This window comes from Sorex araneus, chromosome 2 (genome assembly GCF_027595985.1).
Source record: "Sorex araneus isolate mSorAra2 chromosome 2, mSorAra2.pri, whole genome shotgun sequence".
Classification (NCBI taxonomy): Eukaryota; Metazoa; Chordata; class Mammalia; order Eulipotyphla; family Soricidae; genus Sorex; species Sorex araneus.
The window spans coordinates 128,831,993-128,900,404 of NC_073303.1; the positions used below are offsets into that span (position 1 = coordinate 128,831,993).

A 68,412-nucleotide genomic window follows, 5' to 3' on the forward strand; every position below is an offset into this window, starting at 1 on the left:
CCCTTCAACCTCTGGTCAATTTTAGATTTTGTTTGGGGGCCACACCCGGTGGTGCTCAGGGGTTACTCCTGGCTCTGCACTCAGGAATGACTCCTGGCGGTGCTCAGGGGACCATATGGGATGCCCGGATTGAACCCAGGTCAGCTGCGTGCAAGGCAAACGCCCTCCTCGCTGTGCTATCACTCCGGCTCCAATGGTCAATTTTAGGACATTTCATTTCCCCAGCAAGGAGCCCCACATGCCAGTGTCGGCTGCCTTGCTGGCCTCCTTCTGTTCCGCCCGCTGTGTGGGCTGCCAGAGACCCCCGGGGAGCCCCACTGTGCGTCCCTTCCAGGTTCCCCTCAGCAGGCCATGCACTTCCTCTTAAGAAGAAGCCCCCAAAACGAGTAAATGGCTGTTGCTGACCGTTCAAGGATGGCAAACTTCATGTGAAAAGTGAGGGGTCGGGGTGATAGCACAGCGGGTAGGGCATATCCCTCGCACCCAGCTGACCCGGGTTCAATCCTTGGCGTCCCATAGGGTCCCCCAAGCACTGCCAGGAGTAATTTCTTTTTTTTTTTCTTTTTGAGTCACACCCAGTGATGCTCAGGGGTTATTCCTGGCTCTGCACTCAGGAATTACTCCTGGCGGTGCTTGGGGGACCCTATGGGATGCCGTGGATTAAACCCAGGTTGGCCGTGTGCAAGGCAAACGCCCTACCCGCTGTGCTATCACTCCGGCCCCGCCAGGAGTAATTTCTGAGTGCAGAGCCAGGAGTAACTCTTGAGCATTGTTGGTTGTGACCCAAAAAGCGGAAAGAAAAAAAAAAGAAAGAAAAGAAAGAAAGAAAGAAAGAAAGAGAGAGAGAGAGAGAGAGAGAGAGAAAGAAAGAAAGAAAGAAAGAAAGAAAGAAAGAAAGAAAGAAAGAAAGAAAGAAAGAAAGAAAGAAAGAAAGAAAGAAAGAAAGAAAGAAAGAAAGAGAAAGAAATTGAAAACCCCAATGCAAATAAACGGCTGTCAGCAACCAAAACGGGGTGTCCTGGTTCCCCGCCCAGTGCTCACCACGCCACCAGGTCCCACGGATGAAGATTCACTTCCACCTCCAGACACAGTTCCTCAGGGAAGGGGTCTCTGCGGAGGTGCCGGCACTTCCTCCCGCTGGGGAGGGCTCTGTGGGAGTTTCCTCCCCCTCTGAGACTCCGAGGGACAGTGGGCTGGGTGAGACACTGGGAGAGACGCTGACACCCGTCCCCCCTCCCCCTGCCAACGGTGGGCATGGGGTGGGAACTCTATTAGTATTGTAAATCACTCACGGTACCTAAATAGAAATGGAAGGGGAAAAAGCTCCTTTCTAAGTCACCTCCACAATGCCAGTCACCGTCCGCCACGGGCCAGAGTCAGCTTCTGAAACTACGGGGCTCGGGGGTCTCAAAACATTTACAAGTTCATTTCAGGATAAATTTCTCTATGGCTTATTATTGACAAATGTTTGATTTGTGTATCTATTTTCAATACCTACATCCCCGGGTTTCCATAAAAAATTTCTCCAAGGGAGGGAGGGGGGAACGCTTTTCTTTCCTTTGAGAGGAAAAAAAAATAAAGAATGTTAAGGGATGAAAAGGCAGCCAATAAAGACGGATTTGTTGCAGAGGGTGAGGGGTGAGGGTGTGCCTCAGTGTGGGCCGCCCTGTTCTGACCCGAAGGCCGTGTTGTTAGACGGCGCCTGTGGGCGTGAGAGACAGAGGGGGCTGGGGGGGGGGAAGGTCAGCACAGGCCGACGCCCGGCCACTCCACACAAGGGTTCTACAGCCCTAGCCTGGCTGCTTTGGCCAACCCCCCGCCCCCAACAAGTCTCTGGTCCCAGTATCTTGTCCCCTGACGAGGTCCTGCCCGGAGGGGCCTAACAGAGCCTTCGAGAACGTGATGATTTTTTCCACGTAGAGACTTGATGGACTTTTTTTTTTCCACACTGAAAAAACAAATTTTTTATTGTTTAGAAATATATATTGTTAAAAAGTCCCACCAGAGACATTATTCTCTCATTTACCCATCTTCCTCCTCTTCTTCAACACCTTGATATAAAGGACATTATTACACTTCTACCAAAGCCTCACCCAGATGTCCAGAGAATGCCCACCTATGTATCCTTCCGTGCTTGCCAGCTGCACGTGCAGGTAGCCGTCTACAGACGCCTTGACCTCCATTCCCCACCTAAGTTCCACCATGACTGGCTTTCCTGTTAGTCCGCTGAGGAGAGGCTCGGGATCGAGGGGCAAACTCATCGAGACTGTGGGCAGAGGCTGCAGGTGACTCGCTGCCACCCCAGTGGTCGTCAGTCCCTCATGATTGGGCTCGCGACTGCAGGGCCCGGAGCAGGGAGTAGTGAGAGAAGTCGAGACTCGATGGACCTTTCTGTAGCATGATGTTAGACAAAGCTTCGCCCCTACACCAGAGCAATGGGTCTGCGTTCGGGGCCCTGCCGGAGCAGCCCTGACTGCCCACCGGCCTTTCCACTGGCCGCACCCTCGGTCAGGACTATATGAAACAGCCAGTCTGGAACCTTCCATAAAGTTCAGAGGCCTCTGGGGAGTCACAGATTCTTTGGGTCACGGGATGGCCCAGATGATTCTTCGGTTCCCTCTCTCGCTGAGTGTTCGGCAGTGCTCCTCTTGGTACTGAGTCTTGCTTATGTCACCAGCCGGCCACCGATTCCAGTGTGTGGGAATCAGCCAGCCTGAGGGAAGGTGGTCCTGGCCCACAGCAGACCCCCCACCTGGGGCCGCACCCACCAACGGCCTTGCTCGCGGCACCTGCTTTGGAAGAACCACAGTCCAGGAACCTGCAGGCTTGTGTCACCCTCCCGACGCCTTCCCTGGGCCCCCCTCTACCAGGCTCCCATCCCATTCCAGAACCCCCCCTTCACAGACCCACCTTCCCCGACCATCAGCGTCTCAGGACGCTGCCCCCAGGTGAATGCGGGGTACAGACATGCAGAGTGTGGCCCAGGTGGCACCTGGGAGGAGCTGGGGACCCGAGACCTCGAGCGTCTCCGTTCGCTACTCCATGGCGTTATCTGGGGAAGCCGAGGGCAGCTGAGGAAGACGCGGCTGAGTCACCCACTGTGTCACCCACAGTGCGTCAGGAAAGCTCCTCCTGAGCCCGGAACAACAGCACGGGGGTAGGCGACTGCCTGTGCATGATCAACCAGCTCTGGTCCCCAGCACCCTGTAGGGTCCCCCGAGCCCCGCAGGAGGGATTCCTGAACACAGAGCCAGGAGTAAGGCCTGAGCACTGCCCAGCGTGGCCCCAAAACCAAAAGGGAAGAAAGAAAAAGGAAAGTTCCTAGTGGGGACCAGAGAGGGTGCAGAGGTGAGGACACAGGCCTTGCACATAGCCACCAAAGTGGCTCAAATCCCAACACCATAAGGAGTCCCCTGAGTGCCACCAGGCGTGGTCTCTGCCCTCTGCACTACATTTTTTGGGGAGAGGATACACTTGGTAGTGCTCAGAGTTGACTCCTGTGCTCAGGGATCACTCCTGGCAAGCCTAGAGACACCACATGGGGTCGGCGGTACATGCACCAAGCACTCTAACCACTGGACTATCTCTCTGGCCCCTAAACGGGGGTGCCAGTGATTGAAGCTGGGTTGGCTGCATGCGGCTGACCCACTGGCCTCTCTTCAGTGCTTTTTTGGTTGTTTTTTGGGTCACAGCAGGGATCCTCAGGGGTTACTCCTGGCTCTGTGCTCAGGGATCGTTCCTGATGGTACTTGGGGACCATACGGACACCAGGGACCAACCCAGGTCAGCTGTGTGCATGGCCAAACACCCTCCCCACTGTCCTATAGCTCCGGCCAAAGAGGGGCTCGTTTTGATGCTACAAGAATCAAACTGTTCCGGGCACTGCTCATCCCCTGGGCCCTTCGCAGTGGCCCCTGGCATCGCACCGCCCGCACCACCCTCCAGCCCTCTCGACTGCATTTTTATTTATTTATTTTTATTTTTTAAATTTTTTTTGCTTTTTGGGTCGCACCCGGTGATGCACAGGGGTTACTCCTGGTTCTGCACTCAGGAACCGCTCCTGGCAGTGCTCAGGGGACCATATGGCATGCTGGGAATCAAACCTGGGTCAGTTGCATGCAAGGAAAACGCCCTACCTGCTATGCTATCACTCCAGCCCCTCGACAGCATTTTTAGTGTTGGTTAAGATGGTCTTGAGAGGTGTCCACGCTCAGGGGCACCCCCTTAGCCCTGCTGCTTTGATTTCTCACGTGGGGGCCACCCCCAGTGTTGCATTGCCAGGAAGGACCCCGAGGAGCCAGGCGTGTGCTCCCTTACCGAGCCACAGCTCCAGCCCCTGCTTTGCTCCTCCCCGAGGTTTGGGGTGTCTGTCCCTCACCCCACCATTGTCACTGCATCACTTGGGAGAGGTGAGGTTTCCAGAGCCCCAGAGGGGTGGTCTTTGCCGCCACCCGTGGTGGGCGGATGCTTCGTCCACCACTCACTGCCTGGCACACCCCAGGCGGTGCCACCCTCGGGTGCTGCTCCTATACTTTCCCTGCGCCCTCCTCCCATTGGCATGGCCGCCAACACCGCCGTCTCCCCTGGCCCTGGCTTCTGGAGAGAGAGCGGCCAGGCTAGCAGGGAGACGGGCCGGGAGGGGCAAGTGGAGAGAAGGGAAGGTGAGCAGTGAGACCTGGAAGTGTCCCTAACTGACCCCTCAGGGTCAGAGCAGGTGTATAGAGCAGGACTTTCTAGGCTTTTTTTTTTCTTTTAAGAAATATTTCTCGGGGCCAGAGCGATAGCACAGCGGGTAGGGCGTTTGCCTTGCATACGGCTGACCCAGGTTCGATCCCCAGCATCCCATATGGTCCCCCAAGCACCGCCAGGAGTAATTCCTGAGTGCAAAGCCAGGAGTAACCCCTGAGCATCGCTGGGTGTGACCCCCCCCAAAAAAGAAATATTTCTCAGGGCTGGAATTATAGTTTGGCAGGGAGGGGATTTGCCTTGAATGCTGCTGACCCAGGTTCAATCCTCGACATCCCATATGGTCCCCCGAGCACCACCAGGGGTGATTCCTGAGCACAGAGCCAGGAGTAACCCCTGAGCATTACCAGGTGTGATACTGTCACTGTCACTGTCATCCCGTTGCTCATCGATTTGTTTGAGCGGGCACCAGTAACGTCTCTCATTGAGAGACTTATTGTTACTGTTTTTGGCATATCCAATACGCACGGGTAGCTTGCCAGGCTCTGCCATGCGGGCTCCATACTCTCGGTAGCTTGCCAGGCTAGGTGTGATACAAAAACACAAAACAATTTTTTTCTTCCCTCCACCCCCCCAACTTTATTTCAACACTGCGCTTTACAAAGTTGTTCATGATGATGTGTTCCGAGCATTCAGTATTCCATCCCCAGTCCCACCACTGTTCCCTTCCCTCCACCATGGTCTCCATTTTCCCAACCACCCCTCAAACCTGCCCCATAGCAAGCCCACGATATATTGCTTGTTACCACTAAATGGCTCACAGAGTAATCAAAAAAATTTCTGTAGAAGAAAATCTGTGAAAATTGTTGCTTCTCACCATGGGGACAGGAAGTCCTTCTCTGAGGGCTGACTAAGCTGAAAGTTCAGACTCTGGGTCCACGTTTCAGTCAGTCGAGGTTGGTGGGCTTCTGGGTTCCATCCCGTCCCATCTGGTGTGCTCCTACTGGGATGTGAGTGTTGTAGTGTGGAGACATCGTGTGGCTGCGTTTGCAGCCGTGTGCTTCTTGGACATTCGCAGATGACAAGCCGTTAGCTGCCACTGTCCCGTTCTGGCATCCTGGGCCCTGTCAATATGCCCATTTCACAGACCGAGACAGAAGCTGATTTGCAGGCTCGTGGGTGCGGGAGCAGCGAGGGGCTGGCCAGGGCTGCCGCGTCTCCATCACAGCCCCACTGGGAAGAGCCACTCCCAGCTGCCTCTTTGCATAAAATTCACTTCCCTGCAGCCAAGCACCAGGGCTACTTCAGCGGCTGCAGCGCCTCTCTGGAAACCTGGTTCTGTCCTCCACCAAACTGGCACCGCACCGGCTCTGCCAGGGCTACCTTCTCCCTGAAGCTCCCAGAACTGTGCTCTGCCTTAAGGAGCATTTGCTGAAGAGGGCGGCTTGGTTTTCAGCTTGTTGGTTGGTTGGTTGGTTTGTAGTTTTTTGGTTTTGGGTTTTTTGTTGGACTGGAGCGATAGCAAAAGCGGGTAGGGCAATTGCCTTGCACACGGCCGACCCAGGTTTGATTCCTCCGCCCCTCTCGGAGAGCCCGGCAAGCTACCGAGAGTATCCCACCCACACAGCAGAGCCTGGCAAGCTCCTCATGGTGTATTCGGTATGCCAAAAACAGTAACAACAAGTCTCACAATGGAGACGTTACTGGAGCCCGCTCGAGCAAATCAATGAATAACGGGACGACAGTGCTACAGACAGTGCAGGTTTTTTATTGGTTGGTGTTTTTTGCTTTTGGAGGCACACCCAGCAGTGTTCACTCTCGGCTCTGCAGGTAGGGGTCATTCCAGTGGCCTCGGGGGACTGTATGGGATGCCAGGGATCGTGCCCGGGTCAGCAGGTGCAAAGTAGACTCCTGCCGCACTATGGCTCCACCCAAAGAGCTGCAGCTGGAGGGAGGGAGGCCGAGGGGACCCTGCCGGGGAACGAATGCTGTTAACGGCCTCCTGTCAGCTGCTGCTCTCTGCTCTTTGCATCTGTGTCAGAATCTTAGTCGTCGGTTCAGGGCTGAGGATGGAGCCCAGCTAGAGGACGCGGACTCCTGCACGCAGGCTGGCATCGGTTGTTACCCACTGCACATGTGGACACAAGGGGTTGGTTCCAGAAGCACAGGTGTCTCTTTCATCTGAAGACAGCATCCCCCGCCCGGCTGCCCACACCCCCATGGGAGCCCCCAATAGTCTGCCGGTGTGGGAGGCTGGAGGAGACCCCAGAGGGAGGGGAACGACCCCCAGTTCTCACTTAGTGGCTCCATGCCCAGGTCGCCCCCCACAAATCCTCTCTTTTATTCCTTGGAGGTCGAAGGTACTTCGGCTCCAGCCGTGGGGCTCCAAGAAGGAGCTGGTCCACAGCCAAGTCCAGCGTCTCCTGCCCGGTCGCTTCACCCCCGGATGGCCGAGCTGCACGGGGCCACGAAGGTCCGACACCCCAACTCCTCTGGCTCTGCCAGGCCCGGCTCCGAGACAGTGCCTTTCTTTCTTGGTAGAGATGCAGTTGATTCTACTCCCATAGAACTGTTTTTTTTTTCTTTTTTTGCTTTTTGGGGGTCACACCCGGAGATGCTCAGGGGTTACCTCCTGGCTCTGCACTCAGGAATTACTCCTGGCAGTGCTCAGGGGACCATATGGGATGCTGGGAATCGAACCCAGGTCGACCGCGTGCAAGGCAAACGCCTACCCGCTGTGCTATCGCTCCAGCCCCTCGGCAGAACTGTTTTTAAAGGCTCATTCAGCGTAAACTCTTTGTTTGTTTTTGTTTGGGGGCCACACCCAGCGATGCTCAGGGGTTACTCCTGACTCTGCACTCAGGAATTACTCCTGGAAGTGCTCGGGCGATCCTATGGATGCTGGGGATCAAACCCGGGTCAGCCGTGTGCAAGGTAAGCCCCTCCCTGCTGGACTATCACTTCAGCCCTGTAACTTTTCTTTCTCATAATGAGGCTTGTCAGATTTTTGTTTTGTTTTGGGGACACACCAGGAAATGCTCAGGGGTTACTTCTGGCCCTGAGCTCAGGAATCGCTTCTGACAGTGCTCGTAGGACCATATGGGGTGCTGGGGATTGACCCACTGGAGTATCGCTCTGGCCCTGAGCTCATCAGCTCTGAGTGCCAGTGTATTGTCCTTCACAAACTCCACAGGCAAAATGTTCTGAACGGCCTTTGGGGCCCCAAGACAGAGCAGAGGCTGGTCGAGGCTGCTCCAAAAGAGGCAAGAAGGGCCAGTCTTCCCACGAGGCGCAAAGGCCTCCTGCTTTCTAGAATGACTTTCCGACTTTCCGAGCGGGTGAGAAACAGCAGGGCTACACCACTCACAATCCAGCTTCTGAAGCCTGTTCAGAGCAGGTGGGGACTCCCCCTGAGCTGGCGTCTGGGCGTCTCTGATCTCTCCGCAGGCGAAAAAAATGTTCCCAAGGAGGGGGTCTGGGCTACAGAGGGGGCCAAGGGTGGGTGGAGCGGTCTCTCTGCAGAAGCCTGACCCCTTTCCCGGGGGGACGCCGCCCCACGAATCCTGCTGGGGGGACATGGCCATGGGCTCCAGCCTGTAGGACGGAGCAGAGTAGACGTTTGCTGCCTGCAAGCTCCCGAGAACCTGACAGGAACCCACGTAGACGAAGGTTTCTGCCACTTCCTGCCCTTCTCCTGCCTCTCGTGCAGCTGTATCTAAGCTGCCTGAGTCCCGAGCCTGAGGAGTTTCTCTCGTTGAGTATTATAAATAAAGTGATTGAATATTATAAATAAAGCTGCGGTCAGACATCTCATCTGTACTGTTGGCTCCGTTTCCCCGATTCCCTGAACTGCAATTACTGAGCGAGAGGTCCTGACCAGCTTCTTGCTAATTTGATAGTTTGAAACACGTCATCTGTGGTTTTAATCTGTCTTTCTTTCCTGGCGAATGGTGCCAAATGCTTTTCTTCCTCTTCATTTCGTCAGGCTGTATTTCCTCCTCTGCGAGTTGTTTGTCCTTCATTTACCTTATTAGGGTCTTGGGACTTTTCTCAACCATCTGCACGCCTGTTTTGTTTTCCAAATATAAAAGTTCTTGCCGTCGTCACATGCACTGCTGAGAACAGTTGCCCTCTGTCTGTGGTCGGTTTGCATGTCACGGTATTTGTTTTTCGATGCAGACATTTTCTGATTTCTTGTAAGTGAGTGTTTCCCCTCAGGCTCTCCCAACGGAAGAATTCTGGAGCGGGGCCCACTCGCTCCGACGGTTTCCCGAAGCCCCACTCTCCCGTCCATCTGCACACCGGCGATGCAGGGACCTTTATGAGCTAAGCGGCCAGCCCCCCCCTGCCCCCCTCCCTGCTCAGACCCAGCGGCCCTGAGGCGTATGGGCCGTGGAGGACACACAGCCGGGCCCCCTGGCCCTTCCTTCCCCACGCCCCTCTCCTCAGCCATCTCTCAGCCAGGCCACACGATGCCGGTGGCATCTGCATCCCTGGGACAAAGGCACTTCACGAGAGACCCCAAGACAGAGTGCCTGGGCCCCAGGCTACCCCAGGCCTGAAACAATCAGGGTCTGGGATATCAGACTCCGTTTCTTGGCGTTTGAGGTGGCTGGGCAGGGGGCGGGATATGGCTCCCACGTGTGGGGTCAACGCACCCCCCCAGGCTTCTGACCTCTGGGCCACTTAGGAGGTGTGTCCTTGTGGCTCAGGACTCTGGGTTGTCCCCACTGCCCTGGAACCCCTGCGACTGTCCCCACGTTGGCCAAAGCAGCCTGAGCCCAAGGTCGCCCCAAGGGCTGAGTCCAGAAAACAGCAGATGGGCCTGAGCGTCAGCCAGTACTCGTGTGTGTGAGTGTGTGAGGGCGTGAGTGTGTATGTGCGAGGATGAGCATGTGTGCTTGTATAAGTGCACGTGTGTGTGAGCGCATGCATGTGTCAGTGTGCACGTGTGTGTGAGCGCATGCATGTGTCAGTGTGCGCGTGAGTGTGAGCATGTGTGCCTGTATGAAGTGCAGGTGTGTGTATGTGTGTGTGTGCATGAATATGTATGTTTGTGAGCATATATGCCTGTATGAGTGTAGGTGTGTGTATGAGTGCCTGCATGTATTAGTGTGCGCATGAGTGTGTATGTGTATGAGCATGTGTGCCTGTATGAGTGCAGGTGTGTGTATCAGTGCGTGCATATATTAGTGTGTGTGTGAGTGCATGAGTGTGTATGTGTATGAGCATGTGTGCCTGTATGAGAGCATGTGTGTGCGCGTGTGTATGAGTGCATGCATGTGTTGGTATATGCGTGTGAGTACATGTGTATGTGAATGTGTGTATGCGTGCTTGTATGTATGAGTGTGTGTGTGTGTGTGTGTGTGTGTGTGTGTGTGTGTGTGTGAGAGAGAGAGAGAGAGAGAGAGAGACACCCAGGAACAGAGGTCAAGTAGGCCGGGCTGGGGCTGCCCATCCCTGGAAAGAAAAAGTTCCTCCCCTTGCCTTGGCCGCCATCACCGCAGAGGGACCCATCGAGTAGTCGCTACCCTACCTGGCTCCTGGCTCCAGGCCCAGCCCCTGCAGCTCCCAAGGCCACCAGCTGCCCAGAACTGCGTGCGTGGACGAGGGGGCCAACGGCTGCAGGAACTGGGGCGGGGGGGGGGGAGGGAGCACCCTGCTGTTTTCTCATCCATGAAACGTGTCTGGCAGTCCTTCCCCGCAGGGACTCTGTGGGGGGGACTGGCCACAGGCCGGAGTTGGCTCTTGCCATGAGGGAAGGTGGTCTCCTGAGACCCCTGGGTGTGGCCCAAACCCCCTTCCCACAAACGAAGGCAAATGGACAAAACCCTGACCCTCAAACAGGCCTGATACCACACCAGCCGTAACAGAATAAAGGCCATTGAGCTGGCCTGGGCATGGCCCCGCCGGACACTCTCCCTGCGGTGGGCCACCAAGCTCAGTCCCCGCATAGCGAGCACCAACGAAAAGCAGCAGCTGCGTGCTGGCGGGCCAAGCGCCAAGAATGGGCACTGCCCCCTCCACCCGTGGCCGGGCCCACGCCTCCTGCCCCCCGGAACCAGCTCGCACCAGCCCAGTCTGGAAACTGCCCTCCCTGCGATCTCGCTGCCCTGTCCCGGGTGCAGTGGCCAGAGGCTGCTGTCCTGTGTCTCGGTGGTCACTCTGGGGCGAGCACTTCATGATGGAACAAACAGGATCTGGATTCCAGCTTGCTCAGTGTTTGTGCCTTTTTTTTTTTCCTTTTTGGGTCCTATGCAGCGATGCTCAGGAATTACTCCCGGCGGTGCTCGGGGAAACATATGAGATGCTGGGGATCGAACCCAGGTTGGCCGAGTGCAAGGCAACCACCCTGCCACTGTACTGTCGCCCTGGCCCCATCGTGCCTGACTTCTGGTCACACAGTCAAACCTGATTTCCACCCACCGCCCAAGGCTGCCCTTTCCCGCCCCTCCAGCCCCGCCGCTGCCCAGGCTCCAATCATGCCCCTGTCTGTTCTCGGGCCCTAGCCCCCAGCCCTGGGCCACTCCATGTCCCGGAGCTTTGAGCATTTCTCGAGACATTTCCTGCCCCCTTCATCCCTGTCCCGAGGGCCCTGATGCTCTGTCTCCTTGCGGGGACAAAGCTAGTATGATGGGCGGGACGCTACGTCGGGGGGTGGGGGGCAGGCTGCTGCGTGGAAGGACGAGCTGTGTCCTGGGCCTGGAGTGCCAGGGGGGCTCATAGAGAGCCCCGAGAGGCCACTGAGACACGGGGCAGTGTCCAGCTTGGGCTGCAGTGTCCCCTCGGGTGCCCCTGCACTGTGCTGGGGCGGCCACAGGGAAAGGAGTCCTGTGCTGGCATAGTCCTGTGGGCGCACAGGGGTACACAGCTAATCCTGGGATAAGGTGGTCTTTTTTTTTTTTTTTTTTTTTTTTGCTTTTTGAGTCACACCCGGCAATGCACAGGGGTTACCTCCTGGCTTTGCACTCAGGAATTACCCCTGGCGGTGCTCAGGGGACCATATGGGATGCTGGGAATCGAACTCGGGTCGGCCACGTACAAGGCAAACGCCCTACCCGCTGTGCTATTGCTCCAGCCCCGGGATAAGGTGGTCTTGACGCTGGCCTTTCCAGGCTAATCTGGGGGGCCACACACGGTTTAGTGGAGCGTGAAGGCCACAGGGGAAGCGCAGGCACCCGGAGACCCAGAGTTGGGAGGGTGCGGGAGAGAGGGGGCGCAGGCTGCCCTTATCAAGAACAAATGTTTGCAGCTGCCCCGCCCGTGGCAGGTGCTGGAGTGAGCCCAGGAGGGCCTGGTCAGGTTTGTGTCGGAGCAAAAGCTCCAGGCGCCGGAGAGGGGCTTCGGGCTGATGCTGCGGCCTCCGGCTCTGGGCGCCAGGGGGCGACGGTCCCTGCCCAGCACTGCCCAGTCCAGATCACATCCCAGCAGGCAGACCCGGGAAGCCCTTCTGCTCCCCACCGGGCCGGGCTCTTCCCATGGCCAAGTCGCCGCGGGACAGAAGACAGCGCAGCCCCGGCGGGGACAGGGGGACGGCAGGGACAGCTGCATGCAGGGAGACAGTGGCACACCACACGGACCATGTGACTCCACATCCAGGGTCCGTGAGGGTCTCCCGCAGGCCCATGAGGGAGGGTCTCACAGGTGCGGCTTCTCCGGGGCTCGGTCTGCCTGAACAGAATGTGAAGCCAAAGTTTAACGACTGATTTGTTCTAACACCTGTCCTCCGCCAGGCCGTGTGGCCAGGCCATTGGTGCCTCACCTGGTGCTGGGCAGAGAGTGGCCTCTGGCGACAGAGCTGATGATGTAACCGGATGCAACCGCACAGAGGACCGGGCCAGGCAGCAGCAACGCAAAGCTAGTAGCCCTCTCTCTGGGCGGTCTGCATGGTGGCGGGCACTGACCCAGCAGGCCAAAGAGCCCCTCAGCTTCTCTTCCTTTCCCTGCCATGAGCCTGCCACCGCTTAGCCTGCGAGACCGCCACCCCTCACCCCTGTGAGCCCGCCTCCCCTCACTCCTGTGAGTCTGCCACCCCTCACTCCTCTGAGCCCATCACCCCTCACCCCTCTGAGCCCATCACCCCTCACCCCTCTGAGCCCCGGAAAGAACCTTCTACAGAAGAGCCATTCAGTGACTGGCCAGAGAGGGGTCAGCGGTGGCCCTGTTCACATCCGCTAGGTTAGTTAGCAACCAGCCCGCACACAGTCAGGCCTGGCGGCTGCCTTAGCACCCTGCCCCTATGCCTGACTGGTGTTTCTCTGTGCGTTTACCTGAAGACCTCAAGGCCTTCAACTTGAACAGAAGCTGGAGAAAGCGCCCCAGGTCCGGGGGTGGAGTGCGTGTGGCGGGGGAGGGGGTCTGTTTCCTGCCAAGAGGGTGGTCCCCTCTTCCCACCCCTTCCTGGCGTCGCAGCCACAATGCAGCCCCCCTCTTCAGAAGTTTATTTCTAACCACCTCATGGCTAGGGGCAGGGGTGCCCACATGAGTTTGGCTTACTGCCCCCTTCTCAGGGAAGAAAATCTCAGGGCGGAGAGAAGGCAGCAGAGAGAGAGGGCTTCGTACACAGTCAAGCTGGCTCCCTCCCGGCTCCTCAGACAGTCCCTCAAGCACAGGCAGCAGTGACCCCTGAGCACTGCCAGGTGTAGCCCAAGAACCAGGCCCCTCCCTCCAAAAGGAGAAAGAAAATTATCACTCAACCGCCCCTCCTCACGGAAATAAACCTTTTTGTTTCTATGTTGGGGGGGCACATCTAACAGTGCTCAAGGGTTACCCCTGGCTCCGTGCTCAGAAATTACTCTTGGTGGTGCTAGGGGGACCCCATAGGGGTGCCGGGGATCGAACCCAGGTCGAATGCGTGCAAGGCAAGCACCTTACCTGCTGTACTATCACTCCCGCCCCTGTTTTATTTTATTTTGGGGTCACACCCAGCAGTGCTCAGGGCTTACTCCTGGCTCTGCCCTCAGGGATCAATCCTGGTGGCTCGGGGGACCATAAGGAATGTCAGGGATCAAACCTGGGTTGGCCACATACGAGGCAGCACCTTACCGCTGTGCTATGTCCTGGCCCGGAAATCTACCTGCTTTAACCGAACATAAACAGCCACAATTGTCCCCAGGACTATCACCATCCCCCTACTGCTCAGTGCCCCTGGGGCCAGGAGCCCTGCTCTGCTTTGGGGAACAGACAGCGGGTCAGATACTAAGATGGGAGGTGACAAGGGGCGTGACAAGGTCCCCTGACTGCAGCTGGTGAGAAGTGCTGGACCCACCCACCCTGCCCACTGGGGGTTTGGACAAGGGTCAGGGGTGACCTTCACTCCCCGCACTGCCCCCTCCCCAGAGAGAGAGAGAGAGAGAGAGAGAGAGAGAGAGAGAGAGAGAGAGAGAGAGAGAGAGAGAGAGAGAGAGCGCACTGTAGACAGGGCGCTTGCTGACCGGGCTCAATCCCTGACCTCCCTTAGTTCCCCCGAGCCAGCCAGGAACGAGCAGAGTCAGGAGTCAGATCTGAGCACTGCCCAGTGTGGCCCAAAAATCAGAAAGAAAAGAATGGGCTTCCGTGCAGAGGCTGCTGGTGCAGGTGGGATGCGCCCCCAGCCCCTGAGCCTGGCCAGCCCCCTTCCCAGGACCGGGATCTGCCGGCAGCTTCTACAGTGCCATGGAGCAGAATTATTCTCCCCGGCAGACAGCACGCTGCCCCTGGGAGGCCGTGGTGGTGGGGGATGGACCAGCACGTCCCGCCTTTCCCCAGGACAGAGGGGGGCCCGGGCATGTCCCGCCTTTCCCCAGGACAGAGGGGGGCCCGGTGCGGCCCTGTGGCTCCCAGCCCAGTGTCCAGGCTCCTCCTCCTCAGGCTCCTGCATTGTCCAGAGAGAGCTGGGCGACAGAAGCCAGCCCTGCCCCGTGGGCCTGGCGCCCTTTTGTTGGCGGCTAAGGGAGTGTATTGAGCTGCCTGGAAAACAAGGCGGGAGGGCCACCCTCCCCGCCCCCTGCCCGCCCAGCAGGGGTCAGCCCGGCCCTGGGAACTGTGGAGCCTGTGATTTCTAGGAGTGCGCTGCCCTGGCTGGACCCCCGTGGGGCCCTTGTGGGCCAAACAGGCTGCCCCGCAGCTGGGCCTCTGACAGCTTGGCCCGTGTCCAGGCAGCTCTGCTCGGGGGCAGCACCAGGCTCGGAGAGTCAGTGCCCACGAGCCGGGGTTACCCTTGCCAACACGCACGCAAGCAGGAGGAAGGCAGGGGGTGTGCGTGTGCGTGTGCGCAGGCACCCGAGTGTGCATCTGTGTGTGTGCACGCCTGTGTGTGCATGTGTGTGCGTGTGTGCACGTATGTGTACATATGTGCATGTGTGTGCATGTGCGTGTGTGCGCGCACACGTGTGTATGCATATGTGTGTGCATGTATGTGTGTGTGTATGCACGTGACAGGGAAGTGAAAACCGTCCTGAAGCCCCCTCTAGGACCAAGCGCCCTCTATTCTTTTCGGCGCCCAGCACTGCGGGAGGATGCTGCCCGTAGTGCCGAACCCTCTGGCCGCCTGGCCCAGCTGAGCGAGGCCGAGGCCCAGGCCGGTGGGCAGAGAGCATGTCAGCAGGAGCAGAGAAAGCGCAGAGGGACTCCGAGATAACCGTGAGCAAGACCTGGACGGTGGCCTGGACAGTGGCCCCTCGCAGGCTAGGACAGCTGAGGGCCACGTTCCCGGTGCCCTGCTGCTGCTTCTAGAAGCATCCACCGGATGGTGCCTTCAGAGAGGTGGGCGCTGAGGCGGCGTGAGAATGAGTCAGGACTCGGAGGCCTGTCGGCTGTCCCTGGAAGCTGACCACCACACGTGTCTGCTCTTTCTCTGCGGCCTTCCCTTAGCCACAGGGGGACGAGGGACTCTGAGCCCAGACTCAGTCATGGATCTGAGACCCCCGTGGGGTCCTTCTCAACAGACTCGGAAGTCTGAGACGGTTTCCTCTGCTGAACCCCAGTGTGGTCATGGGGCCAGCCTGGGACTCCTGTGGGCAGCGGCTGGAGGTCTGTGACCCACCTCGCCCGGTTCTCTGCACCCTGACCACCAGCCAGTGCCCATCACCGGCCTGCTGCTCCGGGAAGGAGATGGGCCAGCCCTGGCGTCAGAGCGCCCTCAGCTCTGCGGGCGTGGACCGGCCTCACAAAGTGGGCGGGCGCCTGGTTTGGGTCAGGCCTTGGGTCCCTGGTCCTGTGTGATCTGCATCCTTCGAAGGTGGGCTGTGGGGCGGGAGAGAGTGCGCTATACACACAATGCGACCAGCCTGGGTTCCATCCCCTGTGCTTTGCCAAAAGTGACCACCAGGGTGGCCCAAAAACAAAAGAAAGAAAAATTTAGGGAAAAAAATAAAGGTGGTGGGCTGGAGCGATGGTACAGAGGGTAGGGCAATTGCCTTGCAGTCGACTGACTCGGTTGGGTCCGTGGCATCCCATATGGTCCCCAGAGGCCAGAAGTGATTTCTGAGTGCAGAGAGAAGAGTAACCCCTGAGCATCACTCACTGGGTGTGACCCAAAACAAAAATTAAAATAAAGATAATATTGCTGGATTGGGGGCTGGAGCGATAGCACAGTGGGTAGGGCATTCACCTTGGACACGGCTGACCTGGGTTCGATTCCTCCGCCCCTCTCAGAGAGCCTGGCAAGCTACCAAGAATATCTTGCCCGCACAGTAGAGCCTGGCAAGCTACCCATGGCGTACTCAATATGCCAAAACAGTAACAAGTCTCACGATGGAGACACATGGAGATGTTACTGGTGCCCGCTCGAGCAAATTGATGAGCAGCGGATGACAGTGCTACAGTGATTGTGGACTGGACAGGCCACTGGCTTTCCCTTCCAGTGAGGGTGGGGGGACACGCTGGTTCCGGCAGAGCCTGGGTGCGCGAGCCTCCCCTCCACAGACCCACCAACGTCTCATCCTTTCTCAGGGCCAGTGGCTGGGGAAGCAGAGTGCTGGGGAGCCCTCGACTCCGCAGATGGAGGGGTGCAGAGGGGCTCTCTGGGTCCAGGCCCAGGGGAGCCCCCTAATCCCCTGACCGTGACCCTCAGCCTTGGCGGGCCAGGCTGCACCCGCCCCACAGGGACCGGCTCTGCTGCCCGCTGAGCCAGAGAATGGGGGCCTCTCCCCAGCACCCGCCTGCGGGCCTCACAGGCCCCGCATCTGTATTTTGTTCTGGTGTGTGTGTGTGGGGGGGGTGAGGGGCTACTCCCAGCGGTGCTCAGGGCTTGCTCTACACTCAGGGATGCCTCCCGCCGGGCCCTCCCTGGGGTGCGGGGTCAAACCTGAGTCAGCAGTGCCCACCAGCACCGCCCACTGTCGTCTGCTCTGGCCCCTCTGGAGAGACGCTGCCACCTCCAACGTCTTTAAGTGTTTTGTGGGGCCGGAGAGAGCACAGAGGGGAGGGCGCTGGCACCGTACAGGGCTGACCTGGCCTCCATCCCCAGCACCCCATAGGGTCCCCCGAGCACCACCAGGAGTAATTCCTGAGCACAGAGCCAGGAGTAACTCCTGAGCATTGCCAGCCATGGCCAAAAAAAATTTTTTTAGGTGCTTTGTGTCCCTTTGTGCCACAGATCTGGGACCCCCCATGGCCATGTGGGTGGGGCTCCTCCTCACACCCCTCCTCACCCAGCAGCCCTCTCTCCTCTCCCCCTCCCCCCTCCTTATCTCCCCACCTCTCTCCCCTTGCCCTCCTCCACTCCTCCCCTTCCCTCCCCCTCTCAGCCTCCCTTCCCTCCTCCTGCCTCCCCTCTCTTTTCCTCCCACCTCCCTTCCCCCCTCTCCTCTTTCTACCCCTCCCCTCCTGTTCTCTCATTCCTCTTCCTCCTTTCCCACTCCCCCTACAACTCAGGACCCTCCCTCCTCCCCACTCCCCTGCTGCCCTCCCAACCTCCCCTGTTGCCCTTCCTCTTCCTCCCCTGCTGCCCTCCCTTCCTCTCCCTGCTGCCCTCCCCTCCTCTCCCCTCCTCTCCCCTGTGCCCCTGTCCCCTCCGCTGCTGCCCTCCCCCGTGCCCCTGCCCCTCCCCGCGCCCTCCCTCGCCCGCCGCTCCCTGCCCGCTTTGTTGCCCGGGCTTGTCTGCGCCGGGCGTCGCCGGGCGGGGGGCCAGGTCACGTGCGTTGGTGACAACCTGTGGCCGCGCGGCCCCGGGGCCCCCGCGCTGCCCATTGGCGGGCGCCGGGCGGGCGGGGCGGCGCGATCAGCTGTTCCCGGCGCCCAACAAAGGAGCAGCCGGGCGGCCGGCGGGAGCGGGAGCGGGCCGGACCGAACCGAAGCAGCCGAGCCGGGCCGGCCGCGCCGAGCCGCCCGCGGAGCCCCGCGCCGCGTAAGTGTCCGGCCCGCGCCGACCCCCGCCCGGGCCCGCCCCCGGCCCGGCCCCGGCCCCGACCCAGACCCCGGCCCGGGTCCCGACCCCGACCCCGACCCCGGCCCCGGCCCCGGCCCCGGCTGCAGCTCCCGGGCTGCCCGCATCGTGCCCCGCCCGCCCCTGCGCCCCCCCCCCCCCCAGCTGCCCCATCGCGACCCTGCGGACCCGGCGCGCCCTGGGCCTGCAGCCCTCCCGCGGGGTCTCCGCCAGCCCCGGGACCCCCTGCGCCGGCCGGCGGCCGAGAGCGGCTCTGAGCGCGAGCCCGCGGGCCGAGGGAGCCCGGCCGGGTCCTGCGGGCGGGCCCGCCGCGCGCTCCCCTGTCCGGCGGCTGCTCCTCCCGCGGCTCCCGGCCCCGGGCGCCCCGGCGCCGGCCGCCTCGTGTCCACCCGAAGCCCAGGGCCTGGCCGGCAGGTGTGTGGGCAGCCAGCGGCCACCTGAGCCTTCGGGAGGGCCCAGAAGCCCCCGCTGCTCCCGGCCCGGGACCGGCTCCGGCTCGGCCCGCCCGGGAAGGCGCGCTGGGGCCGCCTGCTGGCCGCGGGGCTCCCGGCCGGCCGCGCCCGCGCTGCGTGGACCCCCAGCCCTGGCCGGAGCCCCCCTCTCTAGGTGATGATGGGACTCTCAGTCCTCAGCTTGGCACCGTCACCCCCGTTTGGAGGACACACAGGGTACTGGGTACGGTGGGCCAGCACCGAGCCCAAGGAGCGGTACCGCCACCCGCAGGCTCAGCCCCGCCGGGAGCTGGCCGAGGGCACAGGGCGGGAGAAAATAACAAAAGGAAACAGAAGTGGGCAAAAAGACGCGGTGGGTAGAAAGCGCTAGGATGAAGTGACCCGGCCCGCAGATTGCCACAAGGCGAGTCATTGTAACCGTCTTCCTTCCTCTTCCCTTTTCTCTGATGTGGGCTTGTGCATCAGCTGTTGAGATGGACATGGGGGGGCTGGGGGGTTGGTTTGGGATTTTTGTGTTTCTTTTGGTTTCAGAGCCCCTCCTGGCTCTACTTCTCAGGAGTCACTCCCGATGGTGCTCGGGGGGTGGGGCTATATGGGGTGCCGGGGATCCAACCCTGGTTGGCCGTGTGCAAGGCCAGCGCCCTCCCTCTGCCCTGTGTTTTTGCTAGGTCCTCGGAAGGGGTGGTGCCCGAAGGGGGAAGGGCGAACGTGGCCCAGGTGCATGCTGATGAAACTTTCTGAAACAGCTTTTACTTTCTGTTCCTGGGGCGCGACATCCCCCTCCACCCCTGCTCTTGAGACCCTCAGAAAATTGGCAGATGCTTCCAGAACAGCCGGCGTGTCCCCCCCCCCCACCCCCCTCCCCCAGCCCACTGCTGCTTTGCAGTGGCCTAGTCCTGAGCTGTGTTTTGAAGATCTGGCCCTGAGAAATGGTGCCAGCGCTTTCTAGAATGTTCTCTGCTTGTCATCACCTTAGGCTCACGAATTGTGTGTTGAGGGGTAGGGTGAGGAGGGTCTGCCTCACTGTGGAGCACAAGTAGGACCGCTCCCCTTCCCCCCAGCTGTGTGTGGTTGGTCGGCGGGGTTGGGTGTCACTGGGGTCAGGAGGCTCGCCTTGGCCAGCAGACACGTGACTTGTGTGTTTGTGTACATTTGCCAGAGGCCGCAGGGCAGAGGGGAGGCGGGTGCAGGTAATGCAGGTCTCCCTCACACAGCGCCACTGCGCAGCCCCGGGAGAATGGCTGAGTCTCGGGGCATTCCCCGGGAGTGATCCCTCAGCACGGAGCTAGGGGTCAGTCTTGGCCCAGGAGGGGGCCCCCATCTGGCGGTGCTCCGAGCTTTGGGGTTCGCCAGCCCAGGGCTGCACTTGCCTTAGCGTGCCGGCAGCCTGGGGTGCGGGAAAGAGGATCCCACTTTTTTCTCAGGGAGAAGGAGGCTGGGCAGGAACGTGGGGGCTGTGCCAGGAACAGTTCCCGTTCACCCTGGGTGACGATCAGCAGGCGGGGACAGCGCGTAGCCGACACGTGCGCACACAGCATCTACGGGAACCGCGGCCACAGGGTGGCCACGTGGCCACCTGGGCCCGAGAGCGGGACTAGTCCCCTCCGCTCAGTGGTGAACAGACCCGAGCGTCCGGCGGGTGAGGCCAGTCCCCAGTCTGTGCCCACAGCGGCCCCCGCGCACCCGGCACCGGCCACACTCAGCTACCTCTCGGCCTGAGCCCGGGATCCCACAGTCCAGCAGGTCCAGATGGTGCCCCCGCCCCTCCCCCACCTGCCAGGCCATACCTGGGGACAGCCACAAGACCCCTCGGGGTCGGGTTCCAGCCTGGACCCCTGAACCCCCCCGAGGTGCCCCCACCCCACACCCCACCGCCTTCCTTTCCCCCTCCTCCGGCAGCTCTGCTGACGCCCAGCCGCCCCCTGTGGCAGTGGCCAGTGGCCGGGCGAGGCGTCTCTCCTCCGAGGGTGGCCCCCAGGGACCGGGTGGAGGTCATTCTCAGCAGTGCCGTGTCACCGCATTGAGAGAGAGAACCGGGGTCTGCGGCTGGGATTCTCAGGGCGGGGGGGTGCGATGGGCAGGCAGAGCCCGAGGCCAGCTGGGGTCCTCAGGGCCGCGAAGACGGGTGAGGAGGGGTGAGCGGGAGAGGGGCGGGTGGGGAGCCAGAGGTGTCGGGTGCGAGCTCCTGACTGAGGGGCTTGCGTTGCCGTTGGGGGTATTGGGGGATGCGGGGGTGAGTGCAGAGTTGTGTAGCGTGCACGCGTGTTTCGGGGGTGCAGCACAGCGGGGAGGGCACGGGCTGGGTCTTGCCAGCCAGCTTCACTCCCCAGCATCCCATGAGGCCCCCGGGCCCGGTGCTCTCGAAGGCGCTCAATCGAGCAGCACCCGCATGGAGGGGGTCGTGCCCAGGACACGTGGGGCACATGCGAGGGTTGTCTCGTACCCTGGGCCACAGCTCGGGCATGGCCAGGCCAGCCAGGAAAATGGCCTGGGGGCCACACCTGGCAGTATTCAGGGCTCACTCCTAGTTCTGGGCTCAGAGGTCACACCTGGTAGGCTCGGGGGGCCATCTGGGATGCCGGGGGTCGAACCCTGGTCAGCCATGTCCGAGGCGAGCGCCCTCCCACTGCACTATTGGAAGGAGCTTTGACTTGTCCTCGGGCCGCCTCCCAGTCTTAGAGAGAAAAGGCCGCAGGCGGGACGTGTGGAACTGTGGTCCCTTCGCCGCGGCGGATCTCCTGGGTACCAGCTTCTGTGCTCTCCGGCAGAGGTGGGACTTGCCTTCACACGCACCAAGAGAGAAAAGCACCGATGGGAAGAGGAACCAGCTTGTGTCGGTTGGGTTCAGGACCCGGGTTGCGTGTGCAGTTCCTGGGGTTGCACCGGGGAGGGATGCGATGGCTCAAGTCAGAAGAGCATTGAGAAGTTGGCACAGGCGTGCGCGCATGTGTTTGTGTGCATTCGTGTGCGCGCGTGTACTTTTAAAACCATCTACGGGGGGCTGGAGAGATAGTGCGGTGGGCCGGCACTGGCCGAGGCCCTTCACCGCATCAGACCCTCTGAGCACTGCCAGAAGTGACCCCTGAGCAGAGTCAGGGTAAGCTCTGAGCACTTCCTAGTGGGGGTTCAGAACAAAAAAATAAAACTGTACAGGCACATGTAAGATAAATGCATGATGATCTGAAGAGCTCTCTCTCTCTCTCTCAGGAACAATGATCCCCCCCGCCACTCCCCTCACCTGAAGAAGCACCACCAGCACTTTCTCTCCTGCCCGGCGCCTGCTGAACTGTCAGGGTTTTGAAATCTCAGCGACAAAGAGCCAAAATCTCACTCTTGCCTTAACGATGTTCCAGAGACTGAACAGAATGTTTGTGGGCGACTCGGACGTGTCTTCCAGCCGGGAGCCCGAGTTCCGTGAGCAGGAGGACGAGGAGTGGGTCCTCGTGGACTTCATCGGTAAGGGGCGGGGTCACGCAGGTGCGCCAGGATTGCCGATGGTTCCAAAGGTTTCGAGAGTGTCGGGTAAATTAACATGAGTCTGTCCAGGGCAGAACGGCAGGAAACGTCCTGTGCCGGCCCCTGTGTCAGTGGGAGCAGCCCGCAGCAGACTTGGCAGTTTGGCGAGTCAGACACATGTCTGGGGACCCTCTCATTACAGTGAGCACCCCCACCCACTGCACACGCGCACACACGCGTCAGCTTTATTCAGCAGAATGCAAAGAACTGACACCCACAGAAGCACACAGGCACGCGTACACACACACACGCATGTGCACACACACATGCGCGCGCGCACACACACAGATACATTTACCTGTGTACTCAGAAATTGTGGTTAGGGGTCAGAGCAGGCAGGCTGTTTGCCTTGTAGGTGGCTGACCTGAGTTCGATTCCCTGGCATCCTATGTGGTCCCCTGAGCACAGTTGGGAGTAATTCCTGAGCACAGAGCCAGGAGTAAACCCTGAGCATTACTGGGTGTGGTACCCCCCCCAAAAAAAAAGAAAATGAAGAATGAAGGCCCAGTCATTGTCAGTGGGAGGGCAGGGGGCGGGAGCGCCCTGGGTCTGAGCTAAGCAAAGGGACGGCCGTGAGCTTTGGCTAACAGTACTGTCCCCTCTTTCTCTGTGCTCCGACCTGGATCTGCCGGAAACGCTCCTCCTGGCCCGCCTCCCCAGACACTTGCCCTGCTTTCTCGGCCGAAGACGATGATGAGGAAGAAGCAGACATTGGGGCCGAGCCACCCCCCGACCCCCCGGCCGTGTTCTCCTGCCTGCCCGCCTCCCTGGAGTGCCTGGCCGAGGCCAGCGAGTCCTGCTTCCTGGAGGAGAGCTGGTTCGTCACACCGCCGCCCTGCTTCACAGCTGCGGGGGGCACCGCCCTTAAGGTGGAGACCAGCCCCCTGGAGAACCTCCTCATCGAGCACCCCAGCATGTCCGTGTACGCCGTGCACAGCGCCAGCCCCGAGGAGTTCCCGGGCCCCAGGTACGGGCGCAGCCTACCTCGCCAGTCGGCCCCTGTGTGCAGGAGTCCAAGAGGTGGTTGATTGTTCTGGTTTGGGTTTTGCTCTTGGGGCCACCCCCGGCGATGCTCAGGGCTGACTCCTGGCAGTACTTGGCAACCCCCCCCCCCCGCCCACCCCGTAAAAAGACCGGATTGCCCAGGGCGGCACACTCGGGCTAGTAACCACCGCCAGGCCATCTTCTCTTCCAGCCGGCTCACCCCGAGTGGCACTCGACCCCCCACCCTGAGCCCCCTGACAGGGAAGCACGGGGGCTTTGTTACCCGGACCACCAAAACTGTTGCTCAGAGTCGCGTCTGCCACAACAGGGGTGCTTTCCTTTTTCCTTTTTATTTATTTATTTTTTTGTTTTTTGGGTCACACCCAGCGATGCTCAGGGGTTACTCCTGGCTCCGCACTCAGGAATTACTCCTTGCAGTGCACGGGGGACCATATGGGATGCCGGGGGTCGAACCCAGGTCAGCCGCGTGCAAGGCAAACGCCCTGCCCACTGGACTATCGCTCCGGCCCCATAAAGGTGCTTTCATACCCGCCACCTGTCTTCCTGTGGCATGGGAGGGGGGTTCCCGGTGCTTGGCAGGCAGATGGGTCGACAGCCCGGGAAACACCAGGAGGTGCGAGGGTAGCAGCGACGGTCGTGTCCAGAGCGAGCTGAGAGGCGGCCTGGGTCTGTGGGTGCAGCCGACGGGGGCCGGGGAGTGAGTGTCCAGCTCTAGCTCAGTCTCCGCCCGGAGTCAAATATGCCGGTGAGGGGACCCCTCGGGAGCGGTTCTGGGCACGTGCCCCACGCGGTCACCCGTGGTGTGTGCTTGAGTGACCCAGTGTCCAGCTCTCGGGACGACAGTGTTGCCCTCCACCTGCTGTTCTTGCTGTTGGGAAATGGGCATCCCTGGCAGCCTGTTCCTTGACTCTTCTCCGATCTGCTGCTACCCTCTCGGGCTGTGCCATGTGGCGCCTGGTGGTCCCGGGCCCCTCGGGGAAGCACTCAGGACTCAGGCAGGCTGAATCGAGAGGGTTCCAGCCAGCCAGGGTGTCCTGAGCTCTGTGGACACCCCCTTCCGATTCCCGCCCCAGAGTCACGTGCTTGGGTGTTTGCTTTGTGGTGTGTGAAGTGTGCGCGTGTGTGCATGTGGCCAGCGGCATGAAGTACCCGCAGAAGCAGCACGCGTGTTACCCGCAGTGAGGAGCTGCGGCTCCTGAGCCACAGGACAGCGGGTCGGGTTCTATTCGCATGACCCAGCTCTGATCCCCAGGACCCTGTCTAGGCCTCTGAGCCCCTCCTGCAGTGACCCCGGAGCACTGCTGGGTGTGACCTGGAACCAAACCCCAAGCCCAACCCTCTGCGAAGATACAGGAGAGGAAACTCCTCATGCTGATTCCTTGCCCAGATGGCTCCCGAGCGCCCTTCCTCCCGGCGGAGCTTAGAACCTGCCGTTTTACGTGGGCTCTGTTTTGTTTCTTGTTTGGCTTTGTTTTCCGGTAAAATTTCACTTCATCTACTGTCTAAACTCTGTTCAGTTTTCCCCACATAGACCCAGAATATTTCATGGAAAATATTCTGTGAGCTGACCCAGGGCATTCATCCAGTTTCACGTTTGCAGTTTCTTTTTTTGGTTTGTTTGAGGGACTCACATCTGGCTCTGTGCTCAGGGGTCTCTCCTGGCGGTGCTCAGGGGATCACTCCTGGCTCTGTGCTCAGGGGTCTCCTGGCTCTGTGCTCAGGGATCACTCCTTGTGGCGCTCAGGGGATCATATGTGATTCTGGGGATCCAGTCTGCGGTGACCACCTGCAAGGCAACTGCCTTACCATCGCTACCATCTCTCAGACCCTATGTTTGCAGTTCCAATGTGATGAAAGTATTCATTCTTTGGCATCTTTTATTTCCACCGTATATTTAGATATACAAGATGGCAAACCAAAGAAGTGTTTTTCCATATATAAAGGATTAAAAAACATACTTTAGATAAATTTATCCTGACCACAAAACATAAGTCATTATAGTTTATAATAGCTGCATGTTTACCATCCTTGTTTTCTTACCTGCAATTCTCAGAAGACCCACTCCACCCAGGTAGAAAGCAGGTGTGGCTGTCGGGGGCCTGTGTGTCTGTATCCCAGGGACAGGAAATGATTCATGTGTCCCTGAAGCTGGCTTCTGAGCTGAGGGGTGTGTGTGTGCGTGCGCGCATATGTGTGTGCATATACATGTGTGCGTGTCCAATCATGTGTAAGTGCATGAATGAGTGTATGCATGTGTGTGTGTGTGAGCTGGGTGCTTCCCGCCACAAGGCGGGTGCCGGCCTTGGCGTGGCTGCCCCTGCACGAGCGCGGGTCCCGGTGAGCACGGAGCAGTGGGCGTCTCTAGTGCTAGGGTCAAGTAGCATCTCATCTTACCAGAGATTTAATAGTTCACCATTTAACGTTTGTAGGGCCAGGAAAAGCTGCTTGTAAGACTCCGGGCGCAGAGTAAGTATCTCCTCTGAGACTGTGTGTGACCCCACTCGGGGCGCGGCCTCCCCGCCCCTGTCTGAATCCCCTTCTCCTCCCGGTTCCTCCACTCCCCTGCTCTCACACTTTGAAGACGCACAGACAGATCCCAGGGGAAGAGAGTTTCCCTCTCGCGGCTGTTGGCCACGTATGTAACTGTCCTTGCCGTGTTGGATTCTCCTTCCCCTGGGCTGCCTCTTTGTGCTTCTCGCTGACGTGTAGCACGCTCCCGTTTGACACGCTGTCGTGTGAAAGCGGACTGGGCCGGGGCGAGAGCACGCAGGGAGGGCACTGGCCTTGCGCCCGGCAACTCGGATTCTGTCCCTGCCCCGCACAGGGTCTCCCAAGCCCTGCCAGGAGTGATCCCTGAGCACAGAACCAGGAGTAAGCTCTGAGCATCAAAACAAAATTAAAAAAGAAAACATACTGGACGGTTCTGCGTTCCCATGGGCCTTCAGACTGTTGCCTCGAGGACTTGCTGGCTGCATGCTTCTAGTTCATCCAGCCTGGAGACCTGTCTCCTAGAATAGGGCTTTCAGCCTTCCGACTGACCTGGGATTGGCATGTTGGAAACCGCTGTTCTAGAATGTTCTTGTGGCTGGTGCTGGTGCTGCGGTGCCTGTGGCCTCAGGAGGGGGCCCTTTAGCCTGACTCACTGTGTCACGGCTTTCTGATCTGGAAAGTTTGGGAATTCAGATGCTTTCGTCTGCTCTGCTGGAGGCCCAGCCTGACCCCTAGGACCCCCGGCGGTCCCCTGAGCCCTGCCCACAGAGCCTGGGGCTACCCAGGCACCAGCAGTTACCAAACCCAAAACAAGTAAATAGACTCTTTGTTCTTGGGTGATGAGAAAGGAAGTGAGTGTTCGCAAAAGCAGCTGCCCAGGGCTTCTCTAGGCAGATCTACCGCCCCTCCGAGAGAAGGTCTCTCAGGACAGAAAGGGGCTGGAGTCCGGAGAAGGGGGGACACCCAGGGGCCGGGGTGCTGAGGCCCCGGACTCCCTGCCAGCTCACTGTCCGCACGGTGACACTGGCGCGTGCACTGGTGGGTCACACTTGGATGTCCCACCAGACAGAGCGCCGCGACACAGACGGCTCTGTCACCAAAAGCTCACATTGGCCTTGGTTTGGGCACCGTCCAACCGAGCGGACTGACACGTGTGTCGGTGGGTTCACGAGCCACCTGCGGGTCGAGGGGTGCTTCCCCACCAGTGCAGACTCTGGGCGCAGGGTGGGCGCAGGCCGTTCCGGTTTTCGTTATTCGTTTTCAGTCTCACCCGCCCTGGCCTACTGACACACCCATGCCCGCGCTTCTCTGTTGCAGGGGGGACGCCGCAAGCGACGTGGGGCACCACATCCACTGCTACGTGGCCACCCTCACTGCGCAGACGGCGTTTCTGGAGCCGCCCAAGGGCCTCCGCCCCGCGCAGTGGATCCGAGAACACAGCGAGAGACAGTCTCTGAGCCGGAACAGCCTCCGCCGCCAGAATCTCACCAGGGAGTGCCACTCTCGGCACGCCAGGCACAGCGGCTGGGCCGTGCACCAGCCCTGCCCTCGCCAGTTCAATTACTGAGCGGCCGCCCCTGAGGGCCCACTGGCTGCGGCTTGGACTCAGCCAGGGCCCGCCGCAGCCACGCGCCACCTAATGCCTTGCCCTTTGACCTTGCCGACTTTTGTAAATTCTTTCCAGACTCTTTTTGGAAACATATCGGTCCAATGACAGTGTTGGGTGTTCGGGGATGTCTGAGACTGTTGGGGGGACATGAGTGTGTGTTCTGAAGGCATTTCTTCCCCCACCGGGGGAGAGGTGGGCATCTCTCCACTTCAGCTTCTCTGGTGTTACCAAATCAGTCTCGGGAGGAAGCAGTGGTGTATTCTCAGGGCCAGCCATACACTTTCGTGACCAATACTTGACCGTCTCTTCTGTGTACTGCAGACACACTTTCCGCACTAATGCGAGCATTAACAGGCCGGGGTGGCCGCTGGACACAGTGGAGTCTGGCTGGACTGGCTCTCGGGGGGAACCTGACCTGTTGCTGTGTGTCCGGTGTGGCTTGGTGTCCAGATGAGCCCGGCAGTTCACTCTGGAACTCAGGTACCTTCGGCTGGAGCAGATAGGCTGTGTGCTGGTGACACGTGTGGTACCGATGTCACAAGCCTGGTGGGAGGGACCACGGCCTCGGCGCGGGGGGATGGGAGGGTGAGCCCGTGCAGGAAGATGTCTCTCCCATGCCCAGTAGCACAGCTGGCTGTGCCCAGTGGCCACCACCCGTCTGCTGTGGGTTTACAGGGGCGCACCGCACCCCGGGGTGACCCCTTTCTTGGCTCCATGTGCCCGGGAGTGGCCACCTGGGATCCGTGTGGCCCCATTGTGCCCATCCCAACACCACGACCCCATGTTGGTGCTCGCGAGGCGCAGGCGGGAGACCGCCCTGGGCTCTCTCCGTGCACCGGAGGGGCCCCCTGAGCCAGCCACACTTCGCGTCCCTCCCGCCGTGCCCTCTGCTCTTCAGTGAGACGCGCTTCCAGCCCAAAGCACACGGTCCCTGGCAGAGCCTGTCCCCTGCAGTGTCCGCCCGCCCACAGGGGGACTCAGGGGGACCTCGTCGGCGCAGCTGTGGCCTTCGCTGGGGAGCCGGGGCAGGGCCTGGGGCCCCAGACAGGGGCTGGGGAGGCCCTTGTCCCCCTTATTTATTTGTGGAGTTTGTGCTGTTGTTTCCTTGCATTAGGGGCCAAATCTATAAAGTGGTGTCAGCCTGAGCTACACGGAACTTTCTCTTTGTGTTTACCAGGAGGGGAGAGAAGGGAGCAGTTGTTTTAATTTTTAGTGTAGCTTTGTGTGTGTGTGCGTGTGTGCGTGTGCAGGTTGGCAACCTATAGAGTGTGTTTTCCCAGTGGAAGCTGCAAGACCCTCGGGGTCTGTCTTCCAAGTGAGTGTGTGAGTGGCGAGGGGCGGGCAGGTGAGGGCTTCTGACCCCGGGCCCGGGTCCTTCTGGGCCTGCCTTCCTGTGCTTCGTGCCTAGGTGACGACAGGGGCCTTGTCCCTCTCTAGGATCTTGTCTTGTTTTGTTTTCAGGGCAAGGAGCTGCCACACTTTCCGTGGTCTCTCCCCGGGGCCGGGGTCTCAGGTCCTAAGACCTCAACCTGAACGTGGCCCCGGGAGGGGCTTGGCCACGCCCCCAGGAGCTCGCTGTTCGTCTCGCTGTTGCAGTGCGATGGTTTACGTGGTTGCTCAGAGCGTCTTCCCGCCCGAGCTCCCCCTGGCCCGCTGTGAGCCGGCGGTGCCTGTGCTATGGACCGTCCCTTCCGAGCTGGGCTGGGCAGGAAGGCTGGCCCAAGGGCAGGGGTGTGTGGGGCCCGGAGGGACTGGGCCCGGCGAGGTCTGGCCTTCCCTGCATCCTGCAGTTGTGGCCGCCGGCTTTGCAGTCCTTGTTCATGGACTGCACAGCTTTGCTGTGTCTCTCCCCCCGCAAGGAAGCGCAGCGTCTCTGGGCGCTGAGGCTGGGGGCCCCGTCCTCAGCCTCCTTCTCTCTCGGAGCGGAGACAAACAGAAGAGCCGTGACTCCCGGAGGTGGCAGCGCCGCCCAAGGGTTGGCGGGCAGCGCGTGGGGCTTTGCAGGTGAATCTTGGTTGTGTTCGTAGAATCCGTTAAGTGACCACTCCTTGTCCTGGGAGACCCTGGCCCCCACGAACGTCCCCCTCCGGTTCCTGTCCCACTGTGTACGGCCCAGACTGTTGACATTCTTTTACGAGGTGGCACCCGCCACATGGGCTGTGGTGTCCTTACCAACTTCTTTGAATGCTTATGATTTCATGTTGAAAAAAAAAATGCTTTATGTAGAAAACCTACAAAGGGGGCTGGTGCCAGCCTTGCCCTGTTACACTTTCACTTGAAACTTGGCCCGTGTTTTGGGGCAGGGGAGAGGTGGCCGGCCCCGGCAGCTGGCCCAGAGGAGACGTTACTGATTATTAAGGAGGCAGTTTACTTGATAATTTGGTGTGTCCTTGAGAGTTTTCCTGCAACTTTTTATTTCCCCAATAGTATGACTGTTAAATGCCCAGTTTTGCTGGGGTTTGTTTTTTGTTTTGTTTTATTGGGTTGTTTGGGTCCCGTTTTTCGCGTGAAGTGTAGGGTCTGTTTTCCAAAATGGAATTAGGAAAACCAGCTGGGCCCAGGATTAGATGTGGCGGGTGTGAGTGGGCGTGCTTGCTCTTTAGATTGTTTTCTCCCAGAGGTTTGTATCTTGAATCAACAATTGTGCGTGTTATTTAAGAGAAAAAGTTGTTGGTTTGGCTGGTTGTTTGGCCTCAGCATAGCGGGAGCATTTGTTTTTCAGAAGAGGTCCTGGGCTGCAAGAACAGCTCGGGTTGTGTACTACGTGCCTTCTTGGTGTCTCACACACACACACACACACACACACACTGCGAAAACGGCAGCTGCTTTTCTTGAGCCACTGTCTACATTTGTTCTGGGTTGTTGTTTTTTTACATAGAATTTTTTTATACCGAAAGAGTCTCAGATGGTCAGTTTTATACAGACTCCACAGAACAGCACTTTGCCAAAAATAAGTGTAGTGTTGCTCCGACACACCTCAACTCCAGTTCTCTCGCGGGTGTTTGGCGTTCTCGAGTCACGGTCTTTACCTGTCGATGAATAAAGATGCCCTTGACTTCACCTTTGCAGTCTCCGTCGTCTGTGCTCGGCCGCTTGCTGGGTTCTCAGGGGTGGAGCCCAGGGCCTGCGCCGGGCCCTCCCCAGCCTGGGGCCCGCTCACACCAGCTGCCCGGTTGTGCCATGGATGCAGCTCAGGGCCCAGGGCCGGGCCTCACATGCACAGGGACCCAAGTGATCCCGGCACCGTGGCCCTGAGCTCTGTGCGCCCCCAAGCCCTGCCAGGGCTACCTGCCTGACGAACCCTGCGTCACCTGCCAGGTTGAACGTTGGACCACCTGGCCCAGATGGCCGAGTGTCACCGGGAGTGGCCCCTGTGCCCCATGAGCACTGGAGTCTCCCCCATAAGGGCAGGGAGCTATTGGGGAACTAATTAATATAAGGAGAGAGAGAGAATATATATAAAGATGGGCTGGAGCCATACCACAGTGGGTGGGGAGTTTGCCTTGCACACGGACAACCCAGGTTCGATTCCTCCGCCCCTCTAGGAGAGCCCGGCAAGCTACCGAGAGTATCCCGCCCGCACGGCAGAGCCTGGCAAGCTACCCGTGGTGTATTCGATATGCCAATAACAGTAACAACAAGTCTCACAGTGGAGCCATGACTGGTGCCCACTCGAGCAAATCGATGAACAACGGGATGACAGTGATAGAGTGAGAGAGAAATGGATACAGCTGTGTGTGCTTGCACTTGGGACACACATTCACAGACACAGCCACATTCACACACGTATTCACACACACACACACACACACACACAAACTCAGACACCCCTGAGGCACTCATACATGCACACACACTTCTTGAGTGAGAAGAGTGACAGCACCTTGCACTTGTGTTCTTTTCTTCTGGTTTTGGGGCCACACCTGGTGATGCTCAGGAGTTACCCCTGGCTCTACACATTGGGAACTACTCCTGGCGGTGCTCGAAGCAGGGAGGGACACAAATCCGAGCCAGCAATGTGCACAGCAAGCACTCCACCTACTGTATCACCTCTGCCCTCTTCACCTGGATATTGGTCCCTCCCCAATTACTGTCTCTCTGGTAAGGGGAACCCCAGTGCCTGGAGAAGGGGACCCTGGGGGGGCTGGGCAGGTAGGAATGGACCTTGGGATATCTTGAGTGTCATATGCAGCTGGAAGGCAGACGCCCCCTGAATCATGGTGGGGGTGTGTGAGAAAGACACAGGCTGCGAGAAGCACCTCCCAGCTAGTGCCAGCACACCTGATGGGCAGAGAGGACAGAAGTCCGACTCAGCCCCGCATGCAGAGGGTCCCCTGAGCCTGCCAGGAGTGAACCCTGAGTGCAGAGCCAGGAGTAAGCCCTGAGCACCACGGGGGAGGGCCCCAAACAAAATGGGCTGAGGAGAGAAGATTCCGAGGTGGAACCATGGCCATAACCAGAAAAGGACTGTGGGCGGAGATTTCATTTTGGTTTAAATAGCCCCCACCGCCCCCTCCCCAGAGCAATGGCACAGCAGGTGAGGCACTTGCCTTGCACACCTCCAACCTGGGTTCGATCCCCGTTATCTGACATGGTCCTCCAAGCACTGCCAGGAGTGATTCCTGAGTGCAGAGCCAGGAGTGACCCCTGAGTATCGCCAGGTGTGGCCCGAACACAAAAAAAATAAAATAGGACCACCCCCACTCAAATTTTCTCCCTAAAATGTTCTCTTCAGGGGGCTGGAGCGATAGCACAGCGGGTAGGGCGTTTGCCTTGCACGCGGCTGACCCAGGTTCTAATCCCAGCATCCCATATGGTCCCCTGAGCACCGAAAGGGGTAATTCCTGAGTGAAGAGCCAGGAGTAACCCCTGTGCATCGCCGGGTGTGACACAAAAACCAAAAAAAAAAAAATGTTCTCTTCATTTTAATTTTATTCTTTTATTGAATCACCATGTGGAAAGTTACAAAGTTACAAAGCTTTCAGGTTTAAGTCTCAGTTATACAATGCTCAAAAAATAAAAATAAATTTAGGATGCTTAACTACTATATTTTATATAATAAAATAAAGTGATAAAATTTTAAAAAAGGAATCTAATATAACAAATTATGAAGAAGTCATTTAAAATTTTTCATGTCTGATTTTCTCTTTAAAGAGCCATCATAGTTTATAAATATGTTTATAAACATGTAATTAAAAAGTTTATAAATAACCACATGACAAATAGTGGTTATTTATAAATAACCACTTCACAAAAAAAGAGAAAGACACTATATTGTACTGTCGAGGGTTAAAAAGAAAACATTCACGTATAGTGGACATATATAATGAGAAATCTGAACAAAAAATTAAAACGAAAAAACAAAGTTCTCTTCACTCTTACTAAATTTTACATCTGTAGTATCTATGTATATCCTGGGTATTTTTAAATGTATTACCACAGTTATCACTGTTGCTGTATCACTATCATCTCATTGCTCATCGATTTGCTCTCATGGGCACCAGTCACGGCTCCATTGTGAGACTTGTTGTTACTGTTATTGGCATTTCGGGTAGCTTGCCAGGCTCTGCCGTGCGGATTACCAGTTATTCCTAATAGTCTTTTAGCGTATATATCAGTAAAAAAAATTCAGTTTTCGGAAAAAATTTACTTTATCGACTATTAGCAGTCAGGCCGCAGAGTCAGGCAGCAGAGAAGACAGGGGTCAGGCACGGTTGGCCCAGCTTTCATTCCTGCTACCACATACCGTCCTGGAGCACCGCCAGGAAAACCCTGGGTTCGGGGTGCGGCCCCCCACAACAAACAACAAAGAAGTTACAAGCAATCTTAGGGGTGTTCATCTTCCTTCTAGCCTGGACCACGCTCTGCACCACCGTGGTCACAGCCATGGTTTCACCCCAGAACCTCTCTCCTCGCCCAGCTCACAGCGGCCAGAGCGGACTCAGGCTGACCCTGGGCTGCGCCTTGCCGGGCCGGGACGGGCAGAGCCGAGGGAGGTCTGTCTGGCCGCGGGCGTCCCCCAGACAATGCCTCTCCCCTCACTCGAGGCCCAGCTTCTGTCCCGAGCCAGGACAGAAGTGGGGAGGCCAGCATCAGGGTCGTGCTGACGGGGAGCTTTTGCTGGCAAGCCAAGCAGAGCCTTGAGCGGAGGGCTCGGCTCCCCGGGAGCCACCAGGGCAGGTGGGGCGAGTCCCGCCCAGCTTCCAGTCTTGGTTTCCAAGCTCGCGCAGGAACTCCGACTCCCGGGCTTTCTCAGAAACTGGTGACGTACCAAGTGGAAGGAAGGTTACTGGGAGACTGGGGACGTGAGCGTCTACTGCTCGTGATTCCTGAGCACTGAGCCAGGAGTGAGCCTGAGCACCACTGGGTGTGGCACAAACACAAAACCAGAGTAATCGCTATTGTTCACGGCCAACAACAGGGTCCTATAGATGGCCCCCACACCCCCAACACAGTGACCCTGACATGTGCAACCACGAGAGAGACCGGCCCAGGGCTGCTGCAGACGCTGGCCCCAGGACATTCTCACAGGCCCCGCAGAGGCCACACTCTGAGCGTGAGCTTCTGACTTGGTCTCGGTGCACGGCCATGCAGCTGGGGCCTCCGTGCTGGCCGGGCCTTGCCACCTAGTGGGCCCGAGGAGCTGGCGTTCCTCTCGGGCCCATGCCTGGAGCCAGCCACCTCACTCTGCAGATGATGGGCCGGGAAACTGAGGCCCAGGCACGTCCCATAGCCCCTGCTCCTCCCCTGGTTGACTGCAGATGGCCACCAAGGGCTGACACTGTGGATGGTGAGCTGGCACGTGCCAGGGGGCAAGGCGACTAAGCGGGTGTCGGGCTGGGCTGCCCATGCTTAGCTCCCCTGGGCGGAGCTTGGGGTCTCACCGTGGCCCCTGCAGGCCACTGGGGCTGGTGGGGGGCAGCCTCTTCCTCCACACCCACAGCTCCCCCTGTGGGACACGGGACAGCGTGCTGAGACACCGGCAGAGTGCGGAGGGGGTGCCTGGCAGGGTGGGCCTGCGGGATGCTGCGCCCTGGGTTGGGGCTCGCCCGGGGCTCCCCGCTGGGCAGCTTTTCCTCCAGCACCTCTCCCACCCCAAGGGGGGTGTGCTGGGGTGGGCAGCGCCAGAGTGTGGGTGAGTGTTTAGGGGCCTCGAGGGAGCAGACGGGCTGGCACGGAAGCTCAGGGCTTCCCCGCTTGCTGGGGGCACCTGGGAAGTCACCTCAGGAAAGAGGCGGGCAGGGCGGGGGGCGTGGGAGACGGCGCCTTCCCTACATCCCACACGTACCCTGGTGCCTCAGACAGCCCGTGTCTAACCCGGGAAGGGCCAACCACACCCAGAAGCCCCGTGCGGGGCCTGGGCTGGCAGGGGGCCCGGCTTGCAGACCCCCAGCCCACACTCATGCAGCAATCTGGAGGGGGTCTCGGCACACACAGCTGGGGAGTGGGCTGCTGGGGAGTGGACCAGGTCCCCGGGTTGGGCACGGCTGGGCGCAGGGCTGGTGCGGCGGGCCACTCCCTGCTGTCGCCTGGTTCCCCGCCAGAGGGCGCCCCCACTGCTCCCTGCCCGCCGGCCCCAGGCAGGCTCCCGTACGGAGACCCTGGGCTCGGGCACCCTCGGCGGCCCCCGTGGTGGCACACCTCAGGGCTTCAGCGTTGGTGGTGCCTTTAGGCCCCCGATACTGGCTGACCCCTCAAGCAGTGGCTATTCCTCTATGGCCGTGTCAGTGGTGCTCAGGAATCACTCCTGGCAGTGCTCAGGGGATTGAAGCCGGGTCAACAATGTTCCAGGCAGGCGCCCCACCCGCCCCGTCTCTCAGCACCCCCCTCCCCACCTTCCTGCCTTCTCTAGTTGAAATGCCAACTGCCCCGCTGTGAAACTGGCAGCCCCCCCCTTTCTCAACAGGGCACCCAGGAACATCTCAGCTCTCCCTGGTCGGCCTGCGTCTTGGCTTCAGTGTGTCTGTCTGCAGGGACACCTCTGCCCGGGCGTCTAGGTGGCTCCTGATCTCTCGCCCCATCAGCCACTACGAGCTTGCTTTTTTTTCTTTCTTTCCGCTTTTTGGGTCACACCTGGGGACACTCAGGAATTACCCCTAGTGGTGCTCAGGGGACCATATGGGATGCTGGGAATCGAATCCGGGTCGGCCGCATGCAAGGCAAACGCCCTACCCGCTGTGCTATCACTCCAGCCCCCACTACGAGCTTTGAGGGTGCATAACCTCCACTCGGGGTGGCTACTGTCTCTGGGCCTTGCTCGCCACCTTCTGTTTCCTAGTTCTCTTTCTTTACTTTTGCGGGTGGGGTGCTGGGGGTCCCCACCGGCAGTGCTCAGGGCTTACCCCTGGCTCTGCTGCAGACCCTCCCAGTGGCTCGGTCCATACAGGAGCTGGGGATGGAGCCCTGTGCACGCGCCCTGCCCTGGGCTAGCGCCCGCCCCCTATCCTGTTTCTCTGGCTTCTTTCCCCCTTTCATCCCTCTTGGCCTTCCCCCTCCCCTGCTGAGTCTCCTTCGTTTTTTTTCCAAAGTTCAAAATGCCCATGCAGTACTGTCTGTGCTTGGTGCCTCCGCTGCCCGGCCCGGCCTCCTCTGTGTCTGCGCTGTCCCCTATCTGTCACTGGGCTGCCCCTTAGCCCCTTGCTCAAGACCCGGGGATTTTCCCCCTTTCATGCCGGCCCTTTCTGTGCTGCACCCCCCCCCCCACCCCCTGCGCCATCTCCCGCATCTTGCAAAACTCTGCGAGTTACACAATCGCCCTCCTGCCCGCTCCCGGCCACTGTCTTCGCGGCCGTCTCCATCGACTCCGACCAGTGCCCTGGAGATGGCCGGGCCGCGGTTACTGGTGTGTTCTCCGGGCTCACCCGTGTTGTGGTTTACTGTGGAAATAAATCCTTTTCCTTTTCCTGTTTGCTGTGCTGGGGACTGAACCCAGTTCTCCTGAGTGGGAGCCACTTCCCCAGACCCCAGAACCTCCTTTTTTCGGGGGAGGCCGTCCAGGGGACTCTGGGGCCGCCCCCAGCGATAGTCAGGCCCGGGACGCGGCTATCCACACCCCAAAGTGCCTGGGGGCCTGGTCTGGGGGTTCCACACGTGGCGAGCAGGGCCCCAAGCCCCCGGCCTCCCCAAATGTCCTTTTAAAGGCTGCGATGTTCCGGGGACTGCAGGCGCCACATCTCGCTTGTTCGGCTGCCAGCCAGTGGGCAGCGGGTCCCCTTCCACATTTTTGGTACTGTGGGTGCTGCCTCGAGGCTGTGGGCACACCCGGCTCCCCACGCCCCTGCACGGGGGGCTCGCTCTCGAGCAGGTGCCCAGAAGAGCTGTTGGATCACGTGGGGATTCTGGTTTCCCTTTGGGGGGACGTCCCGCCCCACTGCCCCTTGCCACCATCCTCACGTGCGTGGGGAAACGGTCTCCACGTGGGGGACCAGGAGGATCTGGCGCCGTCACCCAGGAGTCGCTAGACGCCCAGGAAAGCCCCTTGTGCATCCCGTGGGCGCCAGACACGCGGCTCCTCCCCACGGGCCACCCCAGGGCCCTGCAGAGTCAGGGGTCCCCCTGAGTCCCCACCCGGCGTGCGCACAGGCCCGGGGGTTGGAAGCCCAACTGTGCGTTCTAAGAAGGACGACCCCCGAGAGTCACCCCCAGACCCCACCTCATGGGCTGCTTGTCTTCACCCCTCTCGTCCCACGTGCTGCAGAATCATTCGCTCCTGGGTGCGGCCTTGGAGTCTGTGCACCCCTCCCTCGGAAGGAACCCGGGAAGCTCAGAGCTCAAGGCGCCGGGACTCCGGGACGGTCCCGCACAGGGCGCCCACACAGGGCGCCGGGTTCCAGCAGGAAGGAAAGGCAGGCCGCAGGAAACCTTCCCATTGTTCCCAGCTGGGTCCTCAGCAACAACTCGAGGCAGGGCAGGTCTCTAACCCCAGCTCTGCTCGCAGCAGCCGACCCTGCACGTGGGGACCTGGGTTAGACCCCCAAGGACAGAGCCAGCGGGCAGGGTGACCCCGCCCCCCACATACAAAACAACCAAAACCAACCAGGACTTTCCCTTCCCTGGCGGGTGTGTTTGTCTTCGTAGTCTGCCCCGCCCCCCACACTCAGCGCTCACTCCTGGCTCTGTGCTCAGGGGCTCCTCCAGGTGCGGCCGGGAACCAACCCCAGCTGGCCAGCAGCGCGCAGAGCACTGTCCCGCAGGCCCAGAACGGCCTCTTTCAGGAAGCAAAGCAGAAGCAGCTGCACGAGCGCTGGTGGGGCTGTTTCCAGCCTGGGTGACCCCCGCTGGGCCTTTACGAGACTGATGGCGGGAAGTGGGACGCCAGTGCCCTGAGGACCCGCTGCCATGCTGTGCAGAAACGGCGCCCCGAGGGCAGGGCCTGACCCTGCACCCATGGCGAGGGGGCCACCGGGAGCCTGGCAGCAGCGGGCCAGGAACGCCCACTGTGGAAGAAGGACTGAGGGGCTGGGCTCACCCTCCTGGAACAGCCAGCGGGAGCTCGGCCCGCACCTGGGCGGGACACACGGGCTGGTGACCCCTCAGGCGAGAGAACTGCCGGGCTGGGGCACCCTCCCCAGGAGGGGACACAGGCTAGCCTCCTGCAGCAAGAAGGGTGGGGAGCCTTTCCATGCAAGGGCCTCGGTGTCCCTCCGGCCCCACTGTGACCACGGCGTGTCCCCTGAATGAACCCTGTGTCCCTGGGAACTGGGCGAGGGGCAGGTGAGGGCCAGGTGCCAGGCCCCAGACTGTCCCTGGAGCCATAAAGAAACTGGGGTGGGGTGAGCGGGGAGGGTGTTTGCTTTGCGCCCGGCAATCTGGGTTTGCTCCCCTGGCATCCTGCATTATCCCCCGAGCAGAGTGCAGAGCTAGGAGTCACCCCTGAGCATTGCCCGGTGTGGCCCTAAAACAAACAAAAAACGGAACTGGGAAGTGGGGGGGGGGAACTAAACAATACACAGCAGGGAGGGCACTTGCCTTGCACGCAGCTGACCCAGGCTCGATCCCCAGCACCCCTAGGAGAGACCCCTGAGAAGCGCCGGGTGGCCCCCTCCAAATAAACAAAGGAGCTGGGGGTGCCGCAGAGACAGCGCATGGCTCAAGGGGCTTGCACATGCTCCGCCCACCCCAGCCTGACCCTGGAACCACACAGGGTCCCCTGGGCACCACCAGGAGTGACCCCCTCCCCCGAGCTCAGAGCTGGAAAGAATCAGGCACGGCACCAAACTGAAACATTTTAACATGAAATTTTAAGACTTTAATTAAATTTTTAAAAATTAAAAAATAAATGTTAAGAAGAGGCAGGCTGTCCTGGTGACTCCCGAGGGCACCCCCACCCCATCTGGATTTATGGGTGTGTGTGCGCGCGCCTAAGCTGTGGCGGAGAGAGGCTGTGTGTACGCGCGTATGTGCTTATTCGTGAACGTGTGTGTGTCCCCGCGCTGTGCTGCACAGGGGCACTCACAGCAGCTAAGGTGGCCAGCGGGCTGCGGGGCCTAGCCTGGGGCACCACGGGTCAGGCTGGGAAGATGCGGGAGCCCAGGGCGGTGTCTCCCAGCAGCTTCTATCCCTGGCAGCCCCAGAGATGGCAGGAAGCAGCGGGCCAGGTGGGAGGGGGAGAAACCATCCCCAGGATGCTGGGGTGCAGAGAAGAGGGGCAGAGGCCATCAGGAAGTTGCCTGGACGGGGAGGCCCCATAGGAAGCATTGCAGGCACAGGGTGGGGGGAGCAGGCGCAGTGGCGGCCCCCGGGGGGCAGGGGGCGCCCGTGAGCTGGGGACAGGCCCCAGGTCCGCAGCCAATAGGCTCGTGACAACCCAAGACGAACGAAACCGGGAGTGCTGATTCAGCACAGCCGCCAAAGGCAGCCCAGAGAAGGCTCCCCTCGCTGTGCCGTCTGGAGAGACCTGGGCGGCAGAAGCAGCATCGGGAAACGTGGTGGCAGAGCAGAAGGACATGTGCACCCAGAGGCCGCCCCGGTGTGGAGGGCGGGCATTGCAGGAAGCCGGGTGCCGGGGTGAGCTGGAGGCTGGGGCAGGCGGGGCAGGCGGAGAAACACCAGACAGGCACCGCAGACAGACAGAGAAGATCCAGGAAACTGAAGTGGACGTGCAAGGAATGCACATGTATTACTTTTTTAAAAAAGAAAAAAAAGGAGTGAAGAGGCCGAAGCGAGCGAGCGGGTGGGGTTAGGCACTGCCCTGCCTGCAGCCAGCCATGGTTCAATCCCCAGCTCGGGCGTGGCCCTGAGCACAGAGCCCTGAGTAAGCCGGAGCACATTTGGGTGTGGCCGCCCGCCAAAAAAAAAATCATTAGAGGAAGTGAGACAGAGAGAGAGAGGGGGGAAGGAGGGAGGAAAAGAGAGGGAGAGGAGAGGGAGAGAGAGAGAGAGACAGAGAGAGAGAGAGAGAGGGAGCACACCAAAAAAAAATCATAGAGGAAGTGAGACACAGAGAGAGAGAGAGAGAGAGAGAGAGAGAGAGAGAGAGAGAGCAAGCAAATGCAGTTCCAGCACTGGTGTTGCTTGCAGCCTCCACCGCCCTCCAGCGCCATCACTGTTCTTACTGGGGGCCTCTCCCAAGGGTGCTTCCCCAGCACCTCCGGCCTTTCTACAGCAGCAGCTCCACGCAGGAGGGGTTGGCACTAGTATTTGCCGCGATAAAACAGGAACTGGGAGGTGGGCAGGTCTGGGTGACATTGGCAAGGCAGCAAAGGAAGAACAGGCAGCTCCTGAAGTGGGGGGGGGGGGGCTGGGGGTGCTCAGGGGTCTCAGCTGCAGCTAAGCCTGGCAGGAGAGGAAGCCATCCCCAACTTCAAGCCTAAATCGGGAGCTGAAAAATTTAGAAGCTCTTTAGATACAAGTTAGCAGTATGGGACTAGGAGAAGTGCAGAGATGAACATAATAAACATGTATCCATGACCCAGCTTTAAAAAACCTTTTGTGAGTTTTTTTTTTGGGGGGGGCATATCCGGGTGCTCAGCATACCCTCTGCATGACAGGATTCAGTTCAGGAATTTGTCTGCATGCCCTGGCCTGGGCTGGATCCCTGACCTCACGTATGATACCCTGAGCCCCACCAGGAGTGATTCCTGAGCACAGGGCCGGGAGTAACCCCTGAGCACCGCTGGGTGCAGCCCAGATACCTCGCCTCTGGCCCAGCAGTTCCAAACAGGTGCAGGTGTCAAAGACATGCACGTATCGGGGCCAGAGGAACAGAGAGCGGACAGGGCACCTGCCTGTATGCAGCTGACCTGGGTTCTATGCCCAGAACTGCAGATGGTCCCTTAAGCACCTCCAGGAGTGACTGCTGAGTGCAGTCAGAAGTCAGCTCTGAGCATCACTTGGTGTGGCCCCAAACCAACCAAATCCAAATAGATTTGCCTACAAAAATATATTTTTGGTAGATGGACATAGAAGCTACAAGAATACGCAGAACATCTTTATTCATGACCGAACGACAGCTGCAGTGGCACGTACCTTAGTGAGGACCGGAACGTGCTCCACATGCCCGAATGTCAGGGGCACTGGCCTCGGGGCCGGGAGGTAGTGTGGGCGGCCTGGACGCCAATCCCGGGCCCCACACCACGGGGTGCAGCTCTGTCTCTGAGCACTGCTGGCACATGCAGGCCAGGAGAGCCCCTATGAAAGAGAAAAGGGTTTTACTCACCAGGGCCAAGAAGATCCAGGCCGCTGTCTGGGGTCCAGGTGAGAAGGCCCTGGGGAGACAGATGCAGAGGTCCAGGGGCCCGGGCAAGCGTGAGGCAGCGGGACCCCTCAAAAGGGGAGGGGGGGCCGGAGCGATAGCACAGCGGGTAGGGAGTTTGCCTTGCACGCGGCCGACCCGGGTTCGATCCCTGGCATCCCATATGGTCCCCCAAGCACCGCCAGGAGTAATTCCTGAGTGCAAAGCCAGGAGTAACCCCTGATCATCGCTGGGTGTGACACAAAAGGAAAAAAATAAAGGGGAGAGGGGCATCAGAAGGGTGTGTGGGTGGAGATGCAGAGAGAGGGCACAGCTGTGGGCAGTCCTGGCCTGGCCCCCACAGTAGATGTCTCTCGGGGGAAGGTCCAGCCCACCCAACATTCCCAGTGTGCTCCAGGCTGGGGTGGGCGTGCAGGGACACAACACAGCAAGGGCACCTAACGGTCGCTGAAACAACTTTCATAATACAACGCAGGCATACGGGAGCAGAGGACATGGGGCTGAGGGCACTGTGCTGGCAGGGGGCCGATCCCGGTCCTCTTCCTGGCACGACCCAGTCCTGACCGACGTGATGCCTATACAGCACTGTCTCTTGAAGGGTCCTCGAGCTCCTGAACACCATTGGGGGACGATGCAGGCAGGGAGGCTCCATCCCCCAAACACCACTGGCTGGGGCACAATCCCCCCTCCCCCCAAAATAATACATAATAAAGTTTTTGCATTCTTGTCATTGATGGAATTTTTTTGGCTATATCTGGAGATGTTCAGGATTTACTCCTGGTGGTGCTGGGGGACCATATGGGATGCCGGGACTGAATCCAGGGTGACTGCGTGCAGGGCAAGCGCCCTTCCTGCTCTGGTTCCTAAAATGCTTTAGTTGGGGGACTCACATTACCAGTGTGGATTCCCCCATAATTATATTTTAGTTAGAATAGATAAGTTTAGTCAAATAGAAAACATGTTGGCGGGGCTAGAATGATAGCACAGTGGGTAGGGCGTTTGCCTTGCATGCAGCCGACCCGGATTCGAATCCCAGCATCCCATATGGTCCCCTGAGCACCACCAGGAGTAATTCCTGAGTGCAGAGCTAGGAGTAACCCCTGTGCATCGCCAGGTGTGACCCAAAAAGAAAAAAAAAAAAAGAAAGAAAACATGTTGGCTTTGTGGTTTTTTGTCTTTGGCGTCACACCTGGCGGTGCTCAGGGGTTACTCCTGGCTCCCCGTCCAGGGATCACCTCTGGAGGGCTGCGGGGATGCAGGACCATATAGGATGCTGGGGACGGAACCTGGGTCCACCGGGTGCAAGGCAGGCACTCTACCTGCTGTACTATCTGCTGGCCTCCAGATAAGACATTTTGGGGCTGGAGCAATAGCACAGTGGGTAGGGTGTTTGCCTTGCATGCACCCTACCAAGGTTCGATTCCCAGCATCCCATATGGTCCCTTGAGCACCGCCAGGGGTAATTCCTGAGTCCAGAGCATCGCCGGGTGTGACCCCCTGAAAAAAAAAAGACGGATAAGATATTTGAACATTTGAACTTGTACTTTGTGTCACAGGAGGTGAGGCTGGGTAAAGGTCTGAGAGGGTTGGCAGGAGGGGGGCGGAGACGGCTTCGCAGTTGTTAGCTGGCACTTCAGAGGGTGAAGCCCGGAGGAGGTCAGTGGGAGACATACCAGTGTCCCAACTTTGCGCAGATGGCGTGGAAAACATGCCTTAGAAAATTACCAACTCTCCAAAATGGTGCCCAGTATAAAGGAGTTTCATGCATTTCAGAGCTGGAACAAATGAGAAAAAGGGAGTTGAAAATGACCTTATATGGGGCTGGAGCTACAGTACAGCGGGGAGGGCATTTTCCTTGCATGCAGCCAACCCAGGTTCGATCCCCAGCATCCCATATGGTCCTCCCAGCACCCCCAGGAGCAATTCCTGAGTGCAGAGTCAGGAGTAACCCCTGAACACTGCTGGGTGTGGCCCCCCAAAACAAAAAGGAAAGAAAGAAAATGACCTTATAGAGGTATAAAGCAGGTGAGGGCTGGGAGCGAACAAAGATGGGACATGAGGCCCAAAGCACTTGGGCAGTGCTGGTGTGTGTAAAATCCCTCTCACTTGAGCTGTGTAAGCCCTTCGCGTGTGGGGATTACACATTAACATATGTTCACGGGCTCTCCGGGCAACTCTCTCTTGCTACCCGCGTTCGGTGCTCTCAAGCCACTTCTCCACCCCGGATGGCTGTTGCCTTGGACAGACGAAGGAAGAACGAGGGCCACGCTGGTTGCTGATTAGTTGCCGTTTATTCAATCTCTCGTCTCTCCCAGCTCTCTCCAATGCCCCCTACCACACAATTCTTTCTTCCTGCTGTACCCATCTCCTCTCTCTCCCTCTCCCTCTGCTATCTCTGTAACCGTCTCTTCTTCAATCCCCCCTCCTTCAATCAACCCCTTTCTCTCTGCAGCTGATCTTTTTTATCCTCTCCCCACGCCTCCCCATGGAAAGCGTGATCAAAAACGTTTTTCCAGTCTTCCTGACCACCTGCAGCCCACGAGGGCAAAACTGCCCTTAAGGTGTGTATCTCCCCTTCTTAGATCTGCAACTGATTAACATATTTATTTTTCCTTCATAATATTTACCATTCTGTATGGACACAGTAATAGACACTTTGTCTTGTAGAGTGACCTGGGGATATCTCACCACAATCTCAGACTACAGTGCTCAGTCCAGATCAATCATTCCTAACCCAAGCAAGGTTCAAATCTAGTTATAACTTTTTGGATCATGACAGAATTTGTCCATGTCCAAGCTCTTAACTTATACTTAAGCATTAGGGCACTTTGCCCAAGCCCATTTCGATGCCAGGGTAGCTCATAGCTCACTGCTTGCCCTGGTCCATCTAGTCACTCATTGGGACCCTGCTTTTGGGGATCTAGGAAGTAAGGGCAACTGAGGCTTCAGTCAAGAGAGCAGATGTCCAGGAAATAAGACTATCTGGAGTCAATCAACTCCCATGCCACATGCTTGTTTTTTTCTTTTTTCTTTTCTTTTTGGGTCACACCCGGCGATGCACAGGGGTTACTCCTGGCTCTGCACTCAGAATTACCCCTGGTGGTGCTCAGGGGACCATATGGGATGCTGGGAATCGAACCCAGGTTGGCCGCGTGCAAGGCAGCGCCCTGCCTGCTGTGCTATTGATCCAGCCACAGGCTTGTCTTCTTAACTGTCTTCCTGTATCCATACAAAGAGCAATTGCTCTGAAATAACTAAATATGCAAAGGACAGTAAGGAGAAAAGAAAGACAACATTTACAAGTCAGAGTCTGATCAGGAGACAAAGGTAATTAACAGGTGTGTGTGTGTGGGGTGCAATCAACAAACACAAGCTCCCAGCAGTCAGGGAGGAAGGGCAAGCCAACTATCATACACAGGTGGGGTTCAGTAACTTTGTACATCAAAAGTATAAATTTCAACACTATTGTAACCATATTACCTAAGCTGTAACAAAAAAAATTTTAAGTATAAAGTTAAGGACCAGGGATGCACTATGTGGGGGGTGTGGATGGCCCGATAGTTATTCCTTCTCCACTTTTCTCTCTTCCTCCCATGCTCACATATAAGAACCTCTCTTGTGCACATAAAAAGCAAAGATGACTTACTGAAAGCTGAAGCTAATGTAGGTGCCGAGAGTGATGGAAAGCGGCAGTTCGGTAACTCAGCACTTACAGCCCGGACCCTCAGCAGCATTCTGGGCATAAAGCAGTGAGACACTTCTCACTGCTTTATGCGGGGAGAGAAGAGTGGGCACCAGGACAGGTCCAGGTGCAAGATGGGGTCTCCCAGACATCTGCCCTGTCATCTTCAGGAGCCCTGGGGGGCCAGCAGGAAGGCTCCTGGGACAGAGTGCTCATGAGCCAGCATGAGGGAGGCCCGGGCTCCATCCCCCGCACCTAATGGGCCCATTCTAACTAACACATAAAACCCCCTTGAAAGGGGCATCTTGTTAAAGCTCTCCTGGGGTCCCTGCTGAGAGGCTTTCGGAGGGAGCCAGCACCAGGCTCAGGTCTGTGTGAAGCCCAGACACTGCCAGTTTCCAGGAACCTTTTTCACAGCAGGATTCGACTGGATTCCGTGGTGGAAGCTCTCCTGTTCAGGGAGATCCAGGCATGCTGTGAAATTTGGGGGGAGGGGGCTGGAAGATTCTTGATCTCTCTTGATTCTAGGGGTGTGTGTGTGTGGGGGGACCGGTTCTGATGCCTCTGTTCCTACACTGTGCTCTGTTCCTGACAGATACCCACAAAGTACCTTGCTACAGTGTCCCGACAGTGCAGGCCCAAGAGCAGCCTCTGAGAACCCCACTTCAGGGTATATAAGCGCTTGGTCAGGGGCGGTGAGACGACCCCCGCCCCGTTTTCCTGCCACCCGAGGATAGCAGGGGGGAAGTAGGGGGAACGGTCTCCGACATTTTCCTCTGGTGCAAATCTGGGAGAAAACCAGCCGTTCTGCTCAGTCTCTGAGGGCGCGCTTTGTAAAACTCGAAAGAGAGAGTGGACGTTGCTGAAGGCCCAAAGAGCGGGTTATTTCTAGGCCCCGAGGCCCGCCCGGGGCGGCACCGCAACAAAGGGCGCCGGGGCGGGGACCGGAGTGTCCGGGCCCCGCGCCCGCCTCCTGGTGCATCTTGGGAAGGGCCCGCAGCAAACCCTCCCGCCCTCTCCCGGCGGCTCCTCCGTGGCCCCAGGCGGGGCTGGGGGGGCGGTCTACTCCACTCTGGGGGGTCTCTGCTCCTCACGCCCCCCTCCCCGACTCCCCATCCACCACCTGTCTCTCGCCTCGCTGGCCTAACCCCATTTGGAGGGGTAGAGTCCCAGGGCACACGGAGGCGGCACTGCGATGCGGCAGCTGGGGGACCCCTGTGCGCACACGGAGGGGGAAGGCGAGGAGAGGCGCGAGACCCGCCTCTTCCCACCGGGGCAAGGGGCGGGCGGTGCGTCCCGCGCGCGCGGCTCGCGCGGGCTCCGCAGGGCGCGCAGGCGGCGGGGCGGGGCGGGGCGCGGCGGGCCGGGGCCAGCACCCGGCGGGGTCCGCTGTCCGCGCCGCCGGACCCCTGGGAAGGCCCCGCGTTCGCACGGCGTGCGGGGCCCCGCTCGGGAGAGGGGCCCGGGCTGTGCTGGGGGCCCGGGCCGTGCTGGGGGCGCGCGGAGCGGGGCGGCGCGGCCAGGCGCGAATGCTTCCGGCGCCGCGAGGACGGGGAGAGGCCGCGCGAGCCCACCTCGGGGAGCGAGGACGGGGTGGACACGTACCTCGCTCGGCAGGCCGAAGGCGGAGCGGGAGGCGCGACGGTGCCTGGTGCCCGGTTCCCGGTGCCCGGCGCGGGACTCACGTGGCCGCGCGCACGCCGTGTTTACCTTCCGCGGCGCCGCACGTGGGCCTGCCGTCCGCGCTCCCCATTGGCCGGGCCCGAAGCCGCGCCAGCGCACTTTGCCGCGGGGGCGGGGCCGCGGCGGGGCGGGGCGGGGCGGGCGCGCGGGCGGGAGCGGCGGGGCGGCGCGCATGCGCGGCGCGGGCCTATATACGCGCTTGGCGCCGGCGCCGGCCGAACGCGGCCGCCGCGGACACGGTGAGGGGCGCGGGCTGCGCGTTCCGGCCCTGTCAGGGCCCGCCTGGGACCCCCAGGGCCGCCTCGGGGGGCGCCATCCCCGCCCGCGTGTGGCGCGGTCTCCGCGGCGCGGCGCCCCCTCGGCCCCTCAGCCCCTCGGCGCGCGCGGGACGCGGGGGTCTCCCGGGGGGGTGGTGGGTGGGGGTCGCGCCGCTCACCCCGTTCTCACCCGCAGGGCCCCACGCGCGCTAGGATGTCCCGACGCAGGTGAGGCGCGGGGTCCCCGGGGGTGGGGGGGGCCGCCCGCTGGCCGCTGGCCGCTGGCCGCTGACCGCTGACCGCGCCGCCCCCCGCAGCAGCCGCCTGCAGGCCAAGCAACGCACGCAGCCCGGAGCCCCGCACGACGCGCCCGCGCAGGCCAAGAAGCGCAGGACGCAGGTGGGCGCGCGGGAAGGGCGCGGGGAGGGGGGAGGCGGGAAGGGGCGCGCGGGAATGGGGGTGTGAGGCGGGAGTGGGGGGCGCGCGCGGGAAGGAGGTGTGAGGCGGGAAGAGGGGTGCAGGCGGGAATGGGGCGCGGGGCGGGAGAGGACCCCCTGGCGGGAACAGGGTGCGGGCGGGAACGGGCGCCGGGCGGGAACGGGGTGCTGGCGGGAATGAGGGTGCGGGCGGGAGGGGACCCCTGGCCGGAGGGGGGCGCGAGGCGGGAGTGGGGGGCGCGGGCTGGCAGGGTCGAGGTGACCGGCCGGCGTGGGGGCGCCCTCTTTCTGTCCAGGATGTCAAAAAGAGGAAAGAGGAGAAGCAGGAGCCGTCCAGGAAGCAGCAGTATGAGATCAGGGTGAGGCGAGGGCGGCACCCTGGGTGGGCAGCTGGTCCCCCTTTATGAGCCCCCCAACCCCCACCCCCACTCTGGAGCAGCCCGCCTGCCCGCCTAATCTGCCCTGGGTGCCGCTCTTTGTTCCTTCGGGGTCTCTACTCCCTGTCCCCACCCCCCCATTTAGTGAGCCCTCAGGAACCCCCCTTTTAAGGGCTTCTGCCTTCAAGTCCCCCAAGTGTAAGAGCCCCCAAAAGGCCCGCAGGGTGCAATGTTGCCATCATGTGTGTCTTTCTAAACCCCAGAACTGCTGGCCACCTGTATTGTCTGGCGGGATCAGCCCTTGCATCATCATTGAAACACCACACAAAGAAATAGAGACCGGGGACTTCTCCAGGTTTACAAATTACCGCTTCAAAAACCTTTTCATTAACCCTTCGCCTCTGCCTGAGTTAAGGTAAGTTTCAACCTTGATAGGTTGAAATGGTGCTAATAAAAGGCACTGCGTATCGGTTGTCTTCAGCAGAACATAGAAAAACAAATTTTTAAAGTGCTTTTTCTGATTCAGAAAGTGATCACCAGACGACTTGAACTAAAACAGCCAAATAAATCTTTTATAATCCTTTAATATATACTCATAATCATCTTTTAATATAGATGTCCATAGTTATTGCTATGCGAAAAATGCTTTCTTCGCTGATACTTGTGTATTTTCAAGGTGTTTAAAACATTGATTCTATTTCCATATGCTGAATACAATAAGAATTTAGGATTTTCCTTTTTAACTTGTGTAAGAAGCACACATTTTGGGGCCAGAGAGACACTATATAGTAGGGTATATGCCTTTGCGGCAAACAAGGGTTTGATCCCCAGCACCTCATGTGGTCCTGTGAGCCTGCCAGAAGTGACCTCTGCAGAGCCAGAGTGATCCCTGAGGACTTCCGGGTATGGCCCCCAGAAAGCAAAAAATACAGTTTCATGAAGCATGTATATATCTTAGTATATACGGCATTTCATTTGATGCATCGACCTCACTACCAAAGTTTGTAAGGTCTAGGCTTAGTGGACTGAAAATGGCTGACGGAGGTATCACCTGCACAGAATAAGAAGTAGGCCCAGAGAGAGCTAGGAAGTGATTCCTGAGTGCAGAACCAGGGATACCCCTGAGCATATGCAGCGGGCAGGACACTTGCTCTACACACGACCAGCTGGGTTCAATCTGCAGCATCCCATATGGTCCGCTCTGAGCCCCACCAGGAGCAATCCCTGAGCGTAGAGCCAAGAGTAAGTCCTGAGCACCGCTGGGTGTAGCCCAAAAACCAAAAGGGGTTTAATATTTATAACTGGCTCTAAAGAGCAAACTACAGGGCTGAAATACACTCCCTTCTCTTTATTGTTGCGGGGAGCCGACGCTTAGGTTGCTGTGGCATCAGGGGGTCCCAGTAGTGGACCGGGATGAGCTCAGTCTCATGCATGCAGAGGAGACACTGAACCCTTGGGCTGGCCCAGGCCCAGGCCTCAGGTCCTAGAGTGCAGCTGACCCTACACTGCCGTAGCCACTGGTTGACATGCGTGTGGGTGACACAGTAGTAGTGTTGCTGCGCTCTGTAGGCAAGACTCATGAACAGGGACTGCCGTAGGAATTATAAGTGAATGGGGACTAGCAAGCACTCTTGAAATTTACCAGCTTGGGTTGTCATCATCCACATTCTTACATTCTTAGTGGCTTCCTACAGTTACAGCAGCATTTTGCCTCAAACAACACTTTTTCCAAGTTTGAATCCAAAGTTGGAGTTCAGTGTCTGCAAATTTAAGTTCTTTGTATGTAAATAGCTTGTACATGTTGTGGAACAAATTTTAAATCTCTTCCCCCTTCTCGTAGCTGGGGGTGTTCCAAGGAGGTTTGGCTAAACATGCTGAAAAAAGAGAGCAGATATGTTCATGACAAGCATTTTGAACTTCTTCACGCTGACTTAGAGCCACAGATGAGGTCGATCCTCCTAGACTGGCTGCTAGAGGTATGTTCCAGCAAGACAGGTCTCTGTGATGGAAAATATTTATTATCGGGTTGATATATGTACTTTTCCTGGCCCACAGGGTGCGTCCACTGCCAGCAATCAAGGTTGGGGGGGGCTCCCTGCTTTAGCTGATGGCACCAGGATAGGAAATGGCTAACTCTGAAGTCACCACACATGTGTTAGAATGTGCCAGAATGTTCTCTTAGTTAGTCTCATTCCCTCCTTCCAGATAGTGATTCTAAGTATCTCTGAAATTCCTGAGGAAATGATTACTTGCATTAATGACAAAATGATTTCCCTCTAGCCCTCAGATATTTGCTCTGTAGTTTCCATTGCTAATAAGCCTAGAGATGACGATTCTAGAACAGACGATCAGCTTTTTGGTGGAGTAACACTTGGCAGAGTAGACCTTGGAAACATTCTAAGACATTCTTTTGAGTCAGGTCATCTTATTCCATATTCTGACTTTCTTTTTTCCAGCTTTTTTTTTTTTTAAGTCTCTGGAAATCATGGGAATCCCTCTAACAAGGGAATCCACATTATATTCGAAAACAAGATTCTGAAGATTTCATCAGTCACACTAAAGATTGTGTCTACTGGGGCTGGAGAGAGAGTTCTGAGGGTAGGGCCCTGCACATGGCCAACATGGGTTCAATCCTTGGCATCCCATACAGTCCCCCAAGCACTGCCAGGAGTGATTCCTGAGTATCACTAGGTGTGGCCTCAAAACAAAATGAAGGGGCTGGAGCGACAGTGCAGCGGGTAGGGCGTTTGACTTGCACGTGGCCGACCCGGGTTTGATTCCCAGCATCCCATATGGTCCCCTGAGCACCGCCAGGAGTAATTCCTGAGTGCATGAGCCAGGAGTAACCCTTGTGCAGTGTCGGGTATGACCCAAAAACAACAACAAAAATATAAAACAAAAAATTGTATCTCCTACCAAGATATCTAGTTTATTTATTATTATAATTCTGAGCCAGTGTAGTAAAACATGGAAAATGAGGACTGGCTGGAAGGAGATAGGAGAGGGCTGCCTTGCACACTGCCAACCCAGTTCAGTCCTGTGTACCACATACAGCCCCACAAACACCACCTGGGGTCATTGCTGAGCACCAAGCAGGTACACTCCCTGGCATCTCGTGGTATGGGCCTCCCTCCCCCTAATAAAACAAAATAATCCTTGCAACAGAAATGTAGCTCAGTGATAGAATTGATCACTGTATCACTGTCATCCCGTTGCTCATTGATTTGCTCAAGTGGGCACCAGTAACGTCTCCATTTTGAGACTTGTTACTGTTTTTGGCATAGCAAATACACCACGGGTAGCTTGCCAGGCTCTGCCATGGGGGCGAGATACTTTAGGTAGCTTGCCAGGCTCTCCGAGAGGGATGGAGGAATCGAACCCAGGTCGGCTGCGTGCAAGGCAAACGCGCTACCATTGTGCTATCGCTCCAGCCATTATGATATATGAGGTCCTGGGCTCAATTCTTGGCAGTATCACCTACCCCATCAAGAAAATAAAAGGGACTGGAGTGATCGGCAACTGGGATATGATCCCCACACTCCATATGGTCCCCTTGCCAGGAGCACCACCGGGTGGGGTCCCGGGACAACTAAAGAGAAAGATTTGTAGAATTTATTTATTTTTATTTTTTTGGGGGGGGTCATACCCGGCAGTGCTCAGGGGTTACTCCTGGCTTGGGAATTACTTCTGGCAGTGCTTGGGGGACCATATGGGATGCTGGGAATCAAACCCGGGTCGGGTGCACGCAAGGCAAACACCCTACCTGCTGTGCTATTGCTCCAGCCCCAGATTTGTAGAATTTAGATACCACAAATAAACAGCTGGGACAAAGAACTCAATTCCTTCGAGTGAGCAGAAATAGAAATGAAAATATAGTAAGTCTAGAGGGGAAAGAAAAACTGGTCAGGAGCATGTAAGAGTGTTACTGGGTTATAAATAGGGGCCACACAGTGGTCCTGGGGTGAGGACATGGGTCCAGATGGTCACCTCACTGTGTGAGGCTGATGAGTCAGTACTTGAGCCCGGGTGCCTGGCAGGGACAGATCTGAGGGCCTCATTGCACGAGAGGCATTTGCTGTAAAATCTAGGGCCAGAGCGATGACTCAGCACTGGGACACATGCTTTCCCCCCAGGAAGCCTGGACTGGCAACAGCACCACACAGTTCCTGAGCACAGCCAGGAGCAGTTCCCCCCCACCAACACAAGGCTGGAGCAGCCACACACCCCCATTCTGAAGCCTGATAGGCTGAGGGGCTGGAGTGCTAGAGCAGGGAGGGCACTTGCCTTAAATGAGGACAATTGAGTTCGATCCCCGGCATACTGTGAGGTCCTCGAGCCGCGCCACCTGAGAGCAGAAGCAGGAGTAACCCCTGGGCACCACTGGGTGTGGCCCCAAGACCAAAAAAGTTAAGTTGGGGGGGCTGGAGCAATAGCACAGCGGATAGGGCATTTGCCTTGCACGCGGCCGACCCCGGGTTCGATCCCCAGCATCCCATATGGTCCCCTGAGCACCGCCAGGAGCAATTCCTGAGTGCAGAACCAGGAGTAACCCCTGTGCAGAGCCAGGTGTGACCCAAAAAGAAAAAAAAAAAAAGTTAAGTTGGGCCAGAGGGATAGTACAACGAGGAGGCACTTGCTTTGCAAGTGGCTGACCTGGCATCCCGTGTAATCCCCAGCACAGTTAGGAGTGATTTCTGAGTGCAGAGCCAGGAATAAGCCCTGAGCATCATCGGGTGTAGTCCCCACCAAAAAAAAAAAAAAATGGTATGCTAAAAGAACTTTTAGGTGGGGAGGCCATAGCTGGTGATGCGCAGGGGTTACTCTTGGCTGTACATAGGAATGACTCCTGGTGGTGCTCAGGGAGATCATATGGGATGCTGGGAATCAAACCTGGGTCAGTGGCGTGCAAGGCAAATGCCCTCCCTGCTGTATTCTCTCCAGCCCCCGAAAGAACTTCTATTTTGTTTCCCAATTTAAAAAAAATTTTATTGAATCACCGTGAGATAGTTACAAGCTTTCATGTTTGGGTTACATTCTCACAATGATCAAACACCCATCCCTCTACCAGTGCACATTCCCCACCACCAATATCCCCAGTATACCCTCCCTCTCCCACCCTCCCCCTGCCTCCATGGCAGACAATATTCCCCATACTCTCTCTCTTGGGCATTATGGCTTGCAACACAGATACTGAGAGGTCATCATGTTTGGTCCATTATCTACTTTTGGCATGCATCTCCCATCCCAACTGGTTCCTCCAACCATCATTTTCTTAGTGATCCCTTCTCTGTTCCATCTGCCTTCTCCCCTCCACTCATGAAGCAGTCTGAAAGAACTTTTAAAGAGAAATTCGGGGCTGGAGAGATAGCACAGCGGGTAGGGCGTTTGTCTTGCACGCGGCCGACCTGGGTTCAAATCCCAGCATCCCATATGGTCCCCTGAGCATGGCCAGGGGTAATTCCTGAGTGCAGAGCCAGGAGTAACCCCTGTGCATCGCCAGGTATGACCCAAAAAGCAAAAAAAAAAGAGAAATTCAGTGTTTATTTCAATGTTTTGCTTCTTTTCCTAGGTATGTGAAGTATACACACTTCATAGGGAAACATTTTATCTTGCACAAGACTTTTTTGATAGATTTATGTTGACACAAAAGGATGTAAGTAAAAATATGCTTCAGCTCATTGGAATTACCTCATTATTCATTGCTTCCAAACTTGAGGTAAGTTTTCAAAGTTTAACCTTAAATATATTTACTCTAATTATTGCCCCCACTAAGTATTTCTTGATCAAGCATGTCTTTTTTTTTTTCTTTTTTTGGGTCACACTGGTGATGCACAGGGGTTACTCCTGGCTTATGCACTCAGGAATTACTCCTGGCGGTGCTCAGGGGACCATATGGGATGCTGGGAATCGAACCTGGGTTGGCCGTGTGCAAGGCAAACAAACGCCTTACCCGCTGTGCTATCACTCCAGCCCCTCAAGCATGTCTTTTTGTGTTAAGGGAAAGGAGAAGCTTCAGTGTCAGCCTTAGTGTTGAAGGCCCTGTTTGGGTTTGACCAATATAACGGGCAATCTTAAACTTTGAACTAAGAAGTTAAGTCTCAATTCAATTTAGTTGGCTAATTTAGATGAAGATGAAAAGCAACTTTAAATCTTAAATACTTTTTCTAAGATGAATTATTTTGTTCTTGGCTAAGGCATCCTTAAATATTAGCACTGTAAACTAAACATGTGATTTGCTTGAACCATGCGGCTGGGTCTAACGCTAACTTAAAAATTCATTTGAAAGGAAATCTATGCCCCTAAACTCCAAGAATTTGCATACGTCACGGATGGGGCCTGCAGCGAGGAGGACATCTTGAGGACAGAACTCATGATACTGAAGGTAATGCCTTCGTAGAGTGCCCGCACTCTCTATTCGTGTCATATATCCAAAACTCGACTCTTGGGGCCCCACCCATTGGTGCTCAGGGGCCAGGTGGTTATCAGACCTTGGCTTCCTAGCATGCAGAGCATGTAGTCCATTCCGCCAAGCTGTCTTTTGGATCCCTGGGATTCAGTTTTAAGGAGAGTAATGTATCAAAATGTTAATGATATGGCTAGCAGAGAAATTAAGCCTCAACATGTTACTTTTCTGTATCTTTAAAGTTTCCTATAGATTATTCAGACCACATCAAACCATAAGCATAGCACTTTTGCATAACCACATTCCAAGAGTGATTCTTGGGTCTCTGCTCCATCTCCCTGTGTTTTTTTCTGGTGGGTGCTCCTAGCAGGCTCAGAGTCAGCACATACATTTACTGTTGCACTACCTTTCCAGCAGATAAAGAGCTGAGAATATTACAGTGCCTTGTTTCTCTTTAAGAGGGGAGAAGACAAGCATTAAGGTATTGGATTAGGCTCTAGGGCTTAGTAGGGTGAACAGTTCAGCTACTAGAAAGTATTATTTAGTTCAGACATTGTGGTTTATGAACAAACCATGCCTTCAAGGAAATGATCAGTAGCCAGCAATGCAGCAGTGGCCAAGTATGTGCTTCAGGTATGAGAGGCCCTGAGCTTGACCCTCAGCAGTGCACGAAACATGGATGTAAGAATGTAGATTACTGTGATACACATATGTATATAAAGCTCTTCAGCTTACATTATTCTAAAGTACATTCTAGTTGCAGCTTTTTTTTTTTAATTTTTTTTTTCTTTGCTTGTGTGCTAGGGCAATGCCCTCCCCACTGAACTATTGATCAGCCTAGCAGTGCTTAGGGTTTACTCATGGCTCGGCACTCAGGAATCACCTGGCAATGCACAGGGGTTACTCCTGACTCTGCACTCAGGAATTACTCCTGGCTGTGCTCAGGGGACCATATGGGATGCTGGGAATTGAACCCAGGTCGGCCACGTGCAAGGCAAACACCCTACCTGCTGTGCTATCGCTCCAGCCCCTAGTTGCAGTTTTTGTTTATTGGAAAGTCTGATGGCTGTTCAATATGGGTCTTACTGGCTGTTGACCTTGTTCAGCAATAGTCCCCAGAGTCCAGTGAGAAGAGCTGCCACTGGGAGACATGTGTCAAGGGGAGAAGGGATTCTGGGCTGCTGAATCCAGGCCTCATACAGGCAGATCTGCATTCTTCTTTCAAGCTCTCTCCCTGCACCAACAGACCTAAATTTTAATAAGCTTTTCATTTCATTAACAGGCTTTAAAATGGCAACTTTGTCCTGTCACAGTCATCTCCTGGCTGAATCTCTTCCTCCAAGTTGATGCTCTTAAAGATGCTCCTAAAGTGCTCCTACCTCAGTATTCTCAAGAACAGTTCATCCAGATAGCGCAGGTACTGGCGCTTCCGTGGCTTGTGTGCTGCTGTGACCAACTGCAGCTTGATTGCGCCTGTGCTGCTAAACAGGCCGTACAACAAAATGACAGCATTATCAAATTCAGTTCCTGACTTGATTTGATTCAAGTTTGGTGGTTTTCAGGGATCTCTTTCGGGGCACTACCTGCTGATGCTCAAGGGTTCCTCTGGCTTGAGGGCTCTATGGTGCTGGGATTAAACCAAGAGTTCTCTCTGCCCCCAGAACAAAGTTCTGCTGCATAAATGCTACCCCAGTATATATGCTTCATCATTCTGGAAAATGAGTTTTGGGTTTTTGTTTTTGAGCCACACTTGGCTGTGTTCAGGGCTTACTACTGGCTCTGCACTTAAGAATCACTCCAGGTGGGGCTTGAACTATATTGGATACCAGGATAAACCCGTCAGCTGTGTGCTAGGGCAATGCCCTCCCCACTGAACTATTTATCAGCCTAGCAGTGCTTAGGGTTTACTCATGGCTTGGCACTCAGGAATCACTCCTGGAGGGTTCAGGGCATAGTAAAGAATTCTGGTGATCAAATCCAGGTCTGCTTCCTGCAAGGCAAATGTCCTACCTGCCATACTATCACTCCGGCCCCTAAAATGAATGTTTTTTTTAAAATTCTTGTGTGGTGCTGGGGATAAAGTCAGATCTTGTGTATACAGAATATGCATTTGGCTGTTTTTGTGACCACACCGGCAGTGCTCAGGGATTACTCCTGGCTCTGCACTCAAGGATAATTCCTCGAGGGTTTGGGAGACCATATGGGGTATTGGGGTCATACCCTCCCCACTGTACTGTCTCTGGCCCTTGCACTTCATTATTGAGCCATATCCCCAGTGCCCAAATTTTAAATTTTCGAGTTTAAAATAATTTACGTACTTTTCATCCCTAAGGAGTTCAAAATAGTTAAATACTTCTTTTTATACTATAAAGACAATTAATTCACATGATGATTATCTTATTCTTTTTTGGTTTTGGCTTTGGGGTTGGAGGGGCACACCTGGCAGTGCTCAGGGCTTATTTCTGGCTTTGTATTAAGGGATTACTCTGGTGGCTCAAGGGACTGTTTGGGTGCCAGAGTAGAACCCAGGTCAGCCATCAGGGAGGTGCCCTCCCTGTGGTGCTATCTCCGTGACCCAGCTTTAGAATACAACTCTCTGCCTTCAACTATCCTCCAACTGGTCTGTTCCTGACATAGAATCCCAGGACTCTTTAACATTGGGGTGGTGCTTATTTATCGTTGGATCATCATCCTTTTAGCAGTCTTGGCATTTGATCCGTAACTGTCAACACTCTACAGTGTTAGCAGATGTCCAATGGGGACTGTAGAGCTCCTCCTTCAGCTTCAGCTAACCTGCCTTTGCTTTGTTAGCTCTTAGACCTATGCATCCTCGCCATCGATTCCTTAGAGTTCCAGTACAGAATACTGGCTGCGGCGGCCCTGTGCCACTTTACCTCCATTGACGTGGTTAAGAAAGCCTCAGGTAAGCCACTGGATTCTGTTTGCTTGTGCTTCACAATTTTCAAAGGATCTATGAGTCTATGAACTTTAGCATCCTGTTAAACAGGAATTTTAGACGTCAACATTTTAAAACATGGGTCACTATCTTCCCTTTTTGTAAGAATTTTTAAATCCTCATTGTATGGCCACAAAAAAATGTCCAAATGAATTTAAATCAATTTTGAGTCAGTATTATAACCCTATATATAGTTTGAGAAAGAAAATTTATTTAAAATTTAAACTTCCTGTTTTTTTTTTTTCAAATGAGTTTTAAGAGCTGGAGAGATAGTATAGGAAGATAAGTAATCATCATTTTCCCCTAACTTTTCTGTCTAGGTTTGGAATGGGACAACATTTCAGAATGTGTAGACTGGATGGTGCCTTTTGCCAGCGTAATAAAAAGTGCTAGTCCAGCAAAGCTCAAGATATTTAAGAAGATTCCTATGGAAGACAGACACAATATCCAGACTCATACAAATTTTCTGGCTATGCTGGTAGGTGTTGGGTCTTAATGTTACTTTATTATTTATGATGGTAAGGAATTTTGAGTAGTAATGGACACAAGGATTTCAGCATATCCTTGAGATTGGGAAAGATCTCAAAAGCACTGTTGACAGTCCAGGTAGGAGTTAAAAACAAATAATAGTAAAATGGCATAATATAATAATAGTTCAAATTGCTGAATCTAGAATATTCATAGTTTCAAAAACATCAGGATTACCCTATCAAACCTTACTTAGAACCCAATCTGGTGTGACTTTATTTTACTTGTGCCACTGCTTTTGCCTTAGCTGTTAATTTCTCGCTTGCACAGGATGAAGTCAACTATGTGAGCACCTTCAGGAGGGAGGGCCAGTTGTCACCAGTATGCAACGGAGGCATCATGACGCCACCAAAGAGCACCGAGAAGCCCCTGGGGAAGCCTTGAAGGACCAAAAGCGGGGCCAGAGTCAGGGAGCCTTGTAGGAAGGCCATGCCGTGACTCTCCAGCCAGCTCACCGGTTCTCACTGCCGAGTTTCTATTGAAATACCCTTAAAATTGGCACTAAAAGAAATGAAGAAACTTAATTGTTCCTAGCTTGGCTGTTCAAAGACAGCTGGACTTGTTTACAAAGATGGCTTCATTCCCAAGCCAGCTGGGCAGAAGCTGGTCACAATTTATGCCACAGCAAAAAATTCTGGACCCAGTGTTACTGTGTTGATCTGGATAAACTAGGCATTTGGTCTTTGAGAGTTTGGGACTGGGTAAGTGCTACCTCCACGGGTACACTGAGTGATACAGTACTTTGAATCTAGTTTTAAGATTCTGAAATTTATACTTGAGTAGTGCAATTTGATTCTTAAAAATAAATTTTAAAATTGTTTACAAAGGCCAAGTTTTGTAACAAGGTGACTAATTTATCTACAGCTACTATAGAAAGCTGTTCTAAAACTTGAACCTTTACAAATTGTGAATTTTGTTTATTTAGTTTAATTGCCTTACCATACATTTTTAATCAGTAAGGCTTAGATGAACCTGGTGTTTAAACTGCTCTGAACAGGGAGAATACCAAAGGAATCATAAAATGCTACGGCTCCTACTTGGGGTTTATTTGCATAATAAACCATTTTGTATATCACAATTTGGGTGAAAACTTAAGTACCCTATACATATATGTGTGTGTGTGTGTAAATATATATATATATGGAAAAGTCACTTTATTACTCTCAGATATCCCTAAGGATCTTTTTCTTTTCCTTTAAATTTAGTGTGACTAAGGCCTTATTTATGTCTTGCAAAACTCACGTGTCAAAGTGATAAAGCTTCTATTTTTCTTAAAGCAGAAGAGTATTAAATGTATACTGACTCCTAGAAATCTATTTATTAAAAGAACCTGACATAAGAACTTGCTAAATATATAGCTATATATATGAACTTGCTATATATATGAACTCCAGCCATAAGTGGATTTAATTAGAAAAAAACTACTTTGATGGCTAGTTTATTCTAATGAACCAGACATGTGAAGTCATTCCTTCTAAGAAATGTTAAATTTAAGCTATTGTTATGATATGAAGTCCTGTATTTTTTAAAGACTCCTATTTTAGTATTTGTTCTGTAAAGAAAACACCACTAAAATTGTACATATGTATTATATAAATGTAATCTTTTAATACTATTTACTTTTAGCCCATTGTTTAAAAAATAAAGGTTAAAAATAACTAACTGCTTAAAAGTACAGTTTTGCCATTGCTTGCAGGAACTTCTTTTTCCTTCTCTGCGCAGCCAGCTGTAGCACTTCTTCTGGGTTGCTTGCATTCAATTCTGTCTGGCCAATAGCTTTGATCTTTAAGACAGAAAAATGCTGTTACTAGAGGTCTGGTAAGAAGCAGCTCCCTGTACACTAAGACTATAAGAGACAAGGAGAAAGTCAAATTAAAAACTGGCTTGAGCCATGCTGAAGGAAAAGATCAACTGTTGACATAACAATTCATGGAAATTAGTAAAAATACCAGTAACTAAGTTGTTTCCTACAAAATTCTTTGAAAACATTAAAATTCACTTTAAGGTTTTGCTTTAAGCAAAATAAATAAATAAATAAAAATACATGGTTGCCCTTTTTGTTTCTGAGCAGCGGTCAGGGCTTAACTGCTGGTAGGACTCTGAGGTCATATATGGTACCAGGGATTAATCCAGATTGTGTGCAAGGAAAATGCCCTACAACCTGCTGGTACTGTCACTCTAGCCCTGAGATGGGCAGCTTCTATTGTATATAGTCATTCAGATTATTTCATGATTAAAACCCATGGTAGTATTCATGAAAGTGTTTACTGAGAGTACTTTAGGACTCTGAATTACCTTTAAAAAAAAAAAAAACAAACATCCCAATCAGACTTAAAATGGAAGATTTGTCTGTGCTGTAGTTTTGTGGGGGATGCTACAGTTAGGTCAAGCCAAGGTAGGAAGCATCAGATGATGCCATTTCAATACGTAGAAATGCTGACACACCCAACAGTGGGGTACAATAGAGACATTCTTTAAAATTTCTCACAGGCAACTACATGAGCCCGCCCCATGGTGCTGGAGAGAGCCCAAACGCTAGAGCACGTGCCATCAGTCCATTAGGCCTATCACTGGGTGACCTTGCTGAGAACAGTTAAGACAGGCAACGGCAGGAACCAGCTGTGCCATGTTGGAGCTTCAAAACTCGGCAGAGCAAAGAAGGGCCGTGGAAGGAAAGTATGGGGCAGGCCCTGCGTGCAAGAGACCCAGGCTGCAAAAACAAAACCCTGAAACCAGACAGACTTGAGTGCGAGGCAGAAGCACTCGAAGGGACAGGCTGGGTGGCACAGCAGGAAGGGCGCTTGCCCTGCACACAGATGACCCAGCACCACATAGGGTGTGCTGCCTGTCCCCATCCCCCACCCCCTGCCTCCAACCACCTCCTGAACCCACCAGGAGTTAATTCCTGAGTGCAGAACTAGGAGTAACTCCTGAGCATCACCAGGTATGGCCCAAAAAGAGCAACCCCTACCCCTGACTCCAGTGTCTAAGTGCATCAATGATGTACAGACTTCGAGAGCTCACTGAAGAAACGGCAGAAGGCAACTTACTGCAATTTGTCTTTTATCTGTTTCTCCTCTTTTATGATGAAGATCTACATGTACCCGTTAAGGAGAGTAAATTCCACCCGTGCACTCTCTGGGACATGCTCTGCCGCGCTTCCGTCTGCGATTCAGTGGGAAACCACAGAAGGTTCTCTACAGAACACGTGGGGTCAAAGGATACAGGTCAAGTACTCCAGAATAGTCACGTCCCAGATGTAGCCATAGTAGGAGTCCATGGCATCATGGCTGAGAGAGAGAAGTTGGTTACTCCTTGTCTCTGCCGTTATCAACAGAAGCATTCTTGCTTCACTTAAAACAACGCACCATGGAGTGCCCGAGTGATGGTACAGCAGGGAGGGCATTTGCCTCGCATGAAGCTGACATGGGCTTGATCGCTGGCATCTCATATGGTAGCCTGAGCACTGATAGGAGTGATCCCCGAGTGCAGAGTTGGTAGTAAGCCCTGTCATTGTCAGGTGTGGCCCCCAAACTAGAAAACACTATCACAGGGAGGTGGGAGATAGGACAGTGGGGGCGGTGCTTGCTTTTCACACAGCGGACCTGAGTTCCATCCCTAGGACTCCCAACAGGTCCCCTGAGCTCCAGCTCACCAGCACTGCACACAGCCAAGAGTAAACTCTGAGCACACCCCCCCCACACACCCATCATCATACCTGTTTTGTTCCTGTAGTGATTTAAATGCTGTTTTGTAGTCGATTTCTCTGAGGAACTGACATAAGATTGCCACCTACATGACAAAGGTTTGAAAGTGGGTTCATGTGCTGGGTACCAACAAATACTTTCCGTATTTATTTTATTGTTTTTTGGTTTGGGAATCACACCTGGTTGTGGTCAGGGCATACTCCTGGCTCTGCACTCAGGGACCATACAGAATGTTGGGGATCGAACCCAGGTCAGCCACATGCAAGTTAAGTGCCCTATCCACTGTGCTAGTGCTCTGGCCCCAGTACTCTCCTGATTTAAAAGGAGTAATTTTAAATGATTCTGCTATCAAGAATATATTATTTAAGAGTACTTAGAGTATATCTTTATGCATTCCATCAGTTTTAACTGCAAAATCCCTTATGCAAATGTCAATCTGCCCAGTATTTTCTTCGCTGGTGATATACATTCTAACTCTTCTAATTTCTGGGTTAGAGAGAAAGGAGAGTGGTTATGCATGCCTTACATGTGGCTGACTTGGGTCCAATCCCTAGCACCCATATGGTCCCCTGAGCCCTACGAGAAGTAATTCCTGAGCACAGAGCAAGGGGTAAGCTCTGAGCTTACTCACAGCCAGGTGTGACCAAAACCAAACCAAAACAGAATATTGTCATTTCTGAATTTTCATTTATTTAGAAATTCAAAATTCCAAATAGCAGTTAGCAAAAAGTCAGTTGAGAAAACAGCTGAAAATTGCCTCTATCAAACCAGAATGTCTGACATTGACACAGCATGCAAATGACCCTTCACAGCTGGGAAGGGCAAAGCTCATTGTGGCAACAATCAGGCTGTTGGGAAAGTATAATAATACAAATGACTTATTCGTTTCAATCACACTGATAGGTCATAATCAACACCCTCCAGGCCAGAATGGGACAGTGGGGAGGGCGCTTGCCCTGCAGGCGGTGGGCAACAGTTCAATCCCTGCCACGCCACATGGTCCCGTAAACCCCGGCAGGAGTGATCCCTGAGGCCAGAGTCAGGAGTAAGCCCTGAGCAAAGCTGCATGTGGCCCCCTCTGAAAGAAAACCAGAACTCCCTAAAAACAGAAACTATATTTAAGCAATTACAATAAGAATAAAAAAGTTACTTCCCAGTTTGGGGCTCTGTATCACAAACGAGCATGCATGGAAACAAAATGTAGTATTATAAACCAACCTGTGTGTGACAATTCAGCAAAGAACAGCATTTTATCATCCGTTTTATCACCTATAAAACAAGATTATGCTTAAAACCGATGGGGCCAAAGAAAGTACAGCAGGCAGGGTCTGGCCGTGCACATGGCTGACCTGGCTTCAATCCCCTGAGCACTCCCAGGAGTGATCCCTGTGCACGAAACTAGCCCTGAGCACCACTTGGTGGGGCCCTAAAACCAAAAGTCACCCTGACTGACACTATGGATGCAGCTGTCAGCAGTGGGACAGTTAGACGGGGCGGGGAGGGTGGCAAGGTACAGATATGTGGTGGCAGGATGTGGGGGAGGTATGGGCTGTACTTCTGATTCCAGTGTGTGTTAAATGAAAATTGCATTTTTTTTTTCTTTAAGGGCCACACTCAGCGATGCTCAGGGGTACTCCTGGCTTTGCACTCAGAAATTACTCCTGGAGGTGCTGGGGGACCATATGGGATGCTGGGAATTGAACCTGGGTTGGCCATGTGCAAGGCAAACGCCCTACCCGCTGTGCTATCGCTCCAGCCCCAAAACTGCATTCATTTTTAAAGAACTAGTTCACACAAGACATTTTACACCTTATTTCAAAAGTCATTAAGGAGTGTCACATTGAAATCACAGTGCTGGTGACCTCCGGGGCAGGGCGGCGGGTCCTTAGGACACTGAAGGACACTGAGCTCATGTGCACAGACTGACAGAGGGCCTGGGCAGGGTACAGCGGCCTCTGGACACTGGAGAAAGGACAGTCAGGTTGGGAAGATACAGTGTGCGAGCAACTCCCCCACACAAGAGGGCGTCTGCTCCCCAAAGGGGCGGGGGCAGAGGGGCAGAAAGGGTGGACAGGACACCTGGTCTGGGAGCACATCCAGGGCAGAGGGTCGTAAAGGGTAGATAGGGCAGACCTGGTCTGTGTACACGTCCGGGGGCACGGCCTTATTGAAGAAATCCGAGCACACGGCTCCAGCCTGCAGGTAATAGTGAAGGGCGGCTGAGTACTGGTTGGTGGCTGAGGAGAACGAGACAAAGACCCAATGTGAGGGGCGGGGAGACAGGGAGAGAGGGAGAGGGAGAGAGAGAGAAAGGGAGAGGGTGAAGGAGGGAGAGAGAGACAGACAGAGAGGGAGAGGGAAAGGAGAGGGAGAGAGAGAGAAGGAGGGAGGGAAGGAGATGAAAGGGAGGGAGGGAAGAAGGGAGAGAGAGGGGGGGGAAGAGAGAGGGAGAGAGAGATAGGGAGGGGGGAGAGAGAGGGAGAGAGGGAGAGAAAGGGAGATGGAGGGAGAGGGAGAGGGAGAGGGAGAGGGAGAGGGAGGGAAAGAGAGAGTGTTTCTCATTGGAAAGGGGCTTCTGGAAAGACACCCGGTGTACAAGGGGGCTGACAGCATCAACAACCCCCAGGACACGTGGATAACTGCCCTTGCACTTGTCTTGCACCCCCTAGCCCAGCTCGCTCCCCAGTATCCCCAAGTCCTCAGTCCCCTTGAGTCCTACCAGAAGTTGAGTCCTGAGCACAACCCAGTGTGGCCCCTAATCCACACAACAAAGCCCCTAATCCCAACAACAAAAAAATCAGCTCCTGAAAACTCATCCTGGACTCACTACAGCCCGGGACTTCACTCATAGCAGCCACTCCTGCAGGAGACCAGAGGGGAGCACGGGGCCCACAGCAGACGCAATGCAGAGCACTGGACAGACCTCCTGAGACCAGTTTCCCCAACAAAATATGCCTTCAATCCCTAAGGGTGGTATGTTTCTTCCCTCACGGCGCATGGATTGGAGTCACACTGGGCAGTGCCCAGAGGCCAGTCTTCACGCTGCGCTCAGGGGTTACTCTGCTGCCTCCTCAGGGGATTCGCCAACTACTGGGAGACTGTTCACTGGGTAGGAGAGTCGCTGTGGAATTCAGAGCCCTGGGAGGAGCACACTGTGAGTGGATCCTGGACACCCCCAGGTGTGGGCTCCAGTACCACACCATGAGTAGACCCAGGGTGTGGGTCCCAAACCAAAAAGGAAATAAAATAAAAACATCTGAACCCAAGGCTCTCAGAGGAAAATGCAGGTTTTCATGTGTCCAGGACAATGTTTTCCAAAGCGGGTGATTCCCTCCCCGTGCGGCCGGGGCAGTCAGCTGAGCAAACGTGGGGCCTTCTGATCTAGGAGTGTCTGCATAGACAAGACTCGGTGACAGACTCAAGAAGGTGTGACTCATCCTTACTCCCCCCGGTGTCCCTATGCCCAGAGAGCCCAGCACGGCGCTTTCTCACCAAAGTAGATGTCGGCCTGGACGATAAGCCACGAGTGGTTGTTGGGGTTTCTGCTGAGGGCGAAGCGCACCAGTTCCTTCAGCGTGACGGCCACGGCCTCGAAGTCCACTGACTGCAGACTGAGGAGGTCAGGTGCTCAGCTCAATCTGCAGTGCTCAGTACTGGGTGGCCCCCACCCACAGGCCCCAGGCCCAGGCATAAGGCCTGGCCCACCTTAAGGGGCCGAAGCATCAGAACTGGAGAATGGCAGTGGCCATTCTCTCCTCGAAATGGGCACAGCCCGAGGCCGCGGTGCATGGGGGGGGGGGGGGTTCCTGGGGTCTCACTGGCCATGCACCTGCAATCGGCACTCGGGACCAGACGCTGCTCAGGAGCTCTGAAGGGAAAACATCTCTAAAGGGAAAGCCTGTGTGAGTGAGAGGACTTCGCCTGCTTTTAGCAAAATTTATGTGCAAGAAACAGAGTGAGAAGATGTCTGCCTGGCCCACAATGAGCTCTGCCCAGGCTGACGCCTGCCCGGCCCGCTGTGAACGCTCTGCCCAGGAGGGTCTCAAACACCAACACTGCCTTGAAAGCCGGGTGGCCCTTAATCTGCCTGTCTCTGGCGACATGAACACACTGGTCCTGGGTTCAAGATCCTGTACCCCAGGAGGAGCATCACTCTGGCGCACTGGTAGCAACAGAGAGGCCAGAACCAGAGCAAACCAGAGCTCGGGCCGCTCACACCCAGGAGCACGAGGCCCAGGCCCACAGGGCAGCTGCTGTCACAGGGACTCCGCGTCCTGACTGATTCCTAGGCCCCAAGGAGGCCCAGAAAATTATTCTAGGGACTGGAGTGATAGCACAGCGGGTAGGGCGTTTGCCTTGCACGCGGCCGACCCGGGTTCTAATCCCAGCATCCCATATGGTCCCCTGAGCACCGCCAGGGGTGAATCCTGAGTGAAGAGCCAGGAGTAACCCCTGTGCATTGCCAGGTGTGACCCAAAAACCAAAAAAAAAAAAAAAAAAAAATTATTCTAAAGACCCGATTATTGCTAAGTAATCTGAGAGTCTTACACATAATTATCACTACTGAACGAGCCAAACTGTGCTGATATTTTACTGAAACTTTATGCCAAATAGATGTAGGAATTCTATCCATGAATGGAACCATTTTGAATGGGCAATAGTTCATGCTCCCAGGCCAGGCTTCTGCTCAAGCACTGGGAACGGCAGGCAAGAACAGCTCTGGTTGCATGAAATGTGGCTGGGCATGAGGGAAGGCACAACCAGCGCAAAACCTACATACGTAGGAAGACGAGTGCCCTGCAGAGGAGGCTCGGTAAGGTGGGGGCAAACAGTGGGGACACAAGTGAGGGGGGAAGTGGGCACAGGTGAAGCGAGCGGTGTTGAAGCAACGGGGGCCTAAACCCTGTCATGAGTAACTATCATTTCATGGGGACTAAATAAAATTTTTTAAAAAAGGAAAGAGAAGGGGCCCCGTATGTTCTGGACAGCGATGTGGCCTGGCCAGGAAGCCACTCCGTCAGCTAGCAGCATTTCCCAGGAGGGAGGGGAAGATCTCTCTTAGTGACTGAGGCAGCTCCAGAGAGCTGGAATTTCCAGGCATGAGACACCCGCCTGCCCCAGACAGGGGGCCCAATCCCTTCGGCTCACACTCAGCTCCTGCCCTCTCGAGCCTGCATGCTACTGTCCAGAAGACAGTGAGTGGCTGTGACAGAGAAACACAAAGCTGGCCATGAATTTGCCAACTGAATCACAGCTTGTTAATTGACTACGCTGTCATCCTGACAGCCAGGACCAGCTTAAACTGTGAATCAAATGTAAGTCACTAGGCGCCAATGAAAGTACAGCAGAGAGGGCACCTGCCTTGCATGTGGCGAGTCTGGGGTTTGATCCCCAGTACCCCAGATGGCCTTCCCCAGCACACCAGAAGAAAGCCCTGAGCACCACCAGCTTTGGCTCAAAACCAAAACCAAACCAATCTAAGTCCCACAGGTTAAGCCCCAACACTCCTTACTTGGGGATGGAGCATGGCCACATAGAAATGTGCTCAGCTGTGATATCATTCACAATGTCCTCCTGTAAAAAAACAAAAAGTTTTGATTTAAAAAGGAGTATCTGGGGGCTGGAATGATAGCACAGCAGGTAGGGCATTTGCCTTGCATGTGGCCAAACCAAGTTTGATTCCCAGCACCCCATATGGTCCCCTGAGCACTACCAGGAACAATTCCTGAGTGCAGAGCCAGAAGGAACTTCTGTACATCACTGGGTGTGACCCAAAAAGAAAAAAAAAGGAACATCTGGCCTTGATCCCAGCACCATCTGGTCCCCTGTGTACAGAGCTGGGAGTAATCCTTGACTGTAGTTGAGTGAGGGATTAAAATCAACAGAACAAAATAAAAAAAACCAAAGGAAAGAATTTATGAGATTTACCACTCTTGGAAGGCTCAAGGGAACCACATGTGATGCCAGAAATTGGTTCTGAGTTGACGAGTATAAGGCAAGTGAAGTGCCTTACCCACTATCCTACTGCTCCAGCCCATTTTAAGATTTTGGGGGCCCATGGCCAGCTTACTCCTAGCTCTGCTTAGGGGTGACTCCTGGTGGTGCTCAGTGAACATATGGGATGCCAGAGATTGACCTGTGTGGGCTGCAAGCAAGGCAAACACCCCCTCTCCATTGTACTATCACTCCGGCCCTCTCTGTAAGATTTTTTTGAATAAAATTGTAAAATACTAACCCGAACATTGTGAAGTTTCACAAACAGCGATAAAATAATACTCAAAACCAATGGTTCCTATGAGAAAGAAAAAAAAATCAGAAACTTTAATTATATCAATATTTCATTTTTTCTGTCAGCCTCAGAAATACAGCCTCTTCTTACCAAATACTTCTTCTTACACTTTATTTTTAAAATTTATTATTATTATATTTTGGTTTCCTGGCTTACTGGGTCACAGCCAGTGATGCATAGGGGTTACTCCTGGCTCTGCACTCAGGAATCACTCCTGGTGGTGCACGGGGACCATATAGGATGCTGGGGATTGAATCCAGGTCGTCCACATGCAAAGCAAACGCTCTTCCGTCTGTACTATCGCTCCAGCCCCCTTTTTTTTACACTTTACAAACTTACCAGGCACCCCAAGATCAATTTCACTTCTAATCACCTAAAGGCTTTTAAACACAAAGTTTCTGGATTTTAGTGTCTGTTCTATGGTGCTGCACTTGGATCATTTTTAAAATTGAGTACATGGATCTCTTGTGAACCAAGGAATCCCTGCTACTTCCAAAATGATTCTTTATCCCCTAAGGTAGTATCTGAAATAATGGACCTAATTTATATGTAGTAAATGTGATATTGTCCTGCCAAAATAAAACTAAAGCCAGTCTTCAAACCTCTAGCCCCACTTGGAGAGTTCTTTATAATTTTAAACAATGTTATCTATTCAGCATTTAAGGATTGATTTTAGTTGTATTCTACAAAAATAAGCAATAGTAACTAGATCAAATTTTTATGACTTACCCGTAATTTTTTGATAAAGGAAAGCAGTTCACTCCTACAGGAAACAAAAGCGTGCATTTTCAGCATTGTAAATCAGGAATAAAATTTTAAAAATAAATCACAGGACTGAGGCTATAGTAGAGCAGGAAGGGCTGACCCAAGTTCAATCCCCAGCACCCTGAATGGTCTCCTGACCTTGCCAGGAGTGATCTCTGGCAAGGATCTCGGAGTCAGGAGTAGACCCAAAGCACTGCTGGGTGTGGCCCAAACTGTCCCCACCCCCAAAAAGCTCTAAAATAATAGATACTGATAGTCTGATAAAATGACAGAAATGAGGATGGCACACCCCGCCCCCCCCAGCCCAGACTCGCACCGGTACATGATGCCCAGCGTGCACTCGCGCTGTTTGATGAGGCTGACGCGGCCATCACTGCCCCGCTTGTGCTGGCTGGATACGCTGCACATCTGCACCACCACTTCCCACAGGTCCTTGGCTGTCCGCCGACTCTCCTTCGGGCCAGGAAGCTCTTTACAGGTGGCTGCTAAAAGCTGTCCAAGCTGTGACATG

General features: G+C 55.5%; 3 protein-coding genes, 1 long non-coding RNA gene and 1 pseudogene across 7 annotated transcripts in view; 2 read left to right on the plus strand and 3 right to left on the minus strand.

Moving 5' to 3' along the window:
* Positions 1-2,010: 2,010 nt before the first annotated feature.
* On the minus strand, positions 2,011-2,261 carry LOC101536976 (small nuclear ribonucleoprotein F-like; annotated as a pseudogene).
* Positions 2,262-17,873: 15,612 nt separating this feature from the next.
* On the plus strand, positions 17,874-30,184 carry TP53INP1 (tumor protein p53 inducible nuclear protein 1). Its single transcript, XM_055127793.1, has 4 exons — positions 17,874-18,013; positions 21,712-21,960; positions 22,681-22,987; positions 26,833-30,184. Exons 2-4 carry the CDS (start codon positions 21,849-21,851, stop codon positions 27,080-27,082), a joined length of 669 nt encoding a protein of 222 aa, XP_054983768.1. The 5' UTR covers positions 17,874-18,013; positions 21,712-21,848; the 3' UTR covers positions 27,083-30,184.
* An 8,148-nt stretch (positions 30,185-38,332) lies between these two features.
* On the minus strand, positions 38,333-46,220 carry LOC129402116 (uncharacterized). Its single transcript, XR_008628549.1, has 4 exons — positions 46,105-46,220; positions 42,491-42,592; positions 40,592-40,753; positions 38,333-39,211 (listed from the first exon to the last, which is right to left on the minus strand). It is a non-coding gene; the product is annotated as an uncharacterized LOC129402116 (long non-coding RNA).
* Positions 46,221-46,326: 106 nt separating this feature from the next.
* Positions 46,327-58,583, plus strand: CCNE2 (cyclin E2). Of its 2 annotated transcripts, none has more exons than XM_055126198.1 (12): positions 46,327-46,421; positions 46,636-46,667; positions 46,757-46,838; positions 47,173-47,235; positions 47,517-47,668; positions 49,094-49,229; positions 52,823-52,969; positions 53,540-53,635; positions 54,939-55,073; positions 56,468-56,579; positions 56,933-57,090; positions 57,411-58,583. In XM_055126198.1, the coding sequence occupies exons 2-12, from the start codon at positions 46,654-46,656 to the stop codon at positions 57,522-57,524; spliced, it is 1,209 nt and encodes a 402-aa protein (XP_054982173.1). In that variant the 5' UTR covers positions 46,327-46,421; positions 46,636-46,653; the 3' UTR covers positions 57,525-58,583. The 2 variants fall into 2 exon arrangements, with proteins under 2 accessions (XP_054982173.1, XP_054982174.1); XM_055126199.1 differs by having other exon boundaries at positions 46,389-46,421; positions 46,760-46,838.
* Positions 58,584-58,726: 143 nt separating this feature from the next.
* Positions 58,727-68,412, minus strand: part of INTS8 (integrator complex subunit 8) — a 26,201-nt gene continuing 16,515 nt past the window's right edge. For 2 of the 3 annotated variants that reach the window (XM_055126196.1, XM_055126197.1), the window contains 11 exons: positions 68,218-68,402; positions 67,866-67,899; positions 67,083-67,139; positions 66,360-66,421; positions 64,340-64,458; positions 62,981-63,084; positions 62,066-62,116; positions 60,859-60,932; positions 60,366-60,430; positions 60,191-60,234; positions 58,727-58,923 (listed from right to left, as the gene is read on the minus strand). In XM_055126196.1, coding sequence (XP_054982171.1) covers positions 58,807-58,923; positions 60,191-60,234; positions 60,366-60,430; positions 60,859-60,932; positions 62,066-62,116; positions 62,981-63,084; positions 64,340-64,458; positions 66,360-66,421; positions 67,083-67,139; positions 67,866-67,899; positions 68,218-68,402 — 912 coding nt within the window. In that variant the 3' untranslated portion in view covers positions 58,727-58,806. Of the gene's footprint in view, positions 58,924-60,190; positions 60,235-60,365; positions 60,431-60,858; positions 60,933-62,065; positions 62,117-62,980; positions 63,085-64,339; positions 64,459-66,359; positions 66,422-67,082; positions 67,140-67,865; positions 67,900-68,217; positions 68,403-68,412 lie in introns of those variants that run through there. The other variant, XR_008628502.1, reaches the window with a different exon arrangement.

Bases quoted from the DNA above. Each gene is read 5' to 3' on its own strand.
- TP53INP1 (XM_055127793.1), top strand. From the start codon at position 21,849: ATGTTCCAGAGACTGAACAGAATGTTTGTGGGCGACTCGGACGTGTCT. The intron at 21,961-22,680 runs GTAAGGGGCGGG...CCGCCTCCCCAG, and splicing joins GGTCCTCGTGGACTTCATCG to ACACTTGCCCTGCTTTCTCG. The intron at 22,988-26,832 runs GTACGGGCGCAG...TCTCTGTTGCAG, and splicing joins GAGGAGTTCCCGGGCCCCAG to GGGGGACGCCGCAAGCGACG.
- CCNE2 (XM_055126198.1), top strand. The intron at 47,669-49,093 runs GTAAGTTTCAAC...CCCTTCTCGTAG, and splicing joins TCGCCTCTGCCTGAGTTAAG to CTGGGGGTGTTCCAAGGAGG. The intron at 55,074-56,467 runs GTACTGGCGCTT...TTGCTTTGTTAG, and splicing joins AGTTCATCCAGATAGCGCAG to CTCTTAGACCTATGCATCCT.